Genomic DNA, 72,089 nt, shown 5'->3' with positions numbered 1-72,089 from the left:
CATGGTGTGAAAAAACCAAAAGTAGCGGAGGAAGAAACACAGAGAGCTAATACATCATAAGCAATGTAAGACAACACTTAGTTGACTTCTTTTCTAAGGCGATAGACTTTTCCCCCGGCGGGATAGCTGAAGTTAACATTCGTTAAATCTAGCGAATGCTTTATTCAACTATCTAGTCGTCCTGGGCAACGAAATATGTGTCGGGCTTGGTGTAGTTCCTTCGTCTTTTTCTTGTGGGCGAAATTGTTGCTTTTTTAAAACTGTCTTTTTAAGGAATCTTTTTGTCGGATCGGTAGACTTTACGATTGTGCGTCTCATCTAAGTGGTAAACGAGCAGGCTATGCCCTTCTCTTTATATATTGTGCATTTGTAATAACGTTTTCAGTCATTCGATATTATCCAACCTTCCGTAAACTCTCTGGTTGCAAACCTTGAAATTTGACTAGGTTTTGCATCGCAACAAAATTAATTGATAGCTTTCGGTATTGAACATGCCGAGCTATACCTCTCTCCATTTCCTTTGTGCTACCCGATTCAACCATTTTCTTAGCTAAGCATTTTAATGTAAGTTTCCTTTCGGTGAACCAGGAGAGCTTTTTGGGAGCGCTTTTTAACTTTGATCTTGTTCAGCGGACGGGGTTAGTAGTAACCAATGTTGTTTTTTTGACGCATTGTCGCTAAACAACCGCAGTTAGTAGATTTTTAATTATCATTACTGAAATGACAAAACATAAGACGTATTATTATAGCTGTGCTGGCTGACGTGGACCTATAACTGCGTAACATTTTATTAGAAATTTTATGTCCTGTAATACGCTCAATATCTGGCCCTGACCCATTGTTTACGCACTTATCACCAACAGATGTCAACCTAGTAAGTGTCCATATTTTGCTTCAAACACCAGGAAAATAATTAAAAAAAAGCACGGTTTAGAAAGCAGCATAATGTTTTCGAAAGCAGAAGCCAGGGCGTCCTCTTCTACTCCCGGCTGGAACCCTTCGCAAGGATTTCACATGAACGCAACGCAAGGTTAAAGGCAGCACAAAACGATCAGGGGGGTCACGCTCGAGCTGCTCTCTATGGGCTGCGGGAAGCAGAAGGGCGAGTGACGTCTCGGGGGCGGACTGCTGGCCCTTTCACAAATGCAAAGTGGCGGAAAAAAGGTAGCCATTGCGACTGGGGCGTAGAGGGGTGGCCACGTGGTGTGTCGAACGTTGTTGCCGGAAAATCGGTGCGAAACGAATGCTGGCGGGAGAAAAAAATTGGGGAAAAAGTTGTGCGGAATGAAGAACAGTGGGAGGGCACGCCCAAATTTAGAAGCTATGTCCGAACAAACTAGCTACATTTTCATTTTTTCTGCTTTATAGCAGAGCACCGTTTTCTTCTTTGGCACGTGCAACTCCGAATAGTTCACTTGAGTAACTGTAGGGAAATGTGTGAAGTTGTATCACTTAAGGGAAACCATTCCTTAATTGTCGCGCCGTAGCGGCCGCATGGCGTTTCATTAACGACTGCTTTCCGGAGAGTGCTATAAAGGTTTATGAGGCAACAAATATACGCATACTGATAATACCTGAAAGGATGAACGTGCACATAAAAGATGCGCCTAAATGAAAGTCCGGTTTAAAAGGCTAATGCCTCTTTATTCAGTGGAGGGCTGAAAATGTAAAGATAAATTAACAAAAAATGGTTCCTTTACTTAAAGAAAGAAATCAGTAAAATAAACCAGAATAGTTACCTGCAGTCTTAAAACAAAATAAATATAGCGGGGCTTAAAATTCACCGAGATACAAGAAACTGATGGTTTTCAAGCGCATTCGAGCAGAAGGAAGGCACAAAAACAACCCACTGGACGATAATCCCGCTGCTTTCCCTCCGCAGCCTTCGCGAAAGTTACTCCGACAAATCCATTTTCGCGGAAACTGCCTTTCCCTTGCGCGAAGTCCATGACACTGCAATTCTAAACTATTTCTCTTGTGTATGCCTTAGCCTCTCGCGCTATTTTGGTATTTTTTTCTATACGCAAGAATGAAATTCACTTATGCTATTTCTGCAATATAAGCTTTCAATAGCGACTAAAACTTCTCTCCCGGTTTCAATTTTTCTTCCGCTCGGCCTTTGAGCAGTTGTTACATTTTTTTCTGCGGTGTCTAGGTTACATATTTCAAAACGCGTTCCTTACCATCCGACCGTCTGGTCGGTATGTCTACGCATTTCTTATAGCTATTTTTCTCCTTTACCCGTTCAATCACGAGCCGCGCGTATACTGCCTGACACATCAATCTTACGTCAAAAAGACTTTTTGTAGTAAACTTTGCGCCTCTCTCCAGAACACCCGGAGAGGGCACTTCTTTTTTTATTTTGTTTAAGGCAGTTATTGAGTGGCCCTTTCGAGATTTTATGCTGACACCTGTATTGAGCTTCTTAAGTTTGCAACGTATTAAAAATAAAGTCAACTAGCTTTGAAAAACAAAATGCCTTAAATCATAGCTGCTGGAGATTTATCAATGACGACTGCAACTGCTACACTTCCGCGTGTTTGGTTAAGCTCAAACACATAAAAAATAATAAGTGGCAGATAATAAATGTACATCAGGCATTTTTTAAATTAGAGAGAACAATGCAAGTGCCACTATAGCTACTCATTTCTTCCTCAACTATGCCTTATGTTTTCTGTTTGGTGAACAATGTTGACAAGTATGAACCGTATGAACCAGATTCAGTAGTTCTGAATGGTTTTGCTTGTATAATCTTTTCGTTCAAGTGTTCTTTTAACTTGTGACCCGATGGCTGAGTCAAGGGACAAACAGAAACATTCGCACAGACACAACAAATTTTTGGGTTTAAGTAACTCAAGGACTATCGGCAAAACATCAACGCACATATTGGCGTACGCAAGTGGCGGTTCGGAGACAAAGGATGCCACCAAATACCTATGGTTGTAGAATAGTATTAATGCTTTTGGTTCTTCCCAATAGTAGCTCTTCAACGCCAGCATAAAGCCCCCATACTGATTTCTATGTTGTTGGTACCTGGCCAAAATGTTGCTGCCCACGACCACACTATACCATTTACAAGAAAAAGTTTTGTGGGCTCTTGAATTTGACATTGGGGCGCTGATAACTGCTCCAATGTTACAGAACTGCCAATTGTACGCAGTATGTACACCCATTAATAACAAAGCGTAGATTAGTGTTCAATATATATAACCTGGCAACGGAGGAGCATAAACTACGTTACCCACGTACGCAGGGAAGGACATTACTATGTATTTATATGTGATACTGACGATAACCAATCTTAATTTTGGAACAGTAAGGTGCGATGGAAGATCGCGATGATGAAAGCAGCGCGCATAAGTTGTGCATGACGTGTGCAGCTAGTTTCACCAGGGCGCTGTGTATGGCAGAAGTCTGTCGGTCTGCAGAGTACAAAATGGGGCGTTACGGATACTTTCATTTTTTTATTTTCGTCCACAAATCCTACCGGTTTGATGTCTTGCTTTTCTTTGGTATTTTTTTTCTTTCCGATGGCAGAAACAGGCGGCCACTATATCTGAGAGCCGTATGATCTCCACGAGCCTTGCATCTTACTTTCGTTTCCCACTTAGCGGATAACCCTTTTTGGGCATCCCGTTTCCTGCCTCTACGACGCATGGCGACATGTATCGTCGCTTACCGGGACGACGGGCAACTGGGATGGATTTAATCTAACTCAGATACGATGTGCACATCGGTTTACGGCATCACGATTTCTTACATTCGGTCCACTTTATTACGTTGAAAAGATAATTACTTGGTAATTTGAATACCGCTTGTGTCTTCACGTGCAAGTCGGACGTGAAACGCCCGTTATGGAAGTCAATGGTTTGATAAATGTATTGAGGAAAATGTTTTGCATCCGTCGTGGGAGTAGCCTGGAAGGCATCAGTACAAACAGTTTTTTACATTGACAGGTGTCAGCAGCTCATTATGGGGTGCATTTTCTGGGCTATTTTTCATCGCCGTCTACGAGTCGCTGCTCGTAAATTCACTCATTTTGCAGCTATGAATTCATGAGGCATGGGCGCAATTTCTAATTTAGAGCCCCGTGCCAGCAGCTATCCTAGAAGAGCTTAGGTGACTGAATTAGTTGCGGAGATAGAATGGGTGTTTCTTTTACGGTGTCATCGCTTCTTTGGGTTCTTTTTGAAACAAATTTTGCTGCTTTCGGAGCGAGGCTTCCATGTGACCCAATGTATATTTAACATTGCGTTGAGTATGGGTGCCCTAATTCTCAGGGCGGCAGAAGGCGAACTTACCCGCCGTTTGTTTTATGCACAATCAGCCTGATAGCAGATTATACCCGCCTGTTCGCCTTTCCACTACTTTAACAACTATGCGACTTGCCAACGGAGTTGAAACGATATCGTGTCGTCTTCAGTTCTCCAAAACCACGTTATCTGGCCTAGCAGCTGAATGCTTTCAGCACGCACAGGAAGTGAGGATTACTGCGCCCAATTGCTCGTTTCAGCAACTGTCCAAAATTTTAAGAGCTAACAGTACTTTGTTATGAATTAGGAAGGGAGGGGTTTAGTTACACGTGATTCATTTTAAAGGTTCTGTACTGTTCAGTAGCGTTTTTCACACACTGACTCCTCAACAAGAACTTACGGGAACTGTTGTAGTTGTACGTAAACCAACTTACACATTTACAACATCAAGTTAATGCTTTTACGCACTTCCTTTTATGCCGTTATTCGCGCTTTAAGTATAAACGCCAAGCGGAGACGTCGCCTTAACTGAGCTGCAGGAACTTTACGCACGCCATCATCTATGAGGAAAGTGCTATTCTGCCTCGAACGGCGGTTTTCTTTGACGCAGTATATGTATAAAATAATGCTAAATAGTTTCGAGAGAGCACCGCGGTTTGAGATAGGTGGCGAGGCAGTGGAGGTGGTAAGTGAATATATCTACTTAGGCCAAGTAGTAACCCCGGATCCCAACCATGAGGAAGAGATAATTAGAAGGACAAGAATGGGATGGAGGGCATTCGGCAGGCATTATGAGATAATGAATGACAGCCTACCATTGTCCCTGAAGAAGAAAGTGTATGACAGCTGCATCTTACCGGTACTCACCTACGGGGCAGAAACCTGGAGGCTCACTAAAGGGGTTCAACTTAAATTGAGGACCAATCAGGGAGCAATGGAACGGAAGACGATAGTTGTAAAATTGAGGGACAAGAAGAGAGCGGAGTGGGTCAGTGAACAAATGGGTGTTAAGGGCATATTAGTAGAAATTAAGAATTGGATGTGGGCAGGGCATGTCATGTGAGGGCAAGATGGCCGTTGGTCATTAAGGATAATGGAGTGGACCCCTAGAGGCGGCAAGCATGGCAGGGTGCGGCAGAAAGTTGGGTGGGCAGATGAGATTTAGAAGTTTGTAGGGAGAAGTTGGTTGCAGTTAGCACACGAGCGTTATAATTGGAGATCGATGGGATAGGCATTTGACGTGTAGAGGGCGTAGAGGCTGCTGCTGATGATGATGCATAACCCCTAGTTTTCTATCCGGTGAAGCCGCTTTACTCGGCGCCGCTCCGGCGCTGCTTCTCGCCGCTGGTGACCCCCCTTTCCCAACTCTTATTTCCCTTGCCACCCCCCATGCCTCCTTCACAAGTTGTGCAATCGGGTGATAACAGTGCTAGCACAATTGTCAGATGATTGCGGATAATGAACCGAAGCGGGGGGAGGGGGTCGTGAAAACGACAAAACTGGCACTGTTGCCGCTTCATATTTTCCCTCGTCGAGTAGGGGGGAATCCCTTCCGAATAAAGAGCAATTTTTCCGCATGCAACGCTGACGTGAGGCCATATATTTCGTTCATCTTGAGAGGCTTTTTTAGCGACATTTTCTCCTGTGTATTTCACTCCTAAGCACGCGCCCATCACAGGTTGCTCGTTTATGCATGCATGGTTTGAGGGTGGAAGGAGGGAGGCGTGCACGCACAGCTATAGGCTTCCTTCCGGTACCGATTACATTGCCGTTATTCTGTAAGAATATTAAACGCGGAAGTCTCACGGCTCAGTGCGACCTCAGTGCGCTCAATGCGACCTGTCAGCTGACCTCCATGGTTGAGGGTATGGGTTTAGGTTGGTGCGCTGCACATACAGTATAGGCGAGACAGGGAAACGGACAGCCACAGTTTTGTTCCTCTAAAATAAAGCTGGAGTCCTTCCAGATTTTAACACGCCATTGGACTGACGCATGTCATTGGCTCAGATGAAGAAGAGCGGGAACTGGAGGAGCATCAGCCCAAACAGAAGCGCGAATGGGCGCGAAAACACCAGAAAGCCACTGCCGCCGCCAGTGCCGCCGCATGTCCAGTAGCTGCGAATCCCTCCCGGATGAATAGCCACTTGCTCTTTTTGAACTCCAACCTGAGGCAATATTTCTTCTTCAGCTTAAAAGACTTTGAGATCGACATTTTCGGCGGTGTCTTTCGTGCCTAAGCCCGCACACATAACCGGTTGCCGGTTTAGGGGTGCACGGGTGGTGAGTGGAGGGACGGGGGGAGAGGAGGGGCGTGCATGTGCAGCTGTATATTTTTCGCCCTCGCCGATGGCATGTCCGTTGTGCTGGTGGGAGTTTTAAGCGTGATCAAACAGCCCAATGTGACCTGTCTGGTGTCCTGTTTGTCGAGCTGCATATTGGGTTGGTGTTTTACACAGATAGTAAAATGCTTACGACACGGGAGGGAAACAGAAAGCCCTATGTTTGTCCGTTGAATGAAGCTCGGGCCCTTCCAAGTATGATTAAGCTAGTTGGCTAGGAAGTATGCTCAATCGAAAAAAAGAAAAGAATGTCGTGTTTTGTTTCCCGCCATTCATGGACTGCGTCCAGCTTCGCAGGTCATCCATTTTCAGCGAATGGAAGGGCACTAATTTTTTAGATGCGACGCATCTCTTGCTCTGAGGCATGTCCCTCCTGCGTCGTTGTCGCGGCGTCCGTCCGCATCCCTCCTCCGTTCTTCTCTCCCACAGCTGTGTGCAACACTCTCACTCCGGCTCATTAGCATGCCACTGGGCGCGCTTCGCTGCGTAAGGCTGCATTAACAACTGCTCCGGCGCGCGCAAGTGCGCGCATGCGCGACGCACACCACCTGCGTAAGTGCAACTCTCCCCCGTTCTTCTCTCCGACAGCTGGGTGCAGCACTCTCACTCCGTCGCATTAGCATAACAACAACAGCTGCGCGCGCGCTTCGCTCCGCTCGCGTCTGCTCCGGTGCGCAAGTGCGCCCATGCACGACTCTCCTCCGCTGCTCCTCTCCTTCAGGCGCTGTGAATATAAAGCGGGTAGCGCGCTGCGGCGGTTCAGTCAGCGCTCGCTCTCGTTCGACTCCGCGTGACTTTGCTTGACGACTCCGTGCTTGACTTGATTCTTCCGATGAAGACGTGATGGAAGCGACGGTCCCTTCAATGACTGGGCTGACACAATCCAATACCAGCGTCAGCGCAAACGCTCAAGGCAACGTTACGACCAATTGAACCCCCCGATGCGTCGCATCACATCAGGGTTCCCTCGCGGGAAGATGGGCGTAATTTTTTTTGTAGTTTTTATAGTATGTGTAATTGTTTTCTTTCCCGCATTGTCGTTCTCTTATTTGTGCCATTTTTTATATTTCTCGTCTTTCGCCCGCGCTATTTTCATTTTGTCTGATAGTTTTACACCTCTTTCTATTCGCACGTTTTTCGAATACAGTTGGCTTTTGGAATGTTTATGGCGGAAGCCCTTCTAGGTCCCAGATCGAAGGAGTTGCATGTTTTTCGTGAGTCAATTGTTTCCAGTACCGCTTTCACACTTGGAGGCAAGGAGAAAGAGAAGGACTGTGACGGGAGCTTATATTTTCTAGACCCTGCCACGGCACCAGCCTTGGGGGATTTGAGACGATGTAATTGAATTTCGGGAAATTGCAAGCACTCTTGAACGATTCAGTAGCGTCATCGCGCTGAAAGATTTATGACACTTCTAGAGTTCTTGCCAGAATCTTGCTGCTTCGTTTCCCGAAACTGCGAACAAAAATAATATTAAGATAAAATAAATTTGTTAAGGTGTTATTTTGACAGCGAGAGGACACATTGCAAAGCCTAATAATATAAACGTTGTGGTCGTCGAAGTGGTTAGCGTGCCTGCTCGCCACTTTATTCTGTAATAAGCGCGCTGAGCCTGTAAAGCTTCAACATTGACCCGAATGGCAACATTTCATAAAGCTTTGAAAAAAAAAAAAAGCCTGGCAAAAGTGTCTTCAGTGACGGCTGACAGCCACAATCCGAACTTTCAGGGCATCGCACGTGGAACCTCGCCTGCACCTTCCCCGTTTTATAAACAAAAAATAAAAGCCGTACTAACGGCAGGCTTCGGCAGAAAACACGTTTTTGTCCAGGGGAACTTGCACTAGCATTTTTTCGGGAAAGTTTGACGGTAATTCCCAGCTGCCGTTTACGTTGTTCACTCAAAACTTCCGTAACCGAGCTGTCACGTAAATCATTATCAGCTACGTGCGCCCAACAGTGCGTACACGACACAAACACTGCCCACGTCAACGCAGGTACAACACAGGCGCACATTCAAACATATCTACGACTTCTGGGACACGTAAGGCGAGCCCCAGGGCATGTCACCGGCCATTTTATGGAGAACGATGGCCCGATAGCACGGGGGCGGTGGTGGGCCACCCGCAAGGATGGGTGACTCTTTGGCACGTGGCACCATGTGTTCGCGTTTGCGATCGCCAATCCATCCTCCCTTATAGCATGACTGCGCTCTTTTATGGGAGAACTGGCGCACGGAGCCAGCGCGCTTCAAACAAAACCGAGGGAATTCCTGAGAAACACAATGCATGACGCTTTCCGCTCTGCTGTGGGGACATACGAACAGGTTCACCGCAGTCCTCATCACAGGTTGGGAGTATGTTTTGATGGGCTTTGAGAAAAAGACACAGGGGTGTGTGGAGATTTTGTAGAACCATTCCACAATAACTCGGTTGACGGAACGCAGTGCTGACGTCAGCAAACCCGAAAAATAATTTGTGTTGAAGAGGCCTGTCTATTTCTTGAAGGACGTCTACTTACAGATACATTTTTTCTTTTAGTTTGAGTGCACTCTTAATCGTTTTTATGACAACAACACTGCTTGATTTAGATGCGTGAGAGTTTTTTCTTGCAGCTAATGAAAGTGCTAGAGAACTTCGGGCACTAAAACAAGTGTTATGATCATTTTAGGTGCTATGTCATTTCATTGAGCCAGCCCCAAAAATGCCGAGAACGCTTAGAAACAGGAAGAGTAAAACTGGGACAAGTACAATGCATGTCTGCAACTTCGCCAACCAACTCCCTCAATTTCATAGTCCGCGCCACGCTTTCGACCTCGTCCTCTGCAACTACACTCTCATGCACCCTTCTACGAGTAGTTTGTTTCTACAACTCTACTCGTACCTGTCAATATCTGCGCATAGCTCGCTGTTATTGCGTTAGTAAACAAGACCAGCTGTTTGTAAAACCCTAATGAGTGAGATGGCTTTAGTGCCACGGACAATTTCAAAGTTGGTAGAGGTAAACCAAGCCCTAGCCGTAACGACACCTGCGTTTCCAGCTGCCAGTTGAACTTTACCACTTTGTTCGAACTTTGCGGAAGCAAAGAGGGCAAAAATAAGATAAGTATGTTTACTCGAAATACAGGCTGACTTCGTTGAACGACCATATAATTTCTTTTCGATGCTCCGCGACAGCGCAGTGCACCCTCAAGAGACTGTTATTCGTTAGTCAGGCTAAATTTTTAGGCTATCATATTTTTACATTGCCTCAAATTTCAGCGAACCATTTTCCCTTCCCCTTCACGGAACAGCAGACATCCCCAAGTCAGCTCATCGTTCGCAAAAGGGTGGTACAGTCTTTCTGCGTTTTCTCTTTTTGTTCTGTTTTGATTTGTTTGTATTTAAACAAGAGTTTCCGTTTCACTGAAGCAGTTCTAACGAATCCCTCATTCAACCTAAGGTCTATTTCACAAGATTCGTGAGCGTATTCTCAATTATCTTGTCGCCCCGAATAGTTTAACCCCGATATCCCTTAACTGCCGACGTTCTCTTAATCTTCTGTGCCTCTTTTTTGATAGAGTAGCGCACGGTTCATGCTTGTAATTAACTCGAACGAACGCATTTAATTAGGTTGGTGCAACCATCCATAAAGTTTCAATCTCCTTCCCCCCCCTGCCGCTAATTACCCTAATGAAGCTCATATACGAACGAGTTAGGCGTTATTGCGCGCCAACACGATGTGACGGTAGGGAATGCCGGTTTCAGCTACCCCGCCCATCTCATTTCCTTCGCACATTTTTTACTGATTCCTTTTCTGATCATCCGCATGCAATGTTTAGTTAAACACGTGTTCCACTTGTGCTTGGTGCGGTAAAGTGCAGCAAAAAACAGCAATAAAAGTAATTCTTTCCCGGCTACAACTTTCCTGTGCGTCTGCCAATGCATTACGTTGTGAACACAAATGATTAAAAGCCAATAGTCGCGTCGCCTGTAATGCATCTGCTTGGCAAAGAAGCACTCAAGTGAAGGTTCGCGGTAGGAGCTTTTAATATGACTAGCTTAACTGGCTTGAGTGCAACCGCTAATAAAGAAGCCAAATGAATTTTTGTGGCTGGTATAAACTCAACAAAGTAATGTAATTGGTATTCGTTTCTCCTCGGATGTGTCCCTAAACGATGAACAGAGCAGGAAGCCGTTTAGCTACTAGCTACGTTCTTTTTGTTAGAGTTAATAAGGGCCCGCTGAATAAGAGTTTGTTTATCCTCTTGGTCTTGTGGTTATTTTCAGCCTTTTTATGATTAATGCGCCGATTAAGTGGCATTCCGTATAAGAGTATTCAACCAGGCACTAACAATGACTACATTAGTCTGTACAATGGCTTTGTGTTGCTTCATTTAACGTGATTCGGTGATATTCCTAACATGAATACTAAGTGGTGGCTGAGTTTACTCGTACCACAAGAAACGAATTGTGTTGCCAAACACAAGAGATACCGGCAGAGATAACGCCGCAGTGTACCCAATGTCGATGACGACATTTTTGTAATTCCAAAGTATTAGTACTTCCAATATATTAAAAGAAATGTAAGTTAGGGTTTAGTTCATGCATTCTGTTCATGCACTTCGTTTCCGCTTTTAATTTATGCTGTATGCAATATCCTTACGTAAACTAGCAAGTGGCCGTTGTTAACAATCCTCAGGGATCCTGTGGCAGTAAAAAAAAAGTAATGTGCGAAAAACTAAGGTTAGATATTTTCTTCCATGCTCATTTTTGTTCAAAAAAGTGAGCCAGTGATGGGAGGCAAACACAAACTATACTGGAATCCTTCAAGCTCTCTACTATCCCTGTTTTTCTGTTTGCGTAGCAAGCGTGTCCACTATCACGCATTTCTCCACTACTACGTATAAGCTGTTTCCGCCAATGCGCACATCAAGAGTACAAGACTCAGGAAGGTAGGCAAGGCACCGCTACGCTTACGGAAGGATCTCTCCCACAGCTCTTATTAAGGGCTGCCGGGGCCAGCGGCAATTGTATTATGCCTACGGACCCACGTATTACGGTCGTTTTCTTAGTTTTATTCCTGCAGTCTTGCATGGCTCAATTATAGTGTTCAATTTCCCATGAATTACACGGTCAAATGTGCACACCACCACCGTCTTCTGCTTCGAGCCTTTAGGATTCAGCCTGCACCCCAAACCCCCGCCTCATTGAGTGCGCGGCGTAACGTGGCATATGGTCAATTCATTTCCCTAGCTTCCTGGCTGTTGTAAACAACCACTGGCCCCACCTCTCACTAAGTTTGTGCTGCGGTGCGAAGGAACCACCGGCTCTCATTATCGGGCTCTTCTCTGCGTGGCCGCGAAAGCAGGGTGAGGCAATCTGCGAAAGAAGCAACGCTAATTAGCGAGACAAATTAACATCCAGCTGAAGATTTATTGCCCTGATTTAGGTGCGGAAGATGGCTTAATGTTCCTTTGTTCTTTGCATTTGCGCAGATTTATGAGGTTCCACTCTGACACACCAATTAGCATAACGAACACTAGCGCGTGTGCTTGTGAAAGCCACACCAGTGCACTTTCACTTGAAACTGAGAATGTTGCGCACACCGCCCAATCGAATATGGGCCCCCGCATAAAGGTATACTCACATTTCCAGCACACGCACACGACCCGAGCGATGTGAGGAAAAGGTTATAAAACTTTTTCGCTTTGAGGGTGCGGAAGAAACTGGTAGTGAGGTGATGATGGGAAAGAGGATCACCGAATGGGATGTGTGTGGGGCTGTACAGCGAATTTTGTACTGTGCGCAAGAGCAGACGTCACGAGGCCTCTGGACAACAGTTCCATCCTGCTGTATTTACATTGCGGGTAAGACGCAGCAGTTTTGTTCGAAGGGAGTTAAAAATCGTGAATAATTTAGATAGGCCCTGCATTCATTTTTATACGCATCGGACGGCAACATATAAACTATTTCGTAACAGTCAAATGCTTGTACCTATAAAACTAATCACATTCACATCAGGTCAGACACCTCTATTCCTCAAAAATTTAAAGATACACCTTCTTGTATAGCCAACGCAACTAGTCCCCTTTTTTATTGCAGGGTTTAACCCGCCCACGCTATAGAGGCGATGAGGCGCGCCGTAGTGGAGGGCTTCGGATTAATTTTGACCGCCTGGGAATCTTTAACGTGCGCCGAAATATCGAACGCACCGGCGTTTTTGCTTTTCGCCTCCATCAGAAAAGCGGCAGCCGCGCCTGGATTTCGAAGCCGCGTCGTTGTGCTCAGCAGCAGAACGCCATAGCCAGTGCACCGCCGCGGCGGGTCCAGTCCCCTTTTCAACGATTTTAGTACTTAAGGTGCCGGAAATGAATAAAGAAATAAACACAGGACATTCAACCCTTAGGAAAGCTCGCCTCCATAGGGATACACATTGGCGTGTTGGGGCTAAAGGTGCAGTATACTTTAAAGACAGGAAGTGATGTCCTATGCACGTCACTTTGCGAACCGCGGTTTTTTGGAAGGGTCCCAAATTGTATCCCGTACTACCTACCACCTAATGTAGTTTACCAAAAAGTTCACGCGGAAATTCTTTTCAAGTGTAGTATCACCCTTTACCTCGAATACTAAATATACAACAATTTTGGAGTTTTTTCTCTGTCTTGGAAAACATGCGCACCGCAAATGAGCCTTCCGTGTTCCCTGAATCGAACCGGGTGCGCTCTTCTTCGTCAGTCTGCATAACTTTTATGGATTTCACACGGCGACAACGTGGTGTATTTGTTTCTTATAAGCAATCACCAACTTATCTTGCTACAACACGGCTTTCCAAGCAGCCTGGAATGATATTGCCTTTAGAGCCTACGGAATGTATCTGGGCTCCCACAAAACGAACACGTGCTTCAGATGCCAAACGTGTGTTGAACCGCACAAGAACATGCCGCATGCAGCAATGCATGAGTGCTGTAAAGACTGCGAAGCTGAACTGGAGAGGCCGTGCAGCATACCACAAAATAATCTACAAAGAAATCCAACATGTAATTTGGCTCTCCGGAGAACGGATTAAACATGCATTCACACTTCGCCGAAACGAAGAGTCGTGGCTCTCCGATATACGAGAGCACCTAAATTGAGTTTCTTGAAACTTATTATGTGTCGGGGTCCGTACAGACGTCCCCGCATTTTCCAAAACGACTTCGTTATTTTGCGAGACGGTGGTGGATGCGTCTCGTGTTTGTCCATTTTGAAAACATGCGGTGTACGCGAACAACGTAAATAACAATGTGGTTTCTTGAAACCCTCAGTTGGGAACGCGTTGCGAATTGGCACGTTTTCCGACCAACTTAATAATTCACGTCCGCAAGAAAGTGGATAGGAGATATACCGTAAAATAGTACTCGCAGTGGCTTCCTTACAGTAATTTCCGAGGTGTTCAGAAGGTGCTGTTTTCTTCACATCCTATAAAAGCCAAAGACGCCGAAGGATTCTCATATTAACTTTTACGCCATATATACAGCAACCTTATACCAAACTGCAGCAGTGCTGTAAATAAGACACGCTATGAAGTAACAAAAACCACAAAAAAAGAAACAACCACTTCCACATACTGCAGGCTCATCAAAGGGGAACATCAGATGCATTTGAAGAGCAGATCGGAAGAGTACGTCTGCGTGAGCGCGGAGCGAATTTATATGCAAATTTAGAAACAGCTCATATTGAGTGTGAAGACCGGAACGAAAAAGCACATTACCAGATTTTTTATGACACCGCAGTCGTATCGTTTTGTTTAAACCTTTCTCGCTTATTAAGTCGGAAATATTGCATTGGATTTAGGATGTCTTGAATAGAAACGAACGTGAGTGCCACTACGAACACTGTATTTCTGGGTACATGAGCCTTGCCCCGGCAATGCAAGCAGCTGGGTGTACACGCTTTACCAGTCTTCAATGAAATAAACTATGTCGTGATGATAACAGTTTGCTTGTGTGAGCGGGGCACGATTATGTGTAATCTTCGACAATCCCGCTTCAACTATGCCGCATAAAAAGACGTGTAAGAGGTGAAAGTAAATTTATCTTTAATTTCCTAAAAAAACACGTGTTTCTGATAGAAGCCTCACGCGCCTCCACTGTTGGGATAGTTGTGCTCGCTGCCGCTTAGCTAGTAGTTAGTAGTTAGTAGTAGGCGTTTTAGTAAGCTAAAAATGTGGGGTGCTTCGTAAATTTCCGCGATATCAGTGTCCCCGGCAAAAGAAAAAAAAGAGGCCCGAAACCTGTCTCCGCAGTAAGCTGCGCAGTATCGGAAGAGTATAAGGTTCATCAAGCTTAACAGCGGGAGTGATTTCTGCATTTCTACTCTAGACCTTCGCTTCTGATCAACTGAGACATTCATAACAATTTTCGCATAACTTTAACGTATCTTAGCCAGCCCTTCTCAGAAGTTTTTATGCACTATTGATCTCATTTTCCTGCACAAGTTTTTTATGTCAGCTAATGTTCGTTTTGATGTCCATCCTGCACGTTCTTTGACAGCGTACGTGCAGAGATAAACACCGCTTATTGCTTAATACTTCGTTTTACCCCCGTTAATCATAGTTAGGAGCTTTCTATTAAGCGTAGACGGTATGTTCAAATTGATCGCGAATGCATATGCGATGGTCCAAGGCATCCGTAAATAAGCGTGTACGAGTATCATTAAAGATAGCATATGAATGTTGGCCAAACCTAGTGCGCAGTAACAGCGTTAATGGGTGTTAGCATGTGGGCAAGGATGTGCGGCAATGACAGTGGGAGAACAAATTAAATAAACGCTCTCAGACGCGATTACTTCCGGTAGCATGGTTGCCGTATTGAAAGCTGAAGGCGTGTCGCGTGTAGGAAGCTATGCACGCTGTTCGACTCCATCACCAAGTTTTGCGAAGTCGCGTGATGAGGAGGCCTCAAAATAATTGCATTGTAATGAGATATGCATGAAGAGGGAACATTGCCGGGTGTATATTTACGGTACAGAGAATATGAAAGAAGGAACGTAATAAACGCTGAAGGTGATATTAGTGCACATAAAGCCCGCTTATAGTCGCACGGACGAGAAGAGTTACGTGTCCAAACCTTAACAAAGACCTCATGGGAATGATTTTTTGCGCTTAGTAAATAAAGGTGCCAACTTAAGGCGAGACAAAACTTGGCTTCCGATGAGAAACAGCGTGCACACTACGAGACGCGTGTGGTGGTCTTCAAAATCTATTGATACATCGCACTCCTGTTACCTTTGTTGACAGATATTTCCCAGTATCCAACAATTCATAGTTTACAGACTCCGCTATTCCGATCACTCAGTAGCAGTAGAATAATTATATTCACTGTTGGCAATTGAAGTGCCCACGATGTCATGAGATAGTTCCTAGAGGAACTTTATTATGCTTAGAAAGCAGGAACGTCTTATACTGTACGTGGACTCCGATGACATTTTCAATAAATGTACCTAACGACATTAATTGAGATCATTGCGCGTGTAAATTAGAGGTCAAGGTATTTTTATTTTATTTTCACAATACTGCAGGCCAATGTGCTGGCCCAAGCAGGAGTGGATACATCAAAACATAATTGTAGAAAACAACAGACAACAATACAAAAGAAACACAAGTTTAAGAAAGAAGGTGACGCTCAAGGTCACCAAGAAACCTATTAGAATTGAAGATGTCACACGGCAAACAATTCCAGTCATCGACAGTTCTAGGAAAAAAACTATATTTAAAAGCATTTGATCGGGCAAAAATTGGGGTTAGAGCATGATCATGACCATGACGAGTACGTCGTACTGATAGCGGTTTAACACAGTCAGGGAGATCAATTTTTACAATACCACACAAACAATTGTAAAGAAAAGAAAGACGACTGAACTTTCTCCGAGCTTCTAAAGTAGAAATGTCGTTTAATTGCATTAAGGTGGTCGGGGAATCAAACCTACGATATTTGCCAAAAATAAACCTTACAGCCTTTCTGTTAATACGTTCCAGATTCATAATATCTTTCTTGGTATGAGGATCCCAGATAATGGAAGCATACTCAATACCGTTCACATGGTCCAGTTGGCTGAAGTTCTCACTGGGGTTCGATCCTTCTATTTTCAAAACGTGATGGAGTGGTGGGACCGAACCATAGTAGCAGTATAACTAGGATGATCGGATGACAGACTTGGGTGGCGAATAATATTGTTCACCTGTATGCCTAGGACTGGTGGAATGTAGTATCTCGGCATTATATTTAACACCCATGCATGAAAGATAATCATCACTGCGGCGCTACTGTGCCGGCGAAGCTAAGGAAATTTAACAAGTGTTATTATACGTAGTATTATACCCTTTTTCCAAGAGTGAGTTGAAAACGTTGTTCTCATTTGTGTGCAGCCAACTTTTATTTTGGCGTGTGGCAAGTACTGCTGAGCGGCAGCTTCGTTGCCTGGATGAAGTGCCATCCGACTTACCGGGACGCAAATTACAGCTTCCTCGCTGGCTATCTTAACAAATACGGAAGTAATACAAATATTCTCAATCTTTATATTGCAAAGAATCACGCACATGATATAACTAAGTGAACAATGTATGCAAACTAGCAGCACACCCGGAGCGCGTGTCTTCATACCACTAAACAGTCCTCGCGGAGTGGATGTTTACAGCGCTAGTAAAACCGGAGCTCTCTCGGTTTTTTACTTCACAATGTTGATGAAGATACGGCGTTAGCATTGCCAATATCCCAGGTTTTTGAAAATCTGTTCACAAATGTGATTAACAGATACTGCTTAATGGTTCTGAATGCGAAATGTGACCCCAGATCTCTTCGCAAAGCACAGGGAACGTTGGTGCAAGTAAGACGTTTAGTGAAACAATTCCCCTGGAGTTCCCCTACAATGCCAACATATAGAAATTAGTGCCTCAGAAGTTCGCACTATCATGAGTGCGTATATGCCAACTGCTACACTATGTTCTGCGAGATGCATAATGCACAATCTTCCAGTTGATGGCAGGGTGCGGCGGGTGTAAAATTCCGGAACATGTTTAGCTAAAAAATGTTGGAACGACGGCCTGGGGCTACTACTCCGTCAAAAACGGTGTCCGTAATCGTTTTTGGGACGAGGTCGTTCTCCAAAGTGCAAGAGATTTGCGGTAATTAGGCCGGGGTTAGGAATGAGGGATTGAACTGGTGGAGAACCATCAAAAAATAATGCGAAAGTTATTAGCGATCTGTAGCTATACAGCTCTAACGTGGTTTTTGTTTGATCTCGGTAGTGGTAAACTCGGCTTAAAATTATACTCGCAGCTCTCTCTATGCATCTCACACTGCTTCAAGGCACTGAGGAGAGAGTGGAAGTGTTTATCAGTACCTCGGCAGGGCCCATTTAGGAACAAAATGCGTGGACGCAAACGAAAGAGTCCGATCGAAACGGCAGCTTAACAAACAGACAGTGTGACAAGAATCATACAGAAGAGGATTTTGAATGTTGTAGCTTACAAGCGTTCTTTCAAATGCGCTCATAGATCTCAATTTCGCAAGGAGGAGCGCCGGAAGCTGTAACGACGTCACAACTCCTCGCGTGCTGTCGTTTGCTCGGTGTGCCTCCTTTAAGTAGTGCTTGCTCAAGGCGTATCCCTGGACGCAGCGACACCCATCTCCTAGCTTGCCCAGATTTGCTTTATTTCTTTTCCTCGTGTGGTTTCTAGAGAGAGAAAGGAACTTTAATCACAGTTGAAGTGAGCATATGTGTGGTCGGGGACTCCGTTCAAGTCTCCGTTGGTACGGCCGGCTGTCTTCGCCCTTTCCGCTAGCAAAAGCTGCGTTTCAGGAGAAGAGCTGGCCAGCGTACTCTCCCACTGCTCGCGTGAGGGGTTGGGGATGCGATGAAGATGTGGGTTCAGTTGACATTCCCAGACAATATGGTACCGCGTGCCTGGTGCTTGGCAGTGAGTACATAGGGGATCGTAAAGAGTAGGGTGGATGGCGTGTAGTCGTGTTGGGTGGGGGTAGGTATTATCAAATCAAATCAAATCAAAGATTATTAGTTACATGATAGTGCACAAATACATTGGAGTGATACAGAAAGAGGTCCCGAAGTGAAGCACTGCAGAGGGGACCTCTTATTATTGAATGTATGACAAGTGATTAATATTAGCGGTTTAGTCATTATTGCAGGCGTACAATTTACAAACAAATGTTCCAAATCGGCAGACATACATCCAAACAATTATAGCTTATACACTATTACGAACCAGCGTTTAATTTATTGTTCAGGTTATCAGCAGATAAAATAACAGAAAAAAAGAAAGGAAGAAAATATAGAAAGGAAGAAATACAAAAGAAAAGTACAGGAAAAAAATAAAAGAAAGAAAGAAAATATAGTCTGTATTTTCTGTATAAGAAAGTATTAGTCTGTAGTTGTCTCAGGATGACTTTCTGTTATTTCATGGCCTGATCGGTGACTGGTGGATAGAGTTGCCTTGCTAGTGGATAATGTTGGGTGATGATGAAGAGTGGTTGCCAGGTTCGCTCCGACTCTTCTTGCGGTTCCCGGTGGGCGAGTTCTCGGGCCAGGACGTGTGCCGTCTGGTTGCCGCAAAGAGCAGAGTGGGCCGGGGTCCAAATGATTGTGACCTGCTTCTGCCGTTGAAGGAGAACCCGGAGCGCTTGTCTTGAAATCCTACCTGCTTGGTATGCTCGGCAGGCGGCTTGGCTGTCCGTAATAGTTACTTTGGCCTTTGTCTGGGAGAGGGCAAGGGCGATAGCCGTTCTTCAGCCTGCTGGGTGTTCGATGACCGAAGCGTCAGACTGGAAAGGAGGTCGGTTGTGGAGGTAACGGCCGCCGTTCTTACCCCGTACCTCGCGTATTCCGCCGCGTCTGTATGTACGACGTGGTCTTGTCCTCCGTACTGTTTTCCTAGCGCAGTTGCTCTTGCTATCTGTTTTCCCTCATGATGTTGAGGCGACATGTTTCGGGGTATTGGACGAACAAGAATTCTGGTCCTTAGTGGTGGGATGTCTACTGGTGGTGGGATGTCCACTGGTGGGGGGATGTCCATTGCGTTTTCCGTGATGTGTGGCGCCGTGTAACCAAGCGTAGCTAGCGTTTCCCTACCCGTTGGGCTTGCTCCGAGTCTTACTTTCTGCGCCGTTAGGTGGGCCTCTATGAGCTCTTCGATGGTGTTGTGCAGTCCCAAAGCCGTGAGTCGTACTGTAGAGGTGCTTGGAGGAAGTGCCAGGGCTTGTTTATATGCCTTTCTAAAAAGGACGTCTAGCTTTTTGCGCTCTGATGTCCCCAAAAATTCTGCTTGTGGTCCCATATTTTCGCGTGTCTGAACGCGTAGCAGAAAGGAAATTACCCCTTAGAGTATTCCTTGTTTTATGTTTTTAACTGCGAAGCTGTTTAAGCAATCGCAATATTTAATGTCTGCAGTTAAAAACAAGATATTGCCGAGCGCTCACACGTGAGCACGCGCCTTGCGGTGAGTGCCCGGCAGTTAAAAAAATTAAACCAAGAAAAGTCTGCCATTCGTGTTAGCGTGCCTCGCGACGACCACCCAGCGCTCCCTGCGCGCGTTTGCCAAGCCAAGCATACCCAGGGAAATTGGTCAAGATTGGCCAGAAAAAACTCCACCATTCGCCGCGAATTATGGCAACACTTGATCACAACAAGAAAGACTTCAGCGTTTCCTGTAATTGGGGCAACGCTTGCTCGGAACGAGACAGACACGTCATACCATATGCTCCTCCAAGATAATGTACAATGATTATCACTTCCAGGAAATGAAAGCTCACACTTATAGCAACAATTATGGAGTAAAGGTCATTGCGGCAGTAAAGAGGCAAATCGGCTGCAATCGTGGGCTTAAACCGTCGTGATGGTCGTGAAGGTTGCGTACAGCTTCCCAATCTTCATGTCTTACGCGTTGGTGTGAGCTTCTTAATTTTAATATGTTCCCTGGCCGGCGGGTTTTTTTTCGTGTCAATTTCTACCGAGCTTCTCAAGCAGGGCAAACTAAATTCCCCGGGGCCTTCTTGGCATGAAACTGTTCCCTTTGGTGTTGGCTGAGGGTTTCCGCGTGTGATGAAAAATAATAAAGTTGTTTCCGGGACAATTCTGATTCCTTTCATTTTTTAGGCATAAACGTGGTTTGGCGAAAGAACAAAGGCGGTGCATAACCTGCAGAGCGCATACCAGCCCCACTCCAGGTCACACCTTCAGGAATCACCGTCCGTCAGGCTCTTCCCCTCTCCCAAATTGTCCGTAGAAGCAATTAAAATACACGAGGCACGTCAGTGAAAACCAAGAAGCCGGGCCTGTCCCGTCTATCAATGGTCCGTCTGTATTGCCAACCGAAAACAGCATTCACTTCTTTCGTGTCCGAAAGTAACTCTACAGAACTGCCGGCGAAGTATCGATGGGTAGAGGATGCCTAATGTTCAACGATCGCTTTAACGTAAACCGGTTGTGGGCGGTAAATGAATTAATAAAACGAGCAGACGTTACGTGATTTGTGAACTAAAATCTCTTCCAACAAAATGGTGTGTAATAAACATCAATTCTAGAACAAAGTGGCAACAACGGTGAACGAATAACCAACAACTCATGCGGAATATGTGCTCCGCAGAGCACATATCCCGCATCAGCTGTTGGTTTTTGACCGAGCTGTTGGGGTTGGCAGGCTTTTGGACCAAATGTCGTGAAGTGCTCCGACTCTTCTTTTCTTTTTTAAGGACGGTCAGCGAAAGCAAATGCATTCTTTTGCGAAAACATAGCCCTGAATACGAAAATGCCACCATTTATACCACTTTGTTTCCGTAGTAATAGTATTCTGATGTGCACTTTCCCCATTCACTTCGTGAAATAAATGCCCCATTAGGCCTAATGGTTATTGCTCTGCAACAGCTACTATCTTCTATCTGTAATATAGTATCAATCGGTCGTGAAATCCTTAAAGGTTCACTTTGCAGGCAGGACGTGCGAAACAATGTAACTACTATAAAAGGTACGGCTTCGACTCGTGAGTAAGGCGGAGTAAACGTAAAGCCTACGGCTTCTTTTATGACCCTTCGCACTTACCAGGACATTTTCACCCCTGCAAACATTGCCCGGTCTTTTCGCGAGTTGTCTCTTGGCTTTCCGATTTTTAAATCCCTAGTCGACTGATTTATTTATACCTCATCGTAAAAGAGAAAACGGCATCCACTTCGACCTCTGTTTTACCCAAAGAAGGAAAAAAGACGCACTCAGCGCAAATATAAACTCACCGCTCTCAGTTAGGTCTTTGCACGTAAACTGAAGTCGCCACGCCCCCTCGAGCACAGCAGAGTGTCATCGGCAGCTGTAGACACAACGACGTCGTCTACGAAGTTTACGAGTCAGTTTTCAAATATTCCGCAATATACGTTTACTTCATTTCATCTGCTCAGACTGTTTGAGGGGCTCAGTAAGAGCCGAAAGGAATGGTTTGAAACAGCAAAAGGAAATATTTTGACAGCCTCCTTATTGAGCCGGGCTTTTTACTGCTCACTGTTCGTAAGTGGAGGTACTTTTCCCCCGGGGGTTTCAGGTTAGCGGTACTTGTATTTTGCCAAGACTGCTATTTGCATTTATAAACCGAATTTTGACTAGGTGTTGATATAAAGTTTTTTCAGCATGAAATTACCCACCCATTGTATTCCCTTTTGTTTCTAAAGCATACATTGCTTCTCATATGTAGAGAAGCTTCTTCTGTGTACTGTGTACTTTGAGAAGCCAAATGAGGATAGCTTCGGTCCGCTACATAAACAGAAAGGGAGCAATGCCAAACTTGCTCGGAGACAAAAAAGCGAACCAAACTCGTGCATATAAAATAAGGGTATTGTTATAATGTCCCACAAGTAGCTGTAGCTTCTTCAGTTGTGAAAATCTGCCTGCGTTACCCCCCCTCTGGAACCAAGAAAGGACTATTTTTTTCTATTTCTTGTCTGTCGAACCAGTAACTACGTTATATAATGCGACATTTTAAGGCAAACAGCATTATGAATGGACGGACGGACGGATAGACGTGTGGACAGGAGGGTTAGATGGGTTGTATGGGTGGGTAGGCGGGTGGTGGTGGTGGCCATTCCCCGGAGTTCGCGTTGCAGAAATGAGACAGCCGCTTGAGAAGGGCGTGCTGATGACGGCCTCGGGAGAGCGCGGCTAGCGCATCTCGCGGGCAGCCTTCCGAACCACGTCTCTTCCGAATCCCCACCTCCGCCAGCAGTCATGACCCCATCTCCTTCTTCTCCAGTCACTTTCATTCTTCGGTCTATTCTGCCGGTTCCCTTGTGGCGACATCGTACAGGCATATACCCACAGAGGGTGATGGTACATGTACGAGCGTCTGATCTTAAAAAAACTTCCTGGTCGTAAATGCCTTGGCTGACGCACACACCACTATTGTCCTCTTTCACATCACAGTAGGTAGCTAGGTGGGTGTGTGGGTAGGTAAGTGGATGGGGTTGGTAGGTAGGTAGGTAGGCTTGGGCAGACGGGCAGGGCGGTGGGTATGTAGTTAGGTAGGTTTGGGCAGGCGGGAAAGCGAGTGGGTAGATCGGGGGGTAGGTGGGTGGGTCGATCGGACGGTGGGTCGGTAGGTAGGTAAGTGGGCAAGTGGGTAGGTCTGTAGATAGGTAGGTAGGTAGGTTTGGGCAGGCGGGCCGGCCAGAGAGTATGTCGATGGAAGGATGGAAGGATGGAAGGATGGAAGGATGGAAGGAAGGAAGGAAGGATGGATGGATGGATGGATGGATGGATGGATGGATGGATGGATGGATGGATGGATGGATGGATGGATGGATGGATGGATGGATGGATGGATGGATGGATGGATGGATGGAAGGAAGGAAGGATAGCTCCGGATATGAATACAGTGACGTAAACTGTCCTCGAGATGCGGCTATAGGAGACTAATTCGTCTCCTGACGAGGCCAGCACTCCGGGTGTATGAACAGGCTGCATGGTTGCGTTACTACAAGTTATTTAAGACATGTACTAGGCTTAGTACAAGCATAATCGAGAGATGCATGACAGTTTAAGTTGAAAACATAATTCATAACAAATGAAAGTGAGAAGAACAACACCACACATACGAGAACACTGGAGAGCGGAGCGAAAAGGAAAAAAAAGATATACGATATAGAGACACTACGAAGGCAATTTTCATGCCAAATTTAGAGCAGTCCTGACATCAACTCACTTACCCTCGTAACGCAGACAAAAGACACGACAGGGCATACAACAAGAATAACAACGAAAAACTTAGAGCAGTCGTGACATTAACTGAATCACACAGGTAAAGCCGACAAGAGAAAAGTCAGGAAAAGCTTGCGGGCTTTTTGCGCTTGAAGACAGCAGTAGTTTCAGTTCTTTTTCGAACTTAATTGAATAGGAATTTTTTTACCGTGTTCAATTAGACGATGGTAAAGATTATACAAAGCTACTTTCTGGTTATTAAAGAATTGATCACCGAAATTCGTTCTGGACGTCAACCAAACTAATACAATTTATAAGCAGGATGTGTGTTCCACCCCTAAGTAAATATTTGTTGGAAACTAAGGCAACGCCTTCTTTGGTTTGATGATAAATTTGAACTCTGACCTGGAATTCTAACTGTCTGTAATTTTCCTACACTGCCAGTTTTTTCTAATCTCATGCTGCAAACTTTTGAGCAGTGAATGTGTAAATGAGCTGCTTTTGGAGTCTCCGCGGAAAGCAGCCTAGAAGACGCAAATAAATACCTCGTCCGACAACGTGCAGTGTTTCCAGAAAAAATAGAGAGAAATTCTACACTCAGTTATTTTCTACCGAAATTACTACCCGCATGCGTACTCCATGCATCAAGCACTTGAAGGGTTAAAGCGATGGTAGCTACTCTGGTTTGACCTTAGTGTTGAGGATTAAGCTTGGGAGAACCTAATGGAGAAAGTAAAAGTTTTTGAATGGAGGAGCGGTCATCCTGAGAGACCAGGCTTACCCTGCTTCTTCCCATTAGGGCTAGGATGAGGGACAAAGAGAGGAAGGAATGGAAATAGAGGGTATGAAAAGGACAGTAAAATCCACCAATGAACGTTGTACACTTAGGTACGTCTAACATAAAACTGGATGCAGAATCACACCATCAAAGTTCATTTCGCACTACGCAATTATAGTCAATATATAAAAAACTAAATATGTGAAATCATTGCGTTGTTTGCGAAATTTTGAAACATTTGGAGTCGAGAATCCAGAGAGGATTCGCTAAGGTATTTTAGCAGCGCTGTGACTGTACAGTTTTACTTCCTGGTGTCAGCCTACGTACCCAAAATCTTTTAAGTGCGAATGCACTAAGCGACCCTGAACCTGCGTCTACCGGCGAGGCCCGCATAGCATACCCACGTGGGGGATTGGCCAGGAATCTCCTCGTCTTCCTTGGCAACGGGGGGAGATGGGCGCGCGCTGCCTGGCCGCTGACATAGCACATACCCACGTGGGGGATTGGCCAGGAATCGGGCGTGAGAACGGCTAATGCACCCGCTTAAAGGAGTACTGACACGAAATTTCAAAGCTGAGATCCGCTCTAGCAATCAAGTACAACGACAACACAAATAGGTGTCTGTGAATAAATGCATCTTTCTTTCTTTGTAGTTGTGTGTGTGTGTGTGATCTCTCTTTCGCGAACATTACCGAAGCGCGCAAATTCAACTCGTGCATTCGCACTTTCACATTCTTCCCCTCGGGGAAATGCGGGGAATCTTTTTGTTCGAACAGACGACGAATGTCCAAGCGTAGTAGTGCTGACTCACAGTCCTGTCGCTCACTAGCATACTTTAAGCAAACACTAATCAAATGGCCAATTGTCTCCGGACAACTACACAGAAGATTAATCCTATCGAGACATGGGAGGCAGCCCTTACCAGCTCATCTCTCGAAGATCAGCTACGTCTGATCCAGAGAGCCAAGGTGGGAGCCGTTGCATCTGGAGCCCTCGACGTTGGGCCCCACCCATGAACTCCCTTTCAACTTTTCACCCCTGCCCCCTTCCCCTTTCTTCTCACAATAAAAGTTCTACAACAACAACAAGGTAGTCCGGCCTGTCCTCGCTTCCGAATGTGTCCCACAATACACGAGGTGCCTCAAAACAGTATAACAAACTTGATTTCGTGGCTTTTTTCTAATTAATATAGTTAGTAACGGCCCTCTTCTACTGTGATATTTGGGCTTAGGTGGATTCTTGCCTAAGAGTAATTTACTTAGCGCTTCAGCGATTCGCCCGGATGGCTACCAGTTGGACCTTCTAAATTTGTATGGAGCGAAGAAGCGCCGGCTTGAAAGAACATAAAGGGGAAGGTGGTCGGAAGCAGAGTAACTAGCTTTGGAGGAGGGCACAGAAGAGGGGAAAAGGCATGGCTGCAATACTATGCCATGGCTTAGGCGGTCGCATTGAGATGAAGCCCTTTATTTGCATATGCAAATGGACAATCCCATCAGGGCAATCATGTAGAGCCCCTCTCTCGTCTTCGTCCCCCCGTATGCGCCACCAGATGGCGCGGAAACCCTTGCAATGCTTCGTTCTATCGTGTAGGCAGTTAAGACCATGCGCTGCTTTTGAAAAGACAGAACTTCGCCGGCTATTGCCCTAGTCAGTGGCCACATTCACGTGTTATGATAAGGGATTTGTACGCCAATAGTTCCTATTGTCGTGTCCTTGCTGCACCTGAGGGGGCGGCTCAAGCTGGTTTTCTACTTTGCACTGGCAGAACTAATTTATTTCTCCATGCGAGTTGTCCGTTTTTCGACGAAACCCACATGTCAAAGAAAAGCCCTCTTGGAAACTTTGGTTATCTTGTTGACAGGTGTAATGGAAATGGCGAAGTTTTTCGAACTGCTGCCCATCCTGTTCTTACATTTTAATGTTTTCGTAGACATCGCACCGAGACAAGACACCAAGGGTGCGGAACTGCATAACATTTTCTCCCTATCAGTAAGTGGGAGAGCAAGTCATTTATCTTACGAGTGTTGCTAACTGCAGATGCTACGAAAAATGTGCACACAGCGGGAAGATGGTGAAGTGAACCGGCACGAGGAATTCTAAAGGCGTGACCGGGAGGGGTGCAGTGGGTATTTCTTCTTCTCGGTAAAGTTTCATCTAAGAAAGATGCTTGCATGAAGGAGGAATGACTGTCGTTTGGAAACAATGCAGAATTATTTTTTTTAATGATCAGATGCTTGAACGTTTCAACGAGTCATGATCGTAAAGGTCGAGCGCTCAAAGTGCAAATATATGCCTTAGAAGCATCGACTGGGTAATGTTACTCGTCCCATTGTGAGCTTCTACGGCGCGTATAAAGCATGCGTCGTCTACGCAGGGACAACAATGCTTCGGGATCAAGTCGGAAATAACAGACTTCATCCAGAGGATGACGTCTCACGGTGATATTTGAGGACTGCTCCCAAATGAGCCATAATTTTCTAGTCTTACCGGCGTTTATTACTTACAATTTTAAACCAACCAATGGCGAATACACACCTACATGCCCGGGTATTCACATTAAAGAAGTGAACCGACATTTAAAAAGCCAATTAAGTAGTCATTTATTTCTCTCCCCCGCCGTAGTGGCTCGGTGGCTAAGGTGTGCTGCTGGGCAAGAGGACGCGGGTTGAAGCCCCGGCCGCGGGGGCCGCTTTTCTGATGGAGGCGAAAAGCAAAAACGCCCGTGTGTACGAGATTTCGGCGCACGTTAAAGATCCCCAGGTGGTCAAAATTAATCCGGAGCCCTTCACTGCAGCGCGCCTCATCGCCTGCGCTGCTTCGGTTCGTTAAACATAATAACCAATTAATCAGTCATTTCTTTGGCTCGAAACAGGGATCAATATTGAACAAGTATGCATTCTAACGTTACGTTTAAGTGTATTAAATCACAATATAAGGCGGTAGACGGAAAGACTAGATCACCTCGCACGGAACAATTCAGGATTTTAAGCGGAGACCAGGTTTCCAGATACGAAGTAAGACGTAGCGTAAGATCGTCACACATGTCTATACTGAAGACTGCGCTAAATGCAGACACATTGACGATTCATTACGCCCACAAAAGTGTAGAAATTTTCGAATATACTCTCCATGGATTCAGTGCATGATGCACGAAGGACATATTACACTTCTATCCTTAGGTGACGCTTATGTCGAGTGGCATGTGTTCGTAACAAGGTAGAACGCCAAGAAGTTAAACTACTCACCAGGGACGCTTCCAATCACTCGCTTCCGCAATTCATTCGCATGAATCCATTTTGCACCCGCAGGCGGCCTCACTGACAAATTCGTAATACGAATGCTCGCCTTGCATCTTTTTGTTTACATCCACTCACCATGCAAAAGAATTGCGAACAAAAAGAAAACATCAACAAACGCCAAGCAAGCAGCCTGCTTCGGGTCTGTCCAGCGCTAAGAGAAGCACCGCTTTCCAGACCCTGCCTTGGGGCATTATCAATTGCTACGAAATTCTATGACGGTGTCTAGGTGCAGTGTCGTACGCAGAATTTGGTATTGAAGGAGGGATTCCACCTCCTTTCCTTGAGGAAGAAAGGCGGGGATAACAAAAGAGTAGGCAAAAAGCCAAAAAATGAGAAAGCACAGAAAACAAAAACAACAAAAAAAAATCAACTGAGAATTTAAGAAAACAAATTTTTAAATTCGTAGCCTGTGCTCCACTGAAATTTTACATTGTGTTATACGTGATGTCTTTCTTCAAGGAAATTACAAGAGGGCTCACTATTGAGTTGATATCGGACGCTGAAGTAGCGTAAGTATAGGGTGCTTCGTTTACCTCCGAGAAATGATTTTGCGTTGGCAGAGAAAACACACTCGTTGCCACCACCTTTTTCATTCGAACGCCCAAAGCTGCCTCCCCTGATATACTGGAACTTGCGTACGGGTGTGCGCCAGATTTATTGAAGATATCCCTATCATCATTATGATTGTAAATGCCCGTTTCATCGTTGGCTCTACCTATACTGCTATCCGACGGCACTATAGGCACTTACAGTGACGTCCTACGGCGTCTGGCCAAGACTTGCACTACTTCGCTCTCCCTTACGTGATGTGACGGATCATATCCTAACGTAACCTAAGGAACAAAAGGCAATCATTCAAAGGACATAAAACGAACCCAAGTAATCAAAATTATTCTAGAAGCCTAAGATGAAAAAAATAATTGAAGCAAGAGTTGGTACCGAAGCCCCAACCTTTGTATTTGGAAAGTAAGGCGAAACCTCTACACGACATCAGAAGACACCCTTGTTGCGCCGAATGTCGTCGGACGGCAGTCTAGTGGGCTTTAAAGGGGCAAGGCTATAGCCTTACCTACGGCACCGAGCTATGGCCGGGAAAGTTGCACTTGTATAGCCTTACTTAATTCACCGAGTTGGGGCAGTTTCGATTACATAACCTCACCTAGAGTACGGTGTTAGGGCCGAGAAAGTTGCAGGTGTGTAACATTTGAAGAACGTTGGAACCCAGCCTTGAAGGCACGTACACAATGAAACAGCAGGTATACCGCAAGCGCTGGGGACAACAACCCAGCTTGTGTGGTCCTGCTCTCTCCTTGTGTACGCGTCTTCAAGGCTGGGTTCCACCGTTATTGGAAGTATGTACCAACAAGCCCAGCGCGAAATTGTTCTATATAACCTGACCTACGCGCCATGTTATGGCCATGTAAACGTTTCAAGTGTTTAGCCTCGTCGCTCGAACATAACGCCGTACTCCGAATAGGGACCAAGCAGCACCTCTGCGCGGGCTCCGTTATGGCCGATTGTGAATAGACAATCTCTTCTTTTAAATACGTCTTTTCACCATCAGCCATGGTTCGTGTTATCGGTTCTGCGGGAACGTAAAAATATCAGACTTGATATAAAGAAAGGGAACTGGACTTGGGCTGGCCACGTAGTTAGGTGAAATGACAATCAGTGTACCACCAGTGCGGATACCGAGAGATAGGTCAAGGGGGAGGGAAAGGCAATCAACGCAATGTAGGGACGAAACAAGAGAATTCGGGCGGAAGGAATGGAATCAGGCAGCGCAGCACAGGAGAGCGTAAAGGTCAACGAGACAGGCCTTCGACCTGCAGTCGGAGCAAGTAGGCTGCTGCTGATGAGTACTTGGTCATCAAATGATAGTGGTTGCCTTTAAAAATGATCCGTGAATGATGCGTAACTATAGAAAGGTTACCAGCAAATGAAATTATGTCATTTACGAACATACTGAGTGGCGCAAATACACAACACACAAGAAAGAAGACACGGAGAGGCGCTACACTTCCAACAGTTTAATAGCAACGACAGCAACGTACATTTATATCTACACCCCGACATGCGCAATAGACGTCGTGCCCCCCCCCCCCCCCCCCCCCCCCCCCCGCGTCAGCGCAAGAATTGATCTAAAAACCGCCCCTCAGCTTTGAACAATACCACCGAAGTATCACTAACGCAGTTACTTCCCTTCAATATTATACGATGCGCCTCGAGCAGTTCTCAGGTCTTCTGATATCTGCTTTTTAGATGCGACTGCATCTCATTCACTCGCCTTGTCCATGCAGCGTCGGCGTCGTTGTCGTCCGCCCCTCCCTCATTCTCCTCGCCGCGCGAGCTGCGCTCTCCACCGCTCACCCCCTCTCCTCTCCGATGCCCCTCTCTCGTCAACACCCCTCCCCCCACACTGTAAAAAAATAACAGCTAGCGGCGCCCGGTTTCGATCCCGCGACGCTGTGGGCGGAATGCGAGGTACGTGGTGCTCTTTCCATTGCGCAACAAAACCGACACAGAATGAAATTCTACGAACGCGCCTTATATCCTTGACTCATTCAAACTGCGTCAAGAAGCTACTGATACAACGCATGATGGGGCAATGATTTACACTTGCAATAAAAGAAAAGAAGCTCCCACTGACAGCAACAATGATGTAGTAAAGGTCGTTGCGACAGCGAAGCCCCAAGCATACCACTTAGAGAGATTGACCAAGATTGGCCAATAAAACATAATAATAATCACAAAACATAATAATCATACGCGTTCCGGACACGTTTCACGCGATTTCAGAATCAATCCAACGGAAACACCAAGTGAACCCCACCATGCGTCGCATCTACACAGGGTTCCCATCACGGGGAGGTGGGCGCATTTTTCCCAGTATCTTTGTCTCGGGCAATCGTGACTCACACTTTGTGCAGAAATCGCAATGCGCTGTCAAATGTGCGCCATTATTAGACTTTAAATTTTGCGCATTCTCCCCTTTCTCGTGTTTTGTGTGTTTGCGCCACTCAGTATGTTTGTAAACCGAAACCAACACACCCAGCAACACGTTCTCTTGATTATTTTATGGCCTACTTACAAATCGTTTCCTCTGTTTTCATTCGAAGTTTATTCCGTACTCACCCCCAGAAGGGCAAAATGAGCTTAGATTGCTTCATGTTGCAGGATTTAGACAGAATGTTTTTTTATTGACCTCCTTTCACTCCTTGAAGCCAGGAATGTTTCATGCATGACCCGCAAGTTCGCTGATTTGGGCAGCCAGAGATAGCTGCGCTCAGTAAATGGAAATTAAAAGACCCCGAGGCGTGATGGGCTGGCCAGGCCTAGTTGAAAAGGTTTCCCGGTAAATCACTGCTTTCGTTGTCCGGGGGGTCTGACTCGAAGTAGATGAAATCCTGCGCACAAAAAGATGCAAAACAAGCAATAAAATGTCCAAGTATTTTCTCGCTTCGCAGCAAACGTCTTCGAAAAACGACAGTTTTCTGCCTGTCCTCTCTTTCATTCAAGCTCTCACGTTCTTACCGGTCTGTTTCGCTCCCCGTATACGGGAAATGGTTTGAGGGTTGGCTCAATTCAATCCAGTTATCTCACAATGATGACAATGATGATGACGATGATTAGAGGTCCTTTCCTTCTATCGGGACGTCGGTTGTCACCAACAGACTTGCCTGTGTTATTCTACTTATTTGCCCTATCCTTCACTAACATAACGGGTTAGCCCCCCTCCCCCCGGTTTTAAACTCCCATCTCTAACCCCCCCCCCCCCCCACCCCTCCTGCCCTTGCACACCTGCTTACCTCCCCCCACTTCTGTTCTAAATTCTGATTCGCTATATTACTCTTCCTACGCGTCTCACTCTCTTCCGTGCTCTTCTTCCACCACCACTGCAGCCGTCTCTTCGTCACCCCTATGGCCCTGAAGTTGAGGCCTTCCCTCACACCTAATCCCAAAGCCTCCGCCAACGTCGCTTCCCCGTCGTTTTACCGCGGTCGTATCTCTCCACAGTCAATGACAATATGCTCTACGGTTTCCCGATCCCTGCCGCAGCATACACAAGTTTCGTCCTGTTGCCTGTAGTCAGCCGTGTATGCCCGTGTTCTCAGACACCCCGCCCGTGCTTCAAACAGCAATGCACTGCCTCGCGTATTTCCATAGAAACGTTCCTTCCTGATTTCCAGTTTCTCTGCTCTCATTGTTCGCGCGCCGCCTGTTGGGACTTTTTGTTACTCTTGGACTTAGAGGGGACTCGCCTGTACATTCCTATGAGACTCACTACTTCATGACCCACGGGCTTAAAAAGCACCGTGTACCAATACGAAATGTTTTGCAGATCCATGAAAATGCTCCAAACGGTATAATTTTCTTATTTTGGAAATACATGAATTCTGTACTGAAATAAAGAAATAAAACTCTCGCTTGCTAGGCAGCTGGTACCATCCAGTGAAAACTGGATAGACGAAAACTTGCTTCTTGTTTACTTTTTATTTCAGTAAAGAAATCCTATATTTCTAACTGAATAAAAGTAGGCCGTTAGGAACATTTTTATGTGCGAAACGTTTTTTGTATCGGTACACGATGCTTTTTAAGCCAGTGGGTGCCATGAGTTCGTAAGTCCGATAGGAATATGATCAGGTGACTCCCCCTTCGAGATCGAGCGGAAAAGGTTTTTTAGTTCGGGGTTATAACGTTGTATTTAAAGCATTTGTAAATTGCTATCGCAGAAATTAAGCCCACGACTACATTTACTAAAAGGAATTCAGTTATGTAGTTTGGTTTAGCCCTAAGTGCGCTTAATAGTTTTTCTGCTGAGAAATTTCGTTTGGTGTCAAATTTGCTTCCAGATTTGGGAGTTTGAAAAGGATTTGACTATATGTACTTTATTTCGTGGAGTTTTTATAACTATTGGGCCGCGAAAATTTTCTCGTTTAGGTAGCTCGAGCAAGAGTATGGTCTTTGAAGTTGAGAGTCCTTCCATCTGTGCACGCCGTGACAATGCGAGGTGATCGGACACTCGCCTTCGATAGCAGGCAGCAGAGAACATCGAGTGAGATGGAAGAATAGGGAAAACGCGAACACACGAAGATAAGAAAGAACAGAAAAGTGATAAAGGTTCCCTAGATCTCAATGTATTGTAGGTATCCTGGAATAGTTGTACTCATATTGATCGCTAAATCAATACGCCGAGTTCCATTAACATGTCATACACGGCCGCCTACGGAGGTAGTATTTTTGCAAAAAATGGATGTACCCAGACGACTGCAGGAACACACCAAGATTCATCTACGTTTCATAATTACGTTTTTTCACAGTGAAATTGTAGATATTGTGAAATTGCCGTCTGATGCCCCTAGAGGGGCTTCTACTTGACGGAAACGAACAGCCTCATGTTTGTCCCCTAGAATAAAGCTGTAGTCGTTCCTAATCTCATTGAGCTAATTAACTACGAAGCATGCTCAATGTCAAGTTGCAAACAAACATGTGTTGTTCCGTGCATAGATGAGTCGATTGATGACAAACACATCACAGCGTTGCTTCTGGTTTATCTTAACGGAATTGAAGGGGCGATTTTCTTTAATGTAAAATCACCATAGTGCCGTCTAAGAAAACACGACGATTTATGTAACGCAAAATTGTGTCCGCAAGAAAGCAAACATGCGATTGTTTTCTCTCAAGTTTGTAAGCTGAGTCCTACTATACCTTACGCAGACAACCAGTAGTCCTGCGATTTAAGTGGATGACAATTATTACTGACAGCAGGGGTACGCTCTTCCCAAGCCATTCCAAATGCAGTACTCTCTGAGTGGTGCATGTATTTACACTTGTTCCGACTGGTTAGAATTGTACCAAACACATCTTAGAAGATGGTACGTATATACTCTGGTTGGGACCACACTGCGTGCATGTTTCTGACGTTTGGTGATTGGGTGTTCATTTTTGCTGCAGCAGGCACATAAAAAAAAAGCGTTGTGATAATTGCCTGAGTGATCATTTTCATAATTTGATAAATTTTCTTTTGTATCCTTCCTAGAGAATACTGACTTGAGCCAAAGCAGGAGACATTTTTTTAGGACATCCCCAGCATTTTAAAAAATTGGCTGCCGCTCTCAAAATCTGACACAGTATTTCAGTATAGTAGGTATTTTTACATAGACCACTCTTTTCCTATTTAAACCGGTTGCATAAGATAACGTTGCAGAACAATTAGGTTGTTATGAGAAAGGGGTGACGTCGGAAAATTGTGGACATGGTTCTTCGATTCCGGTGAAATTAGTGTTGAGAAATAAAATGACACTCACAATAAGGATGAGAGCCCCGAGGAGCACGGCCTTCATCTTGACGTCGAGGTCCATGGGGAAGACAACCGTGAAGTTGTCGGCATCGGTCAAGTGCTCTCGCAACACGCCCCCAAAGTTCTTGTTCATGAGCCCTATCTTGGTGACACCGTCTGCGGTGAAAATATCAAAGACCACGTCTCCACAGCAGGTGGACTGCGTGCAAAAGGGTCCCTTGATCTTGAGCACCCGTTTTTTGCTGGCGTCCTGGATGGTGAATACGGGGAAGATGATGCTGCAGTCCATCTTGACCGATCCTATGAGGGTGCCTGCCGGAGCGTAGATATCCATTTCCTGCAAGGCGCAGAGAAACGACCACTGGGAAATGATGCATAGATCAGTGAAGCGTGCTTCGTAAGTGGTCTTTCTACTCCTACGATGAGTCTAGGGTTGCTACCACAGAAGAGCACCTCCACAGGGAAGACCCAGCGGTTTGCGTACACTACCGTCACTAAATAAAGGAGTTTAGAGTATCGGCACTCTTTTCTCTCATTGTTATGCGCCGCCAGAATTTTCATTGGTCGGTCGGCACCACGTGATATTTGTTTACATATGGGCGCAACCATTTTGTTTCTGCGCGCCTCTTCTCTTCATCTCTCTGCTGCGCGGGCGCTAGTCAGTCACACTCTGCCCATTCACAACCGGCGGCGGTTTCGTTGGGAGAGATGGCAACGCTACAAGCCAGAAACAAAATGGCCCCCAGACGCTTCCGGGTGCGTGAAGTGGCGGTACTCTTAAGCGCAGCTTATTTAGTGACGCTAGCCTACACCACCCCACTCGGCACATTGCGGAGGACCACGAAGGGAGAAAGAGGGCATTGCAAGGCTTGTGCCGTCTTTATTGTTAAGCAGGCCGCGAAGACAAAATGCTACTTCTTTTCATTTCGAAAGAAATATCCTTTGTGAACGGAATCAGCTCTATTACAACCACTAAATACGTTTTCTAACGAGATAAAGCGCAATAAATGCTGAAAACCCTTTCAATTTCTCGGTACCACTTACCTAATATGGGCAGGAATGACGTAATATGGGTCAGCTTTAGAGGGACCATGAAGACAAAATCCAAGTTTGTTTTATTCGAAAGGTTTGGTGTTTTATAGTGCCCCCAGCGCTTGTCCGGGAGGAAAAGATGCTTTATTCCTTGCGAGAGAAATTAATCAATTTGTGATAAAATTAGGATTCTCCCGCTAAATCGTGTGTTTCGTGACGTATGCGATGGTGGGACAAGGGCAGGTCTTCAAGGGAACGTTAGTACAACGTTTTTTCAGCTGCGAACTCAGGAACGTCTTGTTTATGTCAGGACTTCTAGAGGGCGCCGCCATACTGTGAAGGACTGCTGTCCGCCCTCGCTTTGTTTCTGACCGTATTTACACGCGACTTCTTTTTGTTGCAGTTGGAATTAATCGTTTCGCAAAACCTCGGGTATGCTCGACAAACAAGGTCACGTAAGGCAACGTCTCTTACGCAAACGACCAGCGTCGTGTGAGTCAACCCAAAAGCGCCGGTCTGCTGTGCAGCTATTAAAAACATAGTGTGCGCAGTACCAACAGCAGTACCCACTGCAGTACTGCGTCGGCAGTACCCACTGCCGACACAGAATGGAAGGTTACGCACGCGACTCATTCAACCGTCGGCCACACGTGCGCCCTCTCCCCCGCGTCCTCCTCGCCTTCTCTCCGCTCGCAACACCCTCTCTCGCCGCGTTCGGTTCGCGTTCATGTGGCGGCGCGATTTCGGCGCTATAACACTCTCTCGCGAAGGGCATTGGATTGGATTGGATTGGCTTGGCTTGGCTTGGATTGGATTTGGATTGGGTTGGATTAAAGTGGATTGTGTTGGATTGTTTTGCGTCATAGCCGCGCCACGTTGCGTCGTAGCGACTCTACTTCCGGTCACAGCGGTGAACGGACGTGTGATGTCGGGCTCTGATAGAGCGGCTTCAGCGGGCCAGATGGCCCGCGGTAACAGGATTGAAGATAATGAAGATTACCCTGTCGTACTGCCAACTCTGCCAACCGGGTCAGTCGTTAATAATACTGTCTTTTTTCACTGCGATGTCAAGGGGCGGCCATACCGCGTCGAAGACTTACGAGACGCGCTACAGCAACCGAATGTTTTCGGCAGCGTCGTAGCGCTTGGTCCCTACCAGATGAACCATGTATGGGCTGCGACGTTTAACAACGCCGAAGCTGCGAAGAAGATTGTCGCCACTCAGGAGATAAAGGTGAAAGGACGGAAATGCCTCGTGATTGATCCGTGCAATCGGGACATCCGTGTCAAGTTGCATTGGGTGTTGCACAATGTGCCAGACGAAGAAATCAAGAAAGCGTTCCAACCCTACGGCTGGGTGACCGAGCTCACAAGGGAGAAGTGGCGCGTGCAGGGTTGTGACGCACAGTGCACCATGACACGCGTCATATCGCTGCAACTCAAGGCGGGTGTAGCACCCGAAGACATCCCACAGCAGATGCGCATCGCAGGAGACCGAGCCCTCGTCGCGGTCCCAGGTAGGCCGCCGCAGTGTCTGCGCTGTGAGCAGATCGGGCACATCAGGCGAGACTGCCGCGTCCCGCGGTGTAGCGTCTGCCGCCGCTTCGGGCACGAAGCGCAACACTGCGTCAAGACCTACGCCGTTGCCGCAACGACGCCGTTTGGCTCGGAGAGATCCGAGCTGACGATGGACGAGGCGGAAGCGGAGGAAATCAACAAGGCAGCAGACGACGCCGGGAACGGCGAAAGCGGCCAGCCGACGCAAGATAACGAGAATCATCCGAAGGATATCGGCAGTGAGACGCAGGAAAGCGTGCCGTGCCAGCCTGAAGTCATCGTGAGTGGTAGCGGGAACGCGGGCTGTGTTGAACGCGCCGCGGCGTCTCCTAGCGAGGACGACGACTCCAAGCCCGACATAATGGAGGTGGAAGCCAGCGGTGAGGCCTCTTCGGCAGCCAAGCGGTCGCGAGAAGAAAACGGCCCCGAGGAGCACGAATCCATCGAAGTCATCGGAGAGCCCCCGCGAAAGGCGGGACAAGGGAGGCGTGCGACACCCAAAGCCAAGCTTCATGTCCCGCCAGACCGAGCGCCGAGAAACGTCAAATGATAGCCACAACGGTACCGAACCAACCAAAAGGCCAAAAAAAAAAAAAAGTGCGTCGACGGACACTGGCGAGGTGTGCTGTTCAAGTGGGGGCAACATCACGTGAAATGGTGTCTTGTGTTGTCTGGTGTGGGGGCATCAACCATGACAGAATTTCCAGGGTGAAAGCTATAGCTAGAACAATGCGTGGAACTACATCACGTTGTAACGATTCTATATTTGATGACAGTGTTGTCAGTCTTTTCGCCGTTAGTGTAGGGATTTAAAAAAAAAAAATGCCTCTCATCATAGGTACCCTGAACGTGCGCGGGCTAGGTGCCAGGCGGAAACAATGCCAATTGAAGCGCCTTATGATTGAGAAGGAACTTGACGTTCTGTGCGTACAAGAAACTAAAATAGAGGCAGAGGACAAGACTAACAGCATGGTCAATACATTCGGTAACAGCTTTTACGCGTGCGTAAGTCACGCTGTTGGAACATCGGGAGGGTGTTGTATACTTATAAGATCAGCAAGCGGTGTGCTGGTTAAAAATGTTCGTTCCGGCGAGTCTGGTAGATTAGTTGTATGTGACTTTCTGTTTGACGGAGATGAATTTCGGGTGCTCTGTATTTATGCTCCAAACAAAATACAAGAACGAGAAGAGTTTCTTCAGGACATTGAAACCTATCTAAATTGCGAAAAACATGTGATGCTTTTGGGAGACTTCAACTGCGTTTGTGCGAGAGAAGACCGAATAGGCGGGTTTGGACAGAAGGATCGAAGCGCCGAATTCCTTTATGAAATGTTAGAAGGCCATGAAATGGAAGACGTTGCTCACATTGCGTCAAAAGAAAACTGTTTAAGATTTACGCATTTCCAAGGCGCTAGCCACGCTCGCCTAGACAGAGCTTACGTGAGCCTGAACCTGGTGTCAATGTGTTCGAACTACAGCGTAAAGGATGTATCTTTCAGTGATCATTGTCTCGTGTCCTTCGTGGTAGGCGGCAGAAAAGAGGATAAGAAGTTTTCTTGGGAACTGTGGAAATTAAACTGTAGATTATTGAAAGATTCAGGGTTTAAAGAAAAAGTAGAGAAAATTTTCGTCGAGCACGAGAGCGCAGTGGGTCCTTCCTGGGCAGAAAAGTGGGAATTAATAAAGCAGGACGTAAAGTTGTGTGCAATATCCAGGTCAACCGCATTAAGACGGATAGAAAGAGCAGCGGAAAAAAAATTGCGCAACAATCTACACCAGTTACTTGTACTAGAGAGTGAAATGCCTGGTTTATTTGGCGAAGATATAGCAGCTATAAAAGGAAAACTAGAGGCAATAGATAAAGTACGCTATCAGGGAGCCACAGTGCGGGCCCGTGGCGAAAGATTATTAGCTGGGGAAACACCCACTAAAAGGGCGTTAGGCGATGAAAGAAAATATGCACAAAAAAATGAAATTAAGGAAATAGTTTTTCACGGAACACTTACAAGGGAAGAAAAAAACATAGAAAAGGCATTTGTGGAGCATTATGAGAAACTGTTTGGTCATAGTGCTCCGCGAATGGAAGATTACAAAAGAGAATTTCTTCCGTTGATACCACAGTTAGAAGACGACGTGAAGGAAGGCTTAGAACAGCCGCTTACACTCGGCGAAGTGAAAAAAGCAATTGACGAATTGCAGGGGGCTAAAACGCCAGGACCGGATGGCATAAATGCGGAGTTTTACAAGGCGTTCAACGATAGAGTTTCAGTTATTTTGCTGAACGTTTTTAAAGAAGCATATAAGAATAATAGTTTCCCGGTGTCATTTTCACGGACATATACGGTTCTATTACCCAAATGTGATGATCCGGTTAAACTGCAGTCAGTTAATGGCTACCGCCCGATCACGTTAGCGAACGTTGATTATAAAATACTGATGAAAATTTTAGCGAAAAGGTTGCAAACAGTCATAACGTCCTTAGTTGGGCCACATCAGACGTGCGGCATTAGGGGACGAAGTATCGTCACCAATATCCATGTTGCTCGGAGTGTGTTGGAATGCTGTGATTTGATGTGCCGCCACGTTGCGATGATGCAGATTGACCTTGAAAAAGCCTTCGACAGAGTGTGTCACGAAGTGTTATTCTGTATTATGAAACAAGCAAATGTGGGGGAAGTGCTATACAATGGAGTGCATATGGCTTACCAGGGGTGTACCACGCAGTTAGTTATAAACAAAACGGTCAGCAAATGCGTACCTGTGTTATCGTCAGTTAGGCAAGGTTGTCCGATGTCGCCACTCCTTTTTAGCATGTTTTTAGAGCCTTTTTGTTTAAAAATAATCCAAAGTAATGAAGTTAGGGGATTTAGTTTGAACTCAAGTGAAGTGCGGTTGTTGACTTATGCGGACGACGTGGCAGTGTTTGTTACAGATAAAGAGAGCGTGCAAAAAGTGACAAAGATTACAAAAGATTTCTGCGCACAAACCGGTAGTGCTGTAAACTGGGAAAAATGTTCGGGTCTGTGGCACGGAGTATGGCCCACCAAACCAGAGTTTTTTGAAAACATCCAGTGGTTTCAGGTACCGAAAAGATATCTTGGCGCTCCGCTGGAGTGCTACCAAGATAGTAGCAAGCATTGGCAGGAAGAAGCAGTAAGATTGCGTGAAAAAGCAACGAGGTGGGGAGGCCGCAACCTATCAATGTTCGCTCGTGCCACTGTCTGCAACATGTTCTTCCTGGCAAAGCTATGGTATGTGATGCAAGTAATACACTGTTCGCGAGTAAATGTGCAGAAAATGCACCGTATTTTTGCTGTATTCATCTGGGGTTCCCAATGGGAAAGAACCAGCCGTACGAATCTCTTTCGTAAAGTTCGAACGGGAGGGGTGGGCTTATCACACCTGTTTTTGCGACAACTTGTCAGCAGATTTATGTTTCTTCGCGATGCGAGTGATGCCTTTCTGCGCACATTTCTACAAAGTGTCTTGGTGGGTTCACTCCCGCAGTTTGTTGTTTCCAGTGTTGATGAACGTTACACGTTGAAAGGTTACCTGAAGGAAACCGTTGAATCTTTAAGATTCCTCTGTGTAAGGTTTTCCCTTGAATACCTTTCAAGTGTTTCAAGAAAACGTCTGTTAGAAGATCTTAGAGATGTTCTTTTTCCAGTACCGCTGTACAGAACTATGTACCGCATTGGGCCAGGGCAAGATGTATTGTGTCGCGTCAAAAAGATGGCAGTCCCAGCATGTATGAAAACATTCTTTTTTAAGCTTCATTCGGGAACTCTTCTAGTCAAAACATGGATGGCTGAAAAAGGGTTGTTTGTGCCATGGACAACAGTATGTCTTTTGTGTAAAAAACCCGAAACAATAGACCACGTTTTCCTAGACTGCTGGGATGCCGTCTTTTTTTGGGACGTTCTTCAGCGTACCCTGAAAAAAGACTTGCCTGTGACACCACATGGAATCCGTTTCCTTCCCGTAGACAAACATGACAGTGTGCCGTACGACCTGATAATGCTTTTGGGCCTACACGCCATCTGGCTGAGTCGGATGGCGGTGCGCCACTCTGATGCTGACGCGAAGACTGTCAGCAAGTACTTTGCTCAGAATGTCAGTATGCTGAAGGAAGTCATTAATATGCAGTGCCCGGAGCTTACGTGGCTACCCATTTTGGAGGAATTGTCTTCTTTCGATGTTTATAATAGTTTTCGCCAACCGAAGTTCGGTGAGCGGGTTTTAAACCGACACTGATGCGTTTTAGAACAGCATTGTAGACATTGTAGGGACTGTTTGTTCAATGTGCAATAAAAAAAAAAAAAAAAAAAAAGCTCCGTGGAGCAGTCGGTAAAGTGCCGCGTACCTTGCGTTCCGCCCGCAGAGTCGTGGGATCGAAACCTGGCGCCGGAAGGTATTATTTCTTTATATAGTGTAGGGTGCGGACTACGGACGCCAACGCGGGTGACATCGTGAGTTACTAAAATGCTCTGCATTTAAAACTCGGTTTGAAGATATTTTGGCTCAAATTTAGCGTAAAAAGTGCGGTTAAGCAGGCCACACAATTCGAATGAGGGGCAGCCGCTGGAAAGTCACATAATTGCGCGGCTACCAAGCGACGTACGGCATAAAAAGTGCGGAAAGAAAGACCTGGCGGATGTAAAAATATTAAAATTTTGGCGAAGAATGGTCTCGGAAAACAGCCCCACGAGTCGTTGGGAACCTCGGGGAGAGGCCTTCGCCCTGCTTGCGGACCCAAGTTGCTCCGCACTCATTGTTCAGTGACACCTGTTGTTGTTGGCGGCGACGATTACAGCATCTTGAACTCCTACAATGTCGTCGCCTTGTTAAATAAGCCCACAGAAGACCTGCAGTGAATTTTTCCGAGGCTCTGCCCAGACGGGCAAGTGTTCGGGGTAAAGATAAAGTCTGCGTGGAAAGCAATGTCCCACTGACACGCGGAAAGCTTGCTGCCGCCTAATTTGGACCCTCGCTCAATAAAAAATTATTACCGTTGGCTGCATACAATAGGGGTCAGCGCTGACACAAACCATGAGAATGAAATTAGCAGTATTCGTATGGGATGCGTAGCCTTGGGCAAGCATTCTGATATAAAGACACGTGAGCGCCGGTAGAGAGGTGCCACCATGATCCAGGATAAATTGTTTAAACCTACAAAACAAGAAACACAGGTCACTGACTAAGTCAAAAACGAATTGACGTTTCGGGAGCGCTACGGCTCCCGAAACGTCAATTTGTTTTTGACTTGGTCAGTGACCCGTGTTTCTTGTTTTGCAGTATGCTCCCTGACCAGACGGTATGCCGTCCAACCATCGACTTCATTGTTTAAACCCGTACAGATTGTCCTCTGCCGAGCTACCACCTTCGACTGAGAATTTTCAATTAAACTAGTCGCATTATATCAGAATAACGTTTTACTAGCAACCTGCTTGTCAATACACGTGAGGTTTATATACAAGAGGGTGCAGTCACCAGAATGTGAGGTTCATGTACCTGCAAGCAGCAGAAGCAGCAGGCACAGTCGCACTTCAGCGGTCGGACGAAGCGCATGACTTCGAAATTGCGGTAGTCTCTCACGCTCATCTCGAAGGCACGTCTCGTTCCGACGCAGCAGCGTTGGCCAAGATTGCTCTCTTCGACTGCCACGAAGACGAACTGGCCCATGGTGTTCTTGATCACGTACTTGTTCTGCTGCTCGTACGGTAGTAGCACTGCAAAAGATTGACATAGCAAGCGAAATGAGTCACGCAGGCACTGTTCGTACTCGCACCCATGACCGACGAAATGGCTTGCCTAAAGGCTTCACTGCCGCACGTCACCACTTCTGCGTCACCAGCGTTGAAGACATCAGCGCATGCAATAATATGCCCGTGCACACTATCACGAAGTAGTGGGGTGGTTGGTGCGCCATGAAAAGCGTTCGCATCGCGAGAAAACAGGCTGTATTCTATTGGGGATCCTTTTCAAGACCCAGTGGACGCAAAATAGAAATGTCCGGGCGTGTATACGACAGGGTTGAATGTTAAACAGCTCGAGTGGATCGAAATTCATGCAGACCTACCATTCTGCGTTGCTTATGCGCAAATGCAGAATCACTACCAAAAATACCAACGTGCACGGAACAAGAGCAACCACATGTTGCCCACCCAAAATGGAGCGTCTACCAGAGGATGGAAATAAAAGTATGTGAAGTCAGTAAACTGCTGCACTGAAGTATTGCTAGTGCCACAGAAAGAAGGGCGGGAGCAGAAGACGAGAGGCATGCTGTGCAATACCCTAAAAATTTATGTTAGGCTGGAAGACAAACACACAGGGGTACGTCCCACACATGATAAATACGAGGTTAAGGAGTATTACACTGTAAAAACAGCGCAAGGACTGCACGAAATATTAAGGATCAGAAGAGAACGGCGACGTTCATTCTTTCGAGACGACTATATCCCGCTTTAAAGCGAAGATGTTAGCTTCAAGTTGGACGGAAAACTTCATGTCAGACAAAAAACCCAGCACGGCCCAGCAGTTCTCGCCTAAGATGCCGAGCGCAGGCTGCAGGCTAATCAGGCATGCAGCATAGAGCTCAGTATTCGTTTCAGAAACACAGAACAAGAATCGAAACCGCATTATGGATGATAAAGCGCTTGTGAACAATGGGACCCCATCACCCACATGGTGGTCCTGGTAAAGATTGAAAACTCTCTTTGTGCACTGATTCTCGCCCCCCCCCTGTAGAAAGTGGCGGCTAAGTATGGTATGCTACATCCACCTCCAGACATGCTGGCTGTGATATGCGCCTTGGGAGTGTTTTAAAAAAGCCACTTATGGGTAGAAAACTGCCGCATCGTTTCTTGCGTGCGAGACAGCTATTGTGTGCTTTTATTTCTGCCTTGTGTGAAATACCATTTGGGCAAGACTGAGCACTGTGTGAATTATCACTTAGCAAAGCAGCTTGCGGCAGAACAGACTTTAACGAATGTGATACTCGGGTGACATTCGCCGCCTCTGAATTTCCCTCCGGCTTTCAATAGATTGTAAGTATCAAATAGTTTTCCCACAAAAGTAAGAAAGGACATCTTCGGAGCCTGTTGATTACAAAAGGAGATACTAATAGTATTAACATTGCTTTTTATCGCCTTAAAGCAAAGTTTCAGTACTTGATGCGACAGCTTCCTCGTGCTCAAAAACCGTTTGCGATGTATGGTTGCGTGGTTGTCATCTGTTGTGTCGTCTATCTGGTTTTCATTATATACGTGTGAAAAGTTCACTTGACGTATAACATTCGGGCTGCCCTTTTGCTGTTCTGATCGTTGCTTCTTACGCGGTGGTAGCATTTACAATACAAAACACCAACTAACTAGCTGAGCACAACGGCTGGACTGAAAACTTTGCAGAGCGACAAGATAAGGGTGCATGTTTCGAGACGCGATGACTGAGCAAAGACTCTCAGTTGTCTGCTTGAGCATGTCTGCTTTGGAGTCAATTTAAATCATGGTGTACTTGAGGCTGCGAGCTCGCTGGCATGCACAGAAACCCATGCAACGCCTTGCGTGTTTGGTGTGACATCCTGTCATTTTTTTGTCATTCCGTCAGGAACCTATTGAAATGGTGTACTTCAAAAGGACCTTTAAACAGACAAAACTCTCAATGCTGCCCCTGCTTACACCGGGCACGGCCAGTTGCGTGTCTACGAGAGCGGCATTTTCCCTATGGCGTCCATAAAAATTGAAGCCGTTCCACTCAATGTGAAAACTGCCGGAAGTGCAGAGCAGTGATTCGCCATAATGGGCTGCAGCGCCGTTATCCACTCACTGTTACCACCCATCACGCTCTTCGCCGCCCTGTCTCATTCCTCTCCTGATAAATTTAACGGTGGTTTGTCCAAGGCATTTCAAATTTCCCGCCTTAGCAGTGCTCGCGCACCCCCTGCCTGAAACTGCACCAGCGGGAGTTCCGTTATTTTTGTGCTTGCTTTTCCTCCCGCACGTGCCGGTTGTGCACTGCCACTTTATTTTACTTACTATTGTAAGAACCAACCCAACGAGCGTACACACACGCACACACACACACACACGCGCGCGCACACGCGCACGCGCACGCGCACGCGCACACACACACACACACGCGCGCACACACGCGCGCGCACACACGCACGCGCACGCGCACACGCACGCACGCACGCAGCTTCGGTCGTTGGCTTGGCTGCAAGCTTCATTCGGACAGTCAGCGTTGTTACGACGATACATAGCTTCGCGAGGGTGACGTGCTAACCACTCGACGTATTTAAAAACACAGGAGCAAAGAACCAGGTCCATCGGAAGCAAATTACTGTCCACAGAAGAGCGGAACCGTGGATGGTTGTCGCGCTACTTGCCGCCATGTTGGAAACGCAAGCGGCTTCACGTACGCACGCTAGTTTGCTGAAATAGCGTCCGCTATTCTTTCTCCCGCTAAAAGCATAAGCGGCTTAACGTACGGCGCATGCGCAGTGCGAACCACGCAAAAAATAGCGTTCGCTAACTGTTTGCGTGCGTCTGCGTAGGCTATTCTAAAACTCTCTAATATTTCTTTGAACCTATACTGTAATATTAGCGTGATTGTTACTCTGTTATTAGCTGCTACAATGCAATGCTGAATTCTGCCCGCCAGAACATGGGGACACAAAAGTATCACATCACTATACGATGCCCTAGTAAAGCGGACATGATAGCACTAATATTTTCGATGATGTTTCTTTTGACAGAACAGGCTTCAGGTCAGGTGTACATGCCAGAAACATGCGGACATATCAAAATGGCGTACGCTCAATCAGCTCGAACATCTGGTGAACGAGTATCTGGTCCACGGCGCAGAGGTACTCCAAGCCCGGCGGACACCCCGGGACGGGGACCATCTGAGGCATGAGGTACGGCATAGGCATCTGTATCGGGATCATCATCCGCTGGCCTGTCGCTCCCGGAGCCTGAACGCCCGGACCAGCTGCGGGTCCCGGTGCACCCATGAAGGCCGGTGGTCCAAATGGCTGCCCGAAGGGTGGCCCTTGTTGTTGCCAGACAGGTGGTCCTTGTTGTTGCCAGACGGGTGGTCCTTGTTGTTGCCAGACGGGTGGCCCTTGCGGTGGCCAGACGGGTGGTCCTTGTTGTTGCCCGACGGGTGGTCCTTGTTGTTGCCAGACGGGTGGTCCTTGTGGTTGCCAGACGGGTGGCCCTTGCGTTTGCCAGACGGGTGGTCCTTGTTGTTGCCCGACGGGTAGTCCCTGTGGTTGCCCGACGGGTGGTCCTGGTGGCTGCACAACGGGCGCTGGGCCCGGTGCCCCGACCACCGGTTTTTGATCTGGTGCCTTAGCGAGGGAAACCTGGCTAAGTGACCGCGAGGAGGTCGAGTGCTTCCTGCTCCGCACTTTCGGTTGTGCGGGTGCAGCTGGATGCCGTGATTTGGCGGGAGCCATCGCAGAGCGTCGGACAGCCTTTCAATTCTGACGATGTTGGTACACCACGGACACACAAGGTCGGCGTTCACCACAGAGAAGAAAAGATACAGAAATGTTGTCGTAAGTATAGGTGAAGAGGAAATTACGTTTTTTGGAAGACATATAAAACCAGAGATACTCAAAAAGCACAATGTGCCTTAATGTGCCACACAGAACGGGCGAACGCGTACTGTCCCCAAAGCTTGAACGGGTGGCGTCACCACAAACATTTTTCGCGTGTTGTTATACGTCGCCGGCAAAAAAAACAAAACTACCAGAAAAGATAGAGGGTACGCAGGCATCATTTTATTTTCATTTTCGTATCTACTTTTTGTTTTGTTTTTACAACTTGACAAGCCGATGCGCAGTGTGAACCGCGTAGACGGAAAAAGGCGGAAATGAGGGGAGAATCCATTGCTCAGAAAGTTTCGGGGGTGTTCTGCCAACGAAACACCTCCTCGTCTCCTGGATACGCCCCTGGCTGGATTGAAACAAATAGACCCTTTCTCCGCCTCCAAAACCTCAAAAGAAAAGAAGCAGTAAAAGGAACGTGTAGATTGTAGGCTCTGCGACACCCATCGCCTGTAATTAAACTTTAATTTCGTTCTAAACACATAAGTGGCTTCAAACTTTCCCTTGAACGAAGCCCCCTTCCCTAAAAAACGATTTGTCAATCGCTGATTTTACAGAAGCGCAACGAATGAAGGAGGAACGGAACTCTAGAAACTGAAAGTAACACAGGAGCTATAGATGAATAATTGAAGGTCGACTGCGCTCAGGTTTCACCCCAACCAAGTATATTTTGAACGAACAGTACGTGCTACCATACCAACTCGAACATAACTCACATCCCTGTGAAATGCGTTGTTCATCAGTTAAAAACAGGTAGCTCCGCCACAGACGGCGCTGCACTGCCGGTAGATCGCGCAGACAGGCATCAAGCGGAATCCGCCTTTTTCATTGCGCTGTGGCGGCCTCTGGTGGCGCCGCCGAGAAGCGATGTGGTAGGGGTGCAAGCATAGAGTTTCTTACAGTATACTTACTAAGAAACTCTATGGGGGCAAGTGGGCTGGCACTGCAGCGGAAGGGGAACCAGGGCTGCGTTGTTTGTTTGTTTCGCGTGAATTGTATTGCCAACCTAAAGCTGCAAAAAGGATAACTATGCTGCAAGACGTACGTTTTCAACGTGGGAAACATCCTAACAAGCGTGCGACGCTCGTTTCTTTTTGCAGCAGTTCCGCAAGTGTCAGTACCGGAGGGTGGTTATCTGAGGCTGTGGAAGCGATGTGCTCACGGCATTTTTTTTAGCTCTTAAAAGAAACGGAAGGGAAACATGGGTATCTGTAAGATAGCAGCATAAACAGAGGCCATTAATGTCGCCTTTGTAGAAATCATTGATAGAAGCTGGTATGTGGATATCAGCGATGCAAAATATTATACGTAGGTGCAGACTTGTTCAATTTCGCCGTTCTTTTGTTCTGTTTTTATCATAAAGAGCACAAATGCATGTGCACAATACTTTTGTAAGCGTTTTGACCGAAAAAGCAAAGTCCAAATCAACCGAAGTCCCGACGTATCTCAGAAAATTGCTTTTTGGGGTGCATTTTTATTCCTAAGCGCACTTGTTCATCGTAGCCACACGATGACATTTTCTTCTTTAGAAGAACTGTCAGTATGAAAAGTTAGTATTGGTTCATTCCTTTTAAACAGCGGCAATATCATGGGCGACAAAAGGGGTGCAAGGAACTACTTTTCTACTGAAATCTCAAGCTCCCCGTCATTTAGATGAATACATTTCCCAGCAGTGGAGGGCTGTATGCAGATTACAACGAGAAAAAATGCATCACTTTCCACAAGCATGTCAGGACAAAAAAAAAAAAAAAAATAAGGGGATTCGAACCACCACATCTCAGCAAGCCAGTCTTTCTGACGCTCTAGACCACTCGGCCACGGCGCAGCAAGCGACCGTTCTCGAATGCCGCGGACACAAAGCTGAGGTTTAGCTTATATTTTGCACCTTTCTGAACAAGTTTTTTTATAGTATTGCTTGCACAGAAACTGGTCATCATTCTTTGAATAGCACTTCTCCACTAAGCGTCTCTTACTCTACGTTACGTATTAAGCCAGGAAACACGATAGCAAATTTTAGCTCGCAAGCAGATCGCGATTCTACCAGTCAAAAAAAAAGAGCCCCATAAAAATGCAAAATCACGCGATTATAGCCAAGAGATCCTAAAGTACTTTTGGTGCTCACGTTGAATTACTTGGTAATCCAACGTACGCTCGAACATGCCTAATATGGCGGTTTTCGGATGGTCGTAGGGTTGTCGAGTCCTCACCGTTGATCATACAATACACCATAATATCAGTAACAGGTCGAAGATAAGATTTTTTTTCTTTAGATTTAACAATCGTTGTGGCCGGAAAGAAAGGGCGCGGGCATCGTAATTTGGAAGGAGAACCAGTAAACAAAAACAATGGGGTTCTCGCCTTGGCATGTGTTACGAGAGTTTTCTTGAATGAACTTTTCCAGAAGTTGCTCCATCGGCCTCCACAAACTTGCACAGTCTGGTCCCAATATTTCACCACAACAGCTACTACCTTACTCCGCTACTACTTATTATGTGAGAGAATTTCGATAATTGTGCCCATAACAAAGAGTGCCGTTAGATTGTACGACACATTAAGATAGGACATTGGAGAACCACGCCATGGTTTTGGCGTAAAACCTTGCTTGTAGAAAATGACATTGGCTTTTCCCGAGTGTTGTGGACAACGGGAAAAGTAGTACCTAAATTGCCTCCTAAATTGTGCTCAGCAGCGTTAGGGTATAAACTGCCAGGGTTTAATGATTTGTATGTTGACCGAATTGTGGTTGATATTTTAAGCGAAGCTTAAATATGTATTTGTGATGTCGGAGAACAAGAAATCCCAAGACACCTCGTGCCTTTGAAGTGCGAGACGCTGGAAAACGAACGTAATGTTGTGTGTGCTGTGAGCACGAAGTCATCACCAAAGTCGCACGCCATTTACGATATTGATTTTTACCCTTAGCGCATACGTTCCATCACTTGGAACTGAATGAAATTAGTGAAAATATGCACCGTTTTCAAGATCAGTAGTGTCCCATGAAGATAAAAATTGGCCGCGTATCTGCTCCTTTCGTGGCAAATGTCGACGAAAGACGGTAGTCGAATGGCACCCCTGCCAAGTAAATGCATCCCTTCTCTTTCCCGCTCACCTCTCATGCTGTTCTGTTCCTCTCCCGTCTCGTTCCTTCCAAGATAACACGCTACAGGTTTGCTCAAGTCAATTTAAATTTACCGCGTAGCACTGCTCCAAGTCGGGTGCCTCGATGACAGCGCTGCCGTACAGCGGAAACGCGCGTGTATCGAGGCACCCGACTACAGCGTTTATGGAACCACGTTGCGCTGCTCCACGAGCGTTCCAAGCAGAACGCGCAACCTATCTAGTGGAACCTTTTATTCGTGTTGCCGTTTGATTTTTTAGAATACCGCCAGGTAGCGCGGGCAACAGCAGGCGAGGGTTTTTGCAGTATTTTATTTGCTATCCCAAAAAGCAGGCATTTTTAAACTTTTTAATAAAGGAACGGTGCGAATATCGCTCATGTATTGATTTTCTGCCTGATATTTGCGTAATTTCTTGTTCTTATTCAACAATGTTGACAGGTTTAGATTTGGCTGTGGGTACATAAGACTATTGCGCAGCATCTACGTTGCTTTGGCCGGCTGGCTGAGCCGAGTGAGACAGACAGACATGCAGACAGACAGACCAAAAATTTCCCGTTCAAGTAGCAAAGACTATTGTCTTTAAAAAACAATTCACGCATCTCCACGAAGTGAATCATGACGAGTGGGCGAAGCGCTGGGGCTTTGCCCCGTGGCATTGCCCGTGGCATTGCCCACTCGCGCATGTAAATGAGTGACGACGCGTGTGTACAGTATATAAAATTCCAATCCAATGCAATCCGATGCAATTAAATTTAACCCAATGCAATCCAATTTAATCAAATTCAATTCAATTCAATTCAAGTCAATCCAATCCATTGCTCCTCGCACATGCGCAACACTGTATACACGGACACCAAGCCCCGCACAAAGCGAAGTCCAAAGGTACTTCGCCCCTAAAAAGTGTCTCAAATGTTTGCCACTCTGGGACCCGCGCAGGCCATGGCTTCGGTCGCACCGCCCTCTCTTTGTCGGCGTTGAAAGAATCTGTGCGTGTAGTTTCTGCGGTTCCTCAGCGAATCAGTCGCGCCGTAAGGACAAGTTACCGTTCTACATTTTCAACTTCCCTCCTCTTCTCCCCTCGGAATTGGTATGCCGCGTATAATCGACGCTCGAGCTTTGATGGTCAACTATTTTCACAGATGGAAATGGCTCCCGAATTCCTCGAATTGAATCGTTGGTTTCCCTACCAGAGCTCAGGAACATGGAAAACATATCTACAAACCTCTAAGTGCAAGCACCTTCACAACCGTGCATTTAAATCCCGCGGTGGCCCTCGGAAGCTGCAACGCACCGTGAGGCACACACGATGGCTCGTATGCGCGCGCTCACAGTCAAGGGGCATTCGCGGCTGAAAAATCCGACGTGAATTAACCAGCTACTCACCCGATAGTCTATTAACAGGTCACGCCACCGGTGTCATCACGTCGCGTCTCTGAGTCGGCCGATGTTACGCCCTGTTCGGAGCGCAGGTCCGGTGTTAATATTGGAAGGTTGCCCCCGCTATAGGCATGGCCACCGGAACTCTGTTCAGATGGGGATGATGCTGATATGTAATTCCCAATGAGAGGAAGAAGAAGAACCGCGTTAGCAATGTGACCTCGGTGCTGCATATATTGGTCACTAATAAGAAATGGGTATTAGTTCAAAATTCTATGGCGGGGGGGGGGGGGTATTCAAATTTAATAAAGATATCGTTATCAATGGGGGGGAGTTAACGCGCCGAAGCTCCACCCGGGATAGTAGTTGTTTGAGTGCTCCGGATATATTTTGGCCACCAGAAAATCTTTCACCTGCACCGAAATCTCGACACACGGGCGTTTTAAAGCGAAGGTTCAGTGTCCTCAGTGATGCCGTTGTACGGCGATACATTCTGGAGGGAAGCGAGCTTTCTCTGACGGTGATAACGAATGATCGTGGTGGAAGTGAAAACAAAACAAAAAAAAAAAACGCTTCCCGTGGCTGCAATCGAACCTGGGCCCCTCGCGTCATGACGCCGACGTATATCTGATTTCTCCATTTCTAAGCAATTGCCGAAGCGATTGACAAGCAGCAAGTACCGATTCACGCGGTGCACCCCAAAAATCAAATTTTAAGCTTACGGAGCACACACCCGAGAGTGGCTGCCGGTGTGGTATTGGCAAACCAAGGAATCCATCACGAGAAGGCTTCGAGTTGACCATCGTCGTCATTAGACGGAGTGGTGCATGATCTTTTAACAACGATGCTCTTGAGCAAATCGTTAGTGCATGGTGTCCGCAGCTAAAAATTCCCAGAAAATGCCGAGCGCTCGTGTGTGCGTGCCTCGCAGCGACCGACCAGTGACCCCGGCGCACGTTCATCGAGCCAAGCTTATCCATTGAGAGAGATTGGCCAAAATTGCAAAAAAAAAAGCTCCAGCGTTCGTCGTCATCATGGCAACAGTTGCGCGGAACGAGAAAGACACGTCACAGCGTACGGCCCTCCAAGGTGATGTCCAATGATTATGGCTTCCAAAAAATGAACCTAACACTTGCAGAAATAATCATGGAGTAACGGTCGTTGCGGCAGCGAAGACAAAGCAATTCGGCCGCAATCGTGGGCTTAAACTGTCGTGATGGTCGTGAAGGTTGTGTACAGCTTCGTAACATGCAAGTGTGAGCTTCCTTCATTGTTGTAAGTTGCGCAATACAATGTTTGGATTGCTCAAGGCGAACCAGTAGATGGCGCTAGGTAATGCAAGAAGTGGTTGGCTTGTTCCGACATGGGAACGGAATGTCGCTTACATGATGCCGACTGGTCCTACATATTGCTTGTATTCACTCAAGAGGCGCGCATACGGGTAACCGTGTGAGTGCGCCGTCACTCGTTACGTTGGGCTCCGCGGGATGGCGGTACTTGTCCTTACTAAGCGCATTACTGTGTCGCACGTTAACCAACTCTACCTCACCGAACGCCAAGAGTACAATGTGAGTGCGATTAATAACACCCCTGTTGACACCCCCGTTGAGAATCGGGTTGAAACGGAGCAGACGATGCACGCCGGTGTTTTCTTTTTTCTTAGGCGTGCGGGCGCAGTGGCCCAAGCCGCGCCATGTCAGTGGCGCATCGGCCATGTCTGCGGCCGTTTCCAGTGTTGCCAAGCGAATAAATTGACAGCCAAACTTTTCAACAAATATCACCTATACATCTTACAACAGCGCTAAACTGACGAACACTGACACTAGAAAGCACTGGGAAAGCGCTGTCTGGTACCGTCTTCTTTTCGTGTGCGTCGATTTAGCACTGTTTAGTGCCAGATGAATCCATACTAACTCGCCAAGTTATTTGTTCTTTTAAATGTACCCAGAATAGCACATAGTTATAGCAATGGTACCCAGCAAACCGTCCGTCCATTTTTGGAATCATCCCAGTTCCCGTCAAGAACTGGCCATGTAAGGCATAGCGATGGAAATAAACTTCAAAAACGATTGCGAGCCACCCTGTCCTAAACGGGGCCAAAAACACACAAAAACGCATGGAACACGGACGCTTGGCTGAAACTGCACGTATCCGGTAAAATCCGTATGGTCTCCTACGAAGCCAACAAAGCTCGAAGGAAATGAGACAAATATGATAGCTACGTTCTGTCGGACAATTCCCTATTAGCAGTCTGGTCTCATAGTTTTTATAACGTCATCTGCCAGTACCGGGGCTTACCAAGTCCACAGTTGGCGGAACAGTAACAAGACTGACAACGTAGGGAACCTGTTTCAACAAGCGGTTCAATTAAAGGAGCCATGAAGAGAAAACAAAAGTTTGTTTTATTCGAAAGATTAGGTGTTTCATAGTACCCTAAGCGCTTTCCCGGAAGCAAATGATGCTCTATTCACTGAGAAATAAGGCAATTTAAGCCAAAATTTTAAATCTCCCCCTAAATTGCACATTTCGTGACGTGAACAATGGCGTCATACGAGGCGGTCCATGAAACAGATACTTAGTATGTCGACTCAATATAGCACCCACACGCGGGAATCAAACAGCAACCGGAACTCGTGCCGAAACAGAGACGGCGGCCATTTTAAAAATACTAGTAAAACCTAGTGCACCCGCAGCCATAGTCATGGAATCGCCTGATGCGGAGAACAAAACTCTCGTAGAGAAGCTCAGGCTTGCATTTAACAACCTCACACCACTTGAACGCTCAATGCTTCTAAGTGCACGAGTGGCAGGAGTTGTGGGATACGCGGATGGACCGGAAAGCGACCATTCCGCGATAGCCACAGCAGACGAACGCCCAGCCGTAGGCACCGCTGCCTCGTCAGCCCCGTCGCGACGGACGAATACAGACTGGTACGTATGTGCCGTATTTTTATTACCGTTAATAATAGTTCAATTTCAGTAGCAGTATCGCTTATGCCAGTTGGCCGGTGTCGTGTATGGAAAGCCGTTCGCGCGAGCTCTCTGCTTCGACCAGAAAGATACGAGCGTCAATGCGCGCTGTGTACGGCATTTTTTCCCCCAAGGTCAGAGCGCTTTGACGGCGCTTTGACGAAATCGGCGACGAGCGCCAGCATGTACCAGGAGCGAGCTAAAGTAAGAGTCCCTGCCGTAATCACTTCCTAGGAAAGGAAGCGAGCACACTCGTACTTCCTTTAGCTCTCTTTCTCCTCCGTTTGCAAAGTTCACAAAACGTAGCCACTTGCTTCGCCGAGGTTCGTCGTTGGGCAGCACATGAAAGGAGATCTCCTCACCGGCGGGGATGTCGCACTCCCTCGACGATTTGCGTTTTGAAATGCCCGTACTACGTGGGCATTTCAAAACGTAGCAACGAAATTTCATTGTAAAGTACTCGAACAAACTGAAGTTTTCACTGGTTGTAAACTGGAAACGAGCTCCTAACAATAGCAGCAAGCCAACACCATTCCGAAACTGCGACGACTGTCACTATCTCGTCGCTGCTTGCTGTTCCTAACTCCCCTCGTTTCTATTTTTACCTTTGCTGGTTGGCGATATGACGGCCAACCTCCTGTGAAGGGATTACGATACCAAGCAAGGTCGCGGCTGTGCGTGCTGGGGCGGTTCGTTGGCTCCGAGGAGCCTCGAACGCGAAAATTCGAATGCGCGACGGTGGCGACGTCGAGATGTCGAGTTCGGCTGGCGGTAGTTTCGAACGCATTGGCGTACACGCTTGCGTGTTTATTCGGAACTTCAACCGTTTACTCCACCATTCTTAGTGTCCTAAAAGGAATGTGCAGTATGTTTAACGGGCATATAGCTCACTATGCAAACTGGTAAGCCCTGCCTAACTTCCGTTTGCTTTTGCCGGCCTCCGCCAATCGCAGAGCATTCTCGTGTGACATCATAGGTTGTGTTGCGGGAAATGAGATGGTGGGTCGCAGGGTCATTCCCTTTTTTCCTAATTATGTAGCTTATTTGAGCGAAGTTTGTGTTAAAAGTGTCAGTATGGTTCTGACGAGGCAATCTTTCGAATCAAAAAAAACTTGTGTTTTCTCTTCATGGCTCCTTTAAACGCTGCAAGTTCCCTTATAGCTGGTAGTCACTGAAAAGATTAGCTTATTTCTTCGCTGGCAACACTGGAAACAGCCACGGACATGGCCGAAGCGTCACCGACATGGTGGGGCTTGTGCCATGCGCCGGCACGGTGCAGAAAAAAATTACGGCCACCTCCCCTCGCGGGAACCCTGGTGTGATGCGACGCTGAGGGGGGTTCAAGCGCAAGCGGAGAGCAACCGTCGACAAAAAGGCCGCCGGAGAGCGGCACACCGGTTATATTCTAGGCACTATATATGCGCAGCGCGCCCGAAGGAGAGGAAACCGCGGAGAGAGAGAGTACTGCACATGCGCAGAACCGCGCGCAGCGCCGCCCACCGGCGGAGTGAGAGCGCGCTGGGCCGCACACGCTCTCACCTGGGCACGCGCCGGCGCCAGTGCGTATGCCGCGGCTATGACGTAACACAATCCAACACAATCCACTTTAATCCAGTATAACCCAAATCCAATCCAATCCAAGCCAAGTCAAGCCAATCGAATCCAATCGAATCCAATCCAATGCCCCTCGCGAGAAAGTGTTCGTTATCGGAGAGGAGAGCGGGAGAGTGGCTGCGGACAACGGACGCACGCCGCGGACAACAACGGACGCACGCAGGAAGGACAGGGCCGCCGACAAGAGATGCTCTGAGCGCCGCATCTAAAAACAAATTCCCCGCATTTCCCCGTGGGGAAGAATGTGAAAGTGCGAATGCACGAGTTGAATTTGCGCGGTTCGGTAATGTTCGCGAAAGAGAGATCACACACACACACACAACTACAAAGAAATAAAGATGCATTTATCCACAGACACCTATTTGTGTTGTCGTTGTACTTGATTGCTAGAGCGGATCTCAGCTTTGAAATTTCGTGTCAGTACTCCTTTAAGCGGGTGCATTAGCCCTTCTCACGCCCGATTCCTGGCCAATCCCCCACGTGGGTATGTGCCATGTCAGCGGCTAGGCAGTGCGCGCCCATCTCCCCCCGTTGCCAAGGAAGACGAGGAGATTCCAGGCCAATCCCCCACGTGGGTATGTGCCATGTCAGCGGCCAGGCAGCGCGCGCCCATCTTCCCCCGTTGCCAAGGAAGACGAGGAGATTCCTGGCCAATCCCCCACGTGGGTATGTGCCATGTCAGCGGCCAGGCAGCCCGCGCCCATCTCCCCCCGTTGCCAAGGAAGACGAGGAGATTCCAGGCCAATCCACCACGTGGGTATGTGCCATGTCAGCGGCCAGGCAGCGCGCGCCCATCTCCCCCCGTTGCCAAGGAAGACGAGGAGCGCGCGCACCCATCTCCCCCCGTTGCCAAGGAAGACGAGGAGATTCCAGGCCAATCCCCCACGTGGGTATGTGCCATGTCAGCGGCCAGGCAGCGCGCGCCCATCTTCCCCCGTTGCCAAGGAAGACGAGGAGATTCCTGGCCAATCCCCCACGTGGGTATGTGCCATGTCAGCGGCCAGGCAGCGCGCGCCCATCTCCCCCCGTTGCCAAGGAAGACGAGGAGCGCGCGCACCCGCAGCTGTTGCTATGCGGACGGCGGCGGACGCTTCAGGCTCGCTTAAGAAGTGCATTCGCACTTAAAACACCGGCGTGCGTCGTCTGCTCTGTTTCAACCCAATTCTCAACGGTGGTCTCAATAGTGATGTTAATAATCGCCCTCAAATTGAAGTAGAGGCATTACTTTGCTTTCGGTGCAGTACAGTTTGTAACGTCCAACACACATCATGTGCTTAGCACGGACAAATACCGCACTTTCGCGGAGCCTGACGCAACCAGTGACGACGCACTCACATGGTTACATGCATGCATGCCTCGCCAGTGAAAACATCCTATTCCTTAAGTGACGCATTCTCGCAGACGCTTCGCGTAGAAGATACGAACAGGTAATTCTTGCCAGATTTATCTTCCCCTAGCAATACAGTGACATAAACGCCACCGCAGGATTCGCTCGCAAGTGGAAAGCGTTCTCGCTGACCTGTGTCTAAACGGCACTAAAATAATTTATGGCAAAAGACACAGTTGACTGCTGTATCCCCGTGGCCTATAAGATTGCAATCTCGTAGCTTGAAAATAAAATCCGGCCTCCTTCAGGTAAATGCTGTATAAGTATTTTCTGCCGGGTACCCTAATGCGGATAGTGGAATACCTTGTAGCTGCGCAAAAATGCTTAATTGAGGAATATAACATATTTATCCCTATTAAGGTGCAAATGTTTACCATCGCAAAAAACAAACAAACAAGAGTAACAAAACAGAAGTCTCCCAGTTCGCTCATGATCATCATCATCATCATCATCATCATCCTGTCTACGCCCAGTGCAGGGCAAAGGCCTCTCCCATAGATGTCCAATTATCCCGGTCCTGTGCTCACTGTGACAAATTTATCCCCGCAAACTTCTCGATCTCAACTGCCCACCTAACTATCTGCCGTCCCCTGCCACGTTTGACTTCTCTAGGGATCCACTCTGTTACCATTAATGACCAACGGTTATCTTGCCTTCGCAATATATGACCTGCCCATGCCCATTTCTTTTTCTTAATTTCCAGTAACATGTCCTTAACACGCATTTGTTCCCTGACCCACTCCGCTCTCTTCTTGTTCCTTAAAGTTACACCTATCATCTTCCATTCCAGTGCTCGCCGAGTCGTCCTCAATTTAAGTTGAACCCTCTTAGTGAGCTTCCAAGTTTCTGCCCCGTAGGTGGGTACCGGTAACATACAGCTGTCATACACTTTCTTCTTCGGCGACAATGGTAAGGTGCCATTATCTCAGAATTCCTGCCGAATGCACTCCATCCAATTCTTATCCTTCTAATTATCTCTGCCTCATGGTTGTGATCCGGGTTCACAACTTGGCCTAAATAGATATATTGGCTTAAAACTTCCACCGCTTCGCCACCTATCTCAAACTGCTGTGCTCTCTAGCAAATATAGCATGCATAGCAAAATCTAGCATTCACTGCCTGCCACAGAAACCTGACACACAAAAGAAATGATGAAAATGCAACACAACAAAAATGAAGTAACGCAATCACAAAAACCTTGCAATTTTCCGCCGTCACTCAAATAAGTTAAAAAACAAGAATATGTGAAGAAAAAGTGATACAGAATTAACGAAATCACAAAGGGGCGTCAAATCTAGCGGTCTTGCGTGAATAAATCAACCTAAAGTATAAGCAACAAAGAACCAAAACCTATAATAAACTAGAAACTAGAAACTAGAAAATAAACTAGAACTAGAAATAAATCAAAAGATCACAAATATCTGTCTTATGTAGTGCGCTCACGCTGTTAGCTCAGCAAAAGCAAAAAAGAAAACAAAGAAAATTGTCTGTCTCAGCTGACGTGCGTCTTTAAAGATCAGCTGCACTCAATTCTGTTGTCGTCCAAGTTCGATGTAAATAAGTTCTTTATGCCCTAAAAATGGGGAAGTTCTGAGCTCGATAGCCACGTAGCACATTATTGCAATCGTTAAAGTAACTCCGTAGCAGACGACGTCTGCACCGGGCGGAGAGTCGCCGAAACAAGTCCCGAGCCCCAGTGGCGGAAAAGTAGCCACCTCATGCGCTTCGCCGGCGACCGGCCCGGCTCGTTGCCGGGAGTAGGGAATTTCTCTGCCGCATTACCAGGGCGTACCGCCGTTGGTGTGTGCGTGTTTGAGTGACCTACCTGGCATTTTACACCATTGTTTTAAAAAGCACCGGATTGGTTTACAGTTTGGATGACAAGGGGTGAGTAATCACAGCCGCATTAAAGCATCATTGTTTTAATGACCGTCGGTGAGGTAAAGGAAACGCTGGGTTGTTTGCCCCGGTGTTTTGTGGTCAACAAATCAAATTACTTCCGGACGTTTGCGCGACAGTACGCAAATGGACACCTTACGTTGCTGTTCCAGCAAAACACTCTAATCAAAGTAATGTAAAGTAGAGTCCTTCCAAACAAACAGTCGCATTGTTAAAGGAGCCTTGGATGTTCAATTTTAGGATAAGAACGCTTTACGTCATAGCTGAAGCACGATAAATGGCAGTGCAGCAAAGATACTGCGAAAAAATTTAAAAGTGGTGAAATACGTCGGAATATTGACATGTCATATCATTGGAAATAGAATAAAGCAAGACCTTTCTTAAAGTCCTTAGCCTAATAGGTTACACACTAGCACTCAATATGACTTTTATTCTGGATGACAAGGTCTGGACCTTTCGAAAACTTTATCGAACTCACTAAAATATTTGACGTATGCGTAAGAACATTTAAGCTGCTTCACCCTTTTCCACTAGAAGGCAAATCTCTTACATGATCGTTGTAAGAACTATACAGGTATATAAAGATCGGCCGCCGCCTTCGCGAATTGTAATAATGCGAAAAAAACAGGCCTTCTACTAAACGGCAACCGACTTTTTTTATCATAAAGTGGAATTCAACATTTACTTGTGCAGAATGTGTGGTTTAGTTTCCACGAAAAGAGAATGTGATAGCAAAAGCAGGTATAGAATAACCATGTTTCAGGCGTCAAAGATTTACGTCAGGAAACGGAAGTAGATAGGTAAATTTTTTGGTGTTTTAATCTTACGGCCTCCTACAGCTTTCCAAGGTGAAATACGGTTTCGAACCGATCTTACAACTAGTTCCTGAATGTGCGGAGAGGTGAAAGTTAGTGATCACAGATTGACAGTCTTTCGCACGCAGGACATAGTAAGCTCTGCTTGTGATTTGCCGCCGCTCATGCGAGGATTGTTCCTCCACAAAAGTAAGATAACACAGTGAAAGCTAAGAAAGCTCCTGCTTAATATCTTACCAGCAAAATGCTTCGCTCATTAGGTCACCGTATTTACCGCTCAACGCCGAGAAGTTCTGCCACGGCGGTAGACGAATGCAAATATGACCGCTGCGTTAGGTGCTACGTCTCGGCTGGAGAAGATGTCGCGCTTTTCCCGGTATATAACTTCACTACCCACACCGAAATATCGTTTTTGCCCGCTTCGGTTCCGAAAACGTCTGTGTGTTCGAGCCGTTTACGCAGCACACGTTCCTATTTCGGACGCGGTGTTTTAAATTTACCGCTCTTTTATGTGCACTATTAGATTATAGTACCCACCGCGGTGGCTCAGTGGCTAAGGCGTTGCGCTGCTGAACACAAGGTCGCGGGTTCGATTCCCGGCCGCGGCGGCCGCTTTCTGATGGAGGCGAAAAGCAAAAAAAAAAAAAAACGCCCGTGTGTACGAGATTTCGGCGCACGGTAAAGATCCCCAGGTGGTCAAAATTAATCCGCAGCCCTCCACTACGCCGCGCCTCATCGCCTCCATTGCGTCGGTGCGTTAAACCCACCAATCAATCAATCAGATTATAATAGAATTGCCGTGTCGAAGGTTTGATGGCCCCTGGCCTTTAAAGCCACCAAGGAAACGTAAGGTAGATGCGATGAAGAAACAGCGTAAGCAAGCATACGCACGAGCAGGCAATTCTCCGAATTTCCGTATTATTGCCTTAATTTGAACACACGTGGATAACGAAAAAGCTGAGAAGTAACGAAATAGACAAGTGCCCAGTTTACCTACGTTACGAGTTCCCTAGTACAAGATGGCCTTTGACGACTTGCCCTATTTGAAGAGTTCACCTATGACGAGTTGGCTCTCTACTTGTGACGAGTTCTCGTAGACGCGTTCGTCTCTACGTCATGAAACGCCGTATAATCCGGGCTGCTGAATATGGGAATTGGCAGTTCGTCCCGTTATGTCGTTTCGTGCTGCTACGTTGACAAGCAGGGGCGCGCAAAAACTAACTTATCCAGGTCGTTTCATCAAGTGATTGCGTCTGCCTTTAGAAAAATACCAAACACTCGTAAAAAAATGAAGGAAGCTCGCATTAACGCGTAAGACTTGAAGGTAACAAAGCTGTATGCGACCTTCACGACCCTCACGACGATTTAGGTCCGCGATTGCAGCCGATTTGCTTCTTCTTTGCTGCCGCAACGACCTTTACTCCATCGTTGTTGCTACAAGTGTGAGCTTCTTTCAGTTTTTTGAAATAAAGTGTGAGCTATAAGTGTGAGCTTCCTTCATTCAACATCACCTTGTAGAGGCGTACGCTGTGACGTGTCATTGTCGTTCCGAGCAAGTGCTGTCACGATTGCGGTGAACGCTGAAGTTTTCTTTTGCCAACCTTCGCCGATGTACCTAAGTTTGTCAAGCCGGGCTTGACAAACGTGCGGTGGAGACGCTGGGCGGTCACGGCGAGGCACGCACACACGAGCGCTCGGCATTTTCTCGGTTTTTTTAACCGGCGCGCGGTCGCCGCAATATTGACCAATCTCCGAAGTGGACATGCTTGGCTTGAGAAAGGTGCGCCGGTGACGCTGGGCGTTCTCCGCGAGCTACGCACATAGTAACGCTCGGAATTTTCTTGGTTTTGTTAATTGCCGGCGCGTCACCGCGAATCCCGTGCTCACGTGCGCTCGGCATTGTCTTTGCATTTTTAAAGCTGTGGACACAATACTCAAACGATTTCCTCCACAGCTTCGCTTTGAAAACTACGGAGCTAATGTACATACCTCAAACTCAAGCGCCGATTTGTTTATATCAGTTCCCAGGAAGGGTTCTTTGACCAAGGGAAGATTCAAACGATACTTACAAATGTTCCGGTGTATGTTTTTATTCGTATTTTATTAGCGCTTGCTCACGAAAGGACGACGAAGCCTGAAATATTTTACAGAGATTTAGACCCATGCTTGCTTTATTTACCCCATTCCATTGCGTGAAGTGACTAGTGTTGAACGCCTTGCGTGTACGTGTGCGGAAGTGGCTGTCCTGGCAAATCCATGGTGAATAAACGGATAACGTTGTGCTGCACCAACGGCCGGCGCCAAGTCCAGTCGTCGCCGTAATCTACGCTCCCACTATGCGTTGTCACCGGCACAGGCGTCGGCGCCGCCTCCATCGCCGGGAGCAGCAACGTGGTGGCGACGCCGCTGATTGGGCTCCTTCTCGAAGTACATGTAATCCTGCAAACAAATTGTGGGAAGGCAGCGAAACAACTGTGAACTCTGTGGGGAATACTGCGTGCTCCGAGCAATTGCGCTGCTGTTTTCCTGTAGGATTACAAGGGTGATTTAAGTACACCCAAAGCGGATCGCCCGCAGGGTGGCACTTCGAATCGGTCGCAATTACGTACTTCGATAATGGCAGCGCTCAGTTCAGCGGCCCCTCTCTTGTCCGGGCTTAACAAGTGGTGCATGGTAACCCGTGCTCTAACTGGCTCATGCGTTCTACCTTTATTGTCCAGCACGCCACAGACCCAAATGCCCTCACGGGCGACTGGGATGTTTGCATAAATGTCACGATTGGCTAGGGTGGTTTTGTACACGCGCAATGCTGTGCGTAAGCACCGCTTTTAACAGCCGCAGGCATGTGCAGTAAAATTGGCCCAAACTGAGTTCATGATATTTTTGTGTGTGTGTGGCGCTCAGACATCTCGGAGGTGGCAAACAGCTTCTTCCCTTCAGTAGTGTGCACTCAAAAGTAGTAAAAAGGGGTGCGGGGATGACGTGTTTTCAGGGAGCCTTGAAAAAGTCGTTGGTTCACAAAGTGAAGGCTAGTTTCCACGACCAGATTTTGAGGCTATGCCGGGCCCGGTTCCCGTATTTTCTGATTTCGAGCGTGTGTGAAGCTCTTCTCCAAAAGATGAGGCGAAAATATAGCCCTGATGAACCAGACAGACGGATAAGAAAAAAGGTGCATGCCATATCGTATCTACACAAAGGGTCGCATAATTTAAAGAAAATGGCCCAAAGGTACGGCATAAATATCGTTTTCAGTGCCCCGGAAAAGCTGTCAAAAGTATGCCCTTTGAGTAAAAATCAGAAGAAAAAACCAGAACCCTGTGCAAAAAACCACGCTGTTCGCTACACAGACTGCAGCATGAGTGTAGTTTATGAAATTCCCCTGAGCTGCAAAAAAGTGTACATAGGGCAAACTGGAAAGTGTTTCAATGAGAGGGCGAGGGAGCACAACTGAACAGTTGCAAATAATTCTGGTGGCCACCTTTCTGAGCACTGCAAAGATGCAAGTGTAGCCCCATGCTAGAGAAGACAAAGTTTTTGCGGAGAGCAAGAGGAAAGCTTCAGCACGCGAAATTCTTGAAGGTCTTTTTATCAGACAGACAGGGGATAACTGCGTTAGTACTCCGTCCATATCGCTGTCAGATAAAGAAGTAGCCTTTTTAGAAATGTCATGCATTTTGACGTCACAATGATTTTAGTATTTTAGTTTTGTGTATATAAGCAGCGTCTTTTTTAAGTAAAATCTAGTTGGAAGTTCGGCACTGCATTGTGTCCTACGTGTTTCTTCTTCGTCCCTGTTTTAGCGCCGAGTAATTTTCTTGGGACAACGAGACGCAAAAAAATTCAGTGCCCGTCCACTCTGTGAAGGCGGATGACCAGCGAAGCTGTCGTATCGGGCCTCAACGGGAGCGACAATATTCTTTGAGCGCCGCGTAGTGCAAAAAGTGTACGAAAGAAAGATCGTTTGTAATTTGCGACTGAGCATTCAACCTAGTCATTACCTGAATGAAACTTGTATGGACTGGAGTGTTATTCCAGCTGACAAACATAGGGATTTCCGTTTCCCTTCCGTAAACGCCCATGTATGGACAGCAAAGCGAAATTCCGTAATATTTACAACTTTACTGTGAACTATGTGATTTTGAAGAGTAAACAAACCCGGAATAACGTTAGACTCGTCTTTGGCGCCTAGTTGTAATATAATTTCTTTCGGGATAGTTTCAAGGAAACAGGAGTAACAACAATTTCCTGTAACCTCCCTATCTCCGTGCATGTCCATGCATTGAGAGCAGACAGGAATCTGCAGTATTTGCAACTTCACTGTCATATAATTACGACAAGTACATAAAATTAACCTTATCAATACAGTCGGTTTAGAAGCTAATTATCATATAATTGGTTTCGGGATAGGCTCAACATAACAAGAGTTAAAAGCGCTTCCTGTGATCATACAGCCTCCTTAAAGATGAAGAAGTATCACAGTGCAACAGACAATCACTGCAGAAAAGCCATCTTACGAACACCAAGCTTACACGAATATTTTTAACGCTGGCTTCACCTCTGAATTCAAATGCACTGCCGGGAAGCCATTTTCGGGGCACTATAAGAAGTCTTGTATGAAAATATTAAGAGTCTCAGTCGCTTTTATTATTCTTTATGAGTTGTCCGTACGCCGAAGATGCGGCGCACAGGTGTACGATCCCGGGGATAGTAAAGGCGGCGCTCCGCTTGCGTGCGGTTCCTGTCAACATCCCTTTGTTGCCGGAGACGATCTCCTGGATCTTAGCCATAGACAGATTCACTGCAAAAAATTCCAGAAATACCCTGAGCGCAGCTCAGGTATGAGACAACTCCATCACGTAATGATGCTCGCCCGACGCCGAGAACGCCTTGATCGTCACGGCAATATATACATAAGTGGTGTAGTCTGTACGGCCTGGGGAGCATTTTGGAAGCACTCTCAAGAAACCGCTGCTTACCCCAGGGAGAAAGAGGAATGAAAAAACTGTAGATTCCTCTCTCTTAGTATGGGGCAAAACCTGCAGCGAAAGAAGCGTGATTCGCGGGAAGACGGCTGTCTTGTGGGTGTGCTTAGCGAGCGACGTCCTGCTGGCGGGTCGCTTCAGCAAAGGTGCGACCGCTCCGGCCCTGCTTTGTGGCGTACGTGTACGGCAGACGGTTGCGTTGCGACAAGTTCAGCTTGTGGAACGCGAGAGGTTGATTTTGTAGCTTGTACCGTGAATGGGAACGCTGTTCTTCGCGTACATGGTCCAAGCTACGATCCTAACGCGATCACGGTCCAAACACGATCAAGGCGTCATCTGTCGGCGCTCGTAAGCGTCATGATGCGTTACTTCGCTTCACCTCTCCTAGACGCCTGCACCCAAGGAGGTTGTATAAAACTTCTGGAGTGGAGACGGCTCTCGAAAACTGACGCCGACGGCCGCCATCTTGCCTTGGGCAAAAAACTCGCTCCGTCGTAGCAGCCGCACCCGCATCGGTCGCGTTCTGCTGGCTCCCAGCTGCACGTCTGGCGGTGTTGCGCGCTCGCACGTGTGCATTTATGATTTAGTTTGTCGTGAATATTCTTTAGACGCTACAAAGGTGCCGAAATCTGCAATGGTGTGCTCGTGCGTTGCATTCGGCTGCGACGATCGCGGGAAGAAGACGCCGGGGATCGCCTTGGGCTCGGTTTGTTTCGTGTCTCGCGAGTACTATAGCGTTATAAGTGTCCACTTGACCACTATTTGTGCAGTATGTTGCCGATACACCTACTTGTTTACCCAGGTATGCAAATGTTTTCCCTCGTAGTTGCGGTGGTCAGTTGCCGTCTGACCGCGCGAAATATCTTATTTGTTTAATACTATTAGGCAAACATGCGACGTACCATTAAACAAACTCTAACAGTTGTTCATACTACTAAACAATGTCATTAGTGTGAAAGCAGAAATTGTGGAACACATGTGTCCCGCAATTTCTGCTTCCGCGCTAATTTATATGCAGAGTGTTTGCTCTGATATATTGATATATACCGGGTGATCAAAATTAAGTCGACCGGTTTTTTTTTAATTAGGCGCTTAGATTTTCGGGGCGACCACCTCTACAATGAGGTTATGCGCCCTGGGGGACACAGAATTAGCTGTAATTATTGATGTCGGTGGCTTACTTACATTTATTTTTAACTTTTTAGTGGCTGCACTAAACAGGCATGTTTGTATTGAAAAGTTAGGCGCAATCATGTTTCTACGCAGTTTGATCAGGCAGAATTCTTGTAGCGCATGCGAACTGCGATGTTTAATTGACGTTCGCATGATTACGCATGCAAGAAGCAAAGACCGGCGCAAGGCTCCTCCCTTTTGTTCGGTGTTTCATTAGCGGTTCAAAGTACTGCAGATTGCCATAACGCCAGCCAAGATGGAAACGGTGCCTGTTATCACTTTTGCCTACGCCTCCACCCCGTTGTCAAACTAAACAAAAACCGTTCACAGCAGGCACGTGACAAAAGTGGGGGAGAGGGAGGGCTTTGTGTCGCTCCTCACTGTCTTGCATTCATAATCATGCGAACGACAATTCAACTTCGCAGTTCGATATCTCGGAGTACGGATGAGCTAGATTTCTGTCAAATGACACTGCGTAGAAACACGATTGCGCCTAACCTTTCAAAACAAAGTGTCTGCTTATTGCAGCCACTAAAAAAATATTATTCAGTTTTAATTGATTAAACCACCGCCATCAATAGTTACCACCTCCGTCTGTTTCCCCCTGGGCGCATAACATCAGTGTAGAGGTGGTTTTTACGTACATTTAAGCGCTTAATTATAATAAAACCTGCCGAATTAAGTTTAATTACCCTGCAGTAACTGAGAGAAACCAAGGCAGTGCCATTTAACATTTGATTCGCGCTGAGTTGGCCTTACGCGAGTACTCGTACGGTTTTAATTGGAGGTTAATGGTAAAGGCGAGGTTAGCCGAACCATTTCGCTTAGCTTTGTGGAATTCATTGGTGCAATGCTCTCCCGCGGTCTTCGTCTCCTTGTTCTTTTTTTTTTTTTTTTTTACCAACATCAGGCGCTACTCACGTGCGAACCTTTGCGGCTAGCGAGGCTGTGAACGCCAATAGTAACCTCCTGCGCGCAGTTTTCTTTGCAATAGCGGGTTGATCGCGTGCGAATGTGCGTGGTTAACGAAGTTTGAGTAACTTCCTGAAAAAAAATTAAAAAGAAGAAACAGCGTGACGGAGACACGGACATGAGATTAATATGTCAAATGCAGGAAGCAAATCACGCTTTTGTATCCATACGTAACATATGCGAATTTGCCCTTGTCGCAGGTTTCCTAGAAATGAAGCGCTTCGTTTTTCGTGAGAGCGTGTCGTAGGCGAGATAAGCCGAGAGAAGGCGAGCCGAGAAGCCGAGAGACGGCGGCGACTGATGTGTTTATTTCATTTTAAGCGAAATATCTTAAATATGTCTCATGCTTTCTGTAAAGTGCACCTATGATATGGACTGTGTACCCTGAATAAGCTAGCAGCTTAAACCAGCTTTAAGGGTACTCCTTATACATTTTGTAAAACACAAGGAAAAGCTAGAAATGGCAGAGATTAACTCAAACAGAAAATTGTAAAGTGTGGGACGCATAGTAACTCACCATGCTCCTTAATTTAGCTTTGTGCATGTGCAATCAATGGGGTTAATTTTGACCACCGTATTTATTTTGACCACCTTGGGATCTTTAACGTGCGCCGAAATCTGGAACACACGGGTGTTTTCGCTTTTTGTCCCCATCAGAAAAGCGGCCGCCGCGGCCGGCAATCGAACCCGCGTCCTTAAGCTCAGCTGCACAATGCCAGAGCCGCTGAGCCACCGCGGCGGGGTTTATTGAAATTAAAGCACGAGTAATCTTTTTAGCCCAGAACTGGCACAGAACTAGGCTCTTCACCACGGCTCTTCACCACCCAAGTACACGCAAGCGCTAATTTGCTGCTCGAATCACGTCATTAGTTTATGCGAAAGGCGAAATTAAGGCCGCCGTCAAATAACCTCATCGAAAAATCCAGCTTATCTATCTATATTTGCCATGTAAACCCAAAGAAACACGGAATCTCTTCAGCGTCCCTGCCAACTCAGCGCCCTTTCTACCCTTGGCAATATGGCCGCCGACTGGTTTCGCCGGCTTCACCTCCCCGCGTTGCCGGCTATGGGAGGCCTCTACTCCAGAAGTTTTTACAACCGCCTTGCCTGCACCATCCACGCCAATGAAACTTTTAGGGGCGAAGCTCCTCTTTCTCGGGGCAAGTCCCTCGGCGCGCCATGTCCACTAGTTCTCGAGGCGACCGCTAGAGGCGCAGCTGTGCAATAGTTCATAGGTCGATCGCTAGATTTGCGCGCCGCCGCTCAAGGCGGCGTGGCACACACCTGTACTCCTCCGATCCGGAGGCAGCGGCAGCGGCGAGGGCTCGCGCAGCCGAAGCAAAGCGGGCTCGTCGACAAGCGGACCCCGAAGTGAGAGCCCGCGAAGCAGAGGCGGCACGCAAGCGGCGGCAAGAGAACCTCGAATAGGAGCGGGCGCGGGAAACAGCGGTCAAGCGCCGAAAGCGGTAGCTACCTGAGGTTGGTGGCGCCGACGCGCGCTTCAAGCGCGACTTCTTCGATCCCTCGCTCGGCCACAGCTGTAAGGTATGCGACCACTTGTGGTTTGACAACGACCTCACCACCATCGCCTCCATCCGCAACGACCAGTCCCGTGCCAATGCTACCGCTACATCTTGTGTGTATATAAGTGTATATAATTGGATCGATATGTAAATAATAAACATCGTGTATATAAGTGTATATACAATCTCCCCTATGACAACGTGTCGAGTTTTTATATGATGTGTGGGCGAATGTTCACGGTTTCACCGATACGCATTTGAGCTTCGCCCCACTCATCATCATTCACTTCGTGGAGATGGCTGGATTTTTTTTCGGCCGTTTCTCCTGTGTTCGGTGTACTGGCGTCATTTCCGCAACAGATATGACATCAGTGAAATCTTGCTGTATCCTGGCATCAAACACTTTCGTGTTAAAACTAGAAAAGCGTACTTCAACTTAAGTTACCCAACGCAAGTTTTGGTTTTCTAATCAGGCGGAAAGAAAACTCGGAACAGCTGAAAGAGGCACGTAAATGAAAGGGGCAAGCTGGAACATTTAGGGGTATGTGCAGAGTGTCACGAGCTGTGCATCTAACACGCGCAGAATACATCATCGGTAAAATGTTCGCTAAGAGAATTCCTCGGGACACTTAAGCCTGCGTATGTATTTTATTGGCGAGAACATGGCGATGCTCATTAACAACTCCTTTACTGCTACACCATATTTTCCGTCTCTTTATTCACGTCATTTTCCTTGCCTTTTGCCCACCTTCCCTCGACCAGCTTCTTTCCTGCAGTTGAGGCGTCACGTGGAGCGCAGTATTGTACACCTTATAAATTTCCAATTTGTCGTTTTGTGAATGCATATAGTGATGTAATGCGAAGGCAAGATAACCGCTGGTCATTAAGGGTAACAGAGTGGATCCCTAGAGAAGGCAAGCGTTGCAGGGGGCGGCAGAAAGTTAGATGGGCAGATGAGATCAAGAAGTTTGCGGGGATAAATTGGTCACAGTTGGCACAGGACCGAGGTAATTGGAGAATAATGGGAGAGGCCTTTGCCCTGCAGTGGGCGTAGATAGGCTGGTGGTGATGATGATGATGATGATGATAGTGATCGGGAACACTGTACCCTCAAAGCTCCCGATTTCTGGCGAACCGCGCAGTCGGTTTCTGCCACGAAAACAAGAAACGATACCAACGACCATAGCTTTCGTTCAACCACTCGCAATGGGCGAATATAAAGCGCTGTTAGAGCATCCGGCTGCTACTTTGGAAACCTGGGTTCAAATCCCGTCGGATCACAGTGTGTTTTATTATTTATTACTTCTTACTGTGACGGCGCTTTCATTTACACGGCGAATAATTGGGAATAAAAAAAAACATCTCGGACCAACCGATGCTGTCGAATAGCACTAACACTTCTGAACAACTTTCGATGACACTGTATTTGCCAGCATCATCTAAGCGCGTAGCATTAACACCGCTTCATGTGTTGTATTTTTCTATATATTCAACCCACCCAGTCGTGCAAAGCCGTTGTCCCCGCGGGCAAAACGTACGAAAGGAAATTCAACAGGCGAAACATTGCAAAGTCAGTGCTTTAGTTCCTGGTTTTGTCCTTGTTACTCATGATTCACGCTGTTTTTTTTTTGTCAACTTCACAGAGGAATTTTAGTACCTTCAAAACTCTTGCGCTGTCAGTCTTCGAAAGTTCCTGCCCGTGAATCAAAACCTCGACAGCGTCCGTGCCCATGGTACGTGGTAGAATCATTTCTAAAACGTCATGCGGCACACAAAACACGGTTTTACATCATATGCTATTAACAGAGAACCTGTTCTATGGCTGGCCCGGACGACATTCTCCACAGGTATTTCTCCGCTACCTCGAGAGCAGGTTTCTCAGGAAGAAATCATAATACGAAAGTTCGGGGGCCTTCATATTCTTATCCATTTGTATTGCCCCTGCAGAAATGTTTTCCTGGCAATGCATGCCTGTTTGAAGGTCAAGCCGACTTTAGGGTAATCGGTGTAAGCTTGGTCTTTGTATGCTGGCTTTCCCACATAGTGTGTTGCAAGTTGGAGCATCAACTCCCATCTCCGCACGGAGTATGATTATAGAAAACTGGTGTAACTGTTGTCTCATCGAAACTAGCTCGAAAAAAATACACTACAATAAGGCGCTAAGACGACTCTACCATTCCGCCGAGTTTAATTCGCTTGTCATGATTAGTTAGTGCACATTAAAATTGCAAACGTTACACAATTACTGCATGATCTCTATACATGGCCATTGAGGGAAGGAGTATGGTTTAAAAAAACGGTTGTAACTGTTGTTTCAGCAGAACTATCTAGAAACAAGAACGCACAAGTTCCACCAGACCAGCTTCTGTTCTCCCTGTGCCACCAAGATCAACCGACAATAAGCCAGTTGCTGTGGTCATGTAGGATCGTGGAAGGAATCCGATTAAGACGCAAGCCCCCTGACGTCAAATCTCTGCAGGATTGAATATACCCAAATCATAACGCCAACGACGTGCTGCCTGGACTGTGGGCCTTCGTGAAGGACGCTTACATGGTCAACAGAACTTGAATTTTATCAACCCCGAACCCCTTTCCCTATTTCCCCAACAGGCCACAGTGCCACCCTTTCTATAACAAAATTTATTCATTCATTATTCATGACAATTAGCCGCAAAGGTCACTGTAAGATTACGCAACATAGCTTCGCTGGTCATCCTTCTTCACGAAGTGGAAGGGGCCGTATTTTTTGCTTAAATTGCAGCGTTGCACTTGAGAACTACCCCCATTTTGTGATGGATGTGATGTTGTGACCCAAAATTACGGAAATTTTACTGCTCTGTCACTTAACAGTTCCCCTAAAGATGAAGAGGCACTCACGATTAGGATCAGCGCTCCGAGGAGCACGGCCTTTATCTTGACGTCCAGGTCGAAGGGGAAAACCAGCGAATAGTTGTCGGCGTCGGTGCAGCATTCTTGAACGAAGCCAGTGTAGATCTTAATCACGTGCCCCAGCTTGGTGGCGCCGTTTGCGGTGAAGATCTCGAACACGACGTCTTCACAGCAGAAGGACAGAGTACATAGGGGCCCCTTGATCTTGAGCACGAGATTCTCAGCGCTGTCCAGGATGGAAAAGGACGGAAAGATGAGGCTAAAGTCCATTCGGACCGATCCTATAACGGTGCCCTTCGGAGCTTGGACCTCCAGTTCCTGCAAGCCACAAAAACAGAATTACTAGGAAAGCAAAGCATAGCGCTGTGAAGGAGACATTGTAAGTAATCCCAACTACCCCCTATGGAACACATAGATAGCTATACAATAGGAAAGAAAGAAAAACGAGGTAAAAGGCAAAGTCTACAATGGAGACAACACTGCATTGTTTAAAGCGCGATTTAACTCTGCGGAGATCCTACAAGAAAGAAAAGTGGAGGAAAATGTTGGATTCACGGCGTAATCACGGGAAATCATGGTGCGAGCGGCGGAAGCACCGACGAGCCTAGAAGACGTCGACTGCTCAAGTAGGTCGACATCGAGGCTGTCTGGGTGCTGGGCGTTACTTGAGTTCGACGAGGTGCTCGCGGAGAGATCGGGGACCTCAACGATAAGCTCGGACAGCGGGGTAGAAGGTCTGTCAGGCCTTAGAGGCTGCTGAGAGTAATCCTTGCGGCTGGGTGTCCTTGCGGACACCCAGCCGCAACGGAAGCAATTCTGAAGGCTTGACCGTGTGATGCCTGAAGGTTTGTCGTCTGTGCCATTTGTAATGGACTGTTTGTGTGGGCGCCTATGTCTGTTTTGTCGGTCGGTCACCCCTCTTCTGGGTGGACATGTGTCGCGATTCGGTTCGTCTGGTTTCAGTGTTGCGAATTCTAGTGGAGCAGAAAA

At 46.8% G+C, this 72,089-nt stretch overlaps 2 protein-coding genes across 2 annotated transcripts in view; both read right to left on the bottom strand.

Annotated features, from left to right (window-relative positions):
* Positions 1-31,211: 31,211 nt before the first annotated feature.
* On the bottom strand, positions 31,212-46,405 carry LOC144138987 (phospholipid scramblase 2-like). The gene is made up of 4 exons (XM_077671490.1): positions 45,581-46,405; positions 42,278-42,495; positions 34,185-34,514; positions 31,212-31,283 (listed from the first exon to the last, which is right to left on the bottom strand). Exons 1-4 carry the CDS (start codon positions 46,224-46,226, stop codon positions 31,212-31,214), a joined length of 1,266 nt encoding a protein of 421 aa, XP_077527616.1. The 5' UTR covers positions 46,227-46,405.
* A 15,489-nt stretch (positions 46,406-61,894) lies between these two features.
* LOC144138986 (phospholipid scramblase 1-like) overlaps positions 61,895-72,089 on the bottom strand; it is an 11,944-nt gene continuing 1,749 nt past the window's right edge. Inside the window, exons 2-3 of the mRNA XM_077671489.1 lie at positions 71,088-71,417; positions 61,895-61,999 (exon numbers count right to left, since the gene is read on the bottom strand). Coding sequence (XP_077527615.1) covers positions 61,895-61,999; positions 71,088-71,417 — 435 coding nt within the window. The remainder of the gene's footprint in view (positions 62,000-71,087; positions 71,418-72,089) is intronic.

This window comes from Haemaphysalis longicornis, unplaced genomic scaffold (genome assembly GCF_048455015.1).
Source record: "Haemaphysalis longicornis isolate Haplotype H1 unplaced genomic scaffold, Haemaphysalis longicornis Haplotype H1 scaffold_5, whole genome shotgun sequence".
NCBI lineage: Eukaryota > Metazoa > Arthropoda > Arachnida > Ixodida > Ixodidae > Haemaphysalis > Haemaphysalis longicornis.
Note: the sequence above shows the minus strand (reverse complement) of the source record. Positions and strands in the feature narration are given on the sequence as shown.

What these genes read in the sequence shown, in the direction of transcription:
- LOC144138987 (XM_077671490.1), bottom strand. Translation starts at nt 46,226, where the DNA reads ATGGCTCCCGCCAAATCACGGCATCCAGCTGCACCCGCACAACCGAAA. An exon ending in GATGTTCGAGCTGATTGAGC is followed by an intron (nt 42,496 to 45,580) that starts GTACGCCATTTT and finishes AATCTTTTGCAG; the next exon opens with TGCTACTACCGTACGAGCAG. An exon ending in GCTGCTTCTGCTGCTTGCAG is followed by an intron (nt 34,515 to 42,277) that starts GTACATGAACCT and finishes TGCGCCTTGCAG; the next exon opens with GAAATGGATATCTACGCTCC.